A 57,513-nucleotide genomic window follows, 5' to 3' on the forward strand; every position below is an offset into this window, starting at 1 on the left:
GCCAGAGTACATAGAACTGGGCTGTTGAAGCTTTCCTCCAAGAACACTCAGCCCTATGATATTTTTGAGCAGCAGTTGGAAAACTTGCAGTAGTTGGCTGCAAGCAGAAGAACACTCTTTTCTTCTGTTTATTACACTGGTCATTAAAAGGCTGTAGATGAACTATAATATAATCTTACTCAGGCCCCAGTGGTCTCAGTATCACCGTTTGAATTGATAAGCCTTGGTGTTACAATTAAAAAAAAACTGGATGTGGGTACATCCATCTATCCCAGAGTTAGGAAAGCTCTAGTAAACATTACCACTACTGAGTGTATACAGTTCCACAATCCACTTTCACCATCCATCGCACCTCTGTAGTATCATTAACCCTCTCTTCCTCCTCATCCTCAGTCCTCGCACAGGTGGCACATGGTCCATGACATAGAGCTAGTCTGTGTATGTGGTGAAAGGTGCAGTAAAAGTGATTTTATTCATTTAACATGTTGCCCTTGATTCCTCATCTCTTTCTCCAAGCACCTTGAGTTATGGAGTTATGGCTTTAATGCCCTGCTGACCCTTATATCCTCTCTTTTGTGCGTGTGTAGGTGTTTAAATGCATGTATTTTCTGCTGCTTTAAAAGATTACCAGTGGGCCCTCACTCGTAAGAGATTAGGTTATAAATGTCATTCTTACCATCTGAATGCTGTATACTCCTACCTCACATAAGCTCACACACTTGTCTAAGGACTTAGCATAGACATTTACAGATCCTTTAACCCTGTGCTGTCAGCAATGCACAGCCTAGTTTGGTTTTTCCCTTTGGTAACAAACAATGAAGGCTTTGATAATAAGGCTTCACTAATATCCAATGAGTTGAATTTGATGTCTTAAAGCCTTATGTGGGGGCAAACACTGTTGTATGCTATGACCTTACTGTCACAGTTATCACAATCATCTGTAGGTCATTCTATCACCTAGAATATCAAATGTATCATTCTGAAATTGTACCAGAAGTATTGAAAAAATAGGTAAAAGTCACATGAAAAGATGTTTTGAAGTCAAATATACTGTGTTCATAAATTCTGTGAACTCAACCATTAATGGAAAGAATTCTAAGTTTAAAAAACATGAGCCAAAATTGTAACTGAGGAAATCTTTAACCACTATGTAAAGGGGACAGATTGAGCCATCAGAAATAGGACTTAGAAGAAAGCAGTGAAGGAATGATTGATATCCATTACATTCTCCAGAAAAATGCTGAAACCTCTCTCTCTCCCTATCTCTCTCCCTATCTCTCTCTCTCTCTCTCTCTCTCTCTCTGAATCTCAGTCTCTTGCTGTATTTATCTCTCTGTCTCTCTCTCTTTGGTATTTTTTCACCTATTCCCACCTCTAATGTAGGAGGATGCCTCCATAAACAGCTTTGATATACAGACAACACTGTGCATGTATGTGCACTTAGTAGGAACCAAATGTCCTAATGATGATAGGAAAACATGAACGTTTGAACACTGTATGGACATTTGGCTGGTGAATCTTCCAGGTAGTCATGCCAGCAAATGAGCAGCAGAAAAAGCCCACAGTTCCAACATATACAGAATACAGTTTAGCTGTGGTTGTGAGGTGATTTTTTTTTGATGGAACATTTGTAATGGATCTGGACTAACCTGCATGGCAGACTTACTGGTACTCTCTAGAAGGTCCAACAAAATCTCTCTTGGTCTCTCTCTTTGATACTCTCTACTCTCTCTCTCTCTCTCTCTCTCTCTCTCTCTCTCTCTCTCTCTCGCTCTCTCTCTGTCTTTCACACACACACACACACACACACACACATCACCACCACCATCAACATCATCATCATCACCATCACCACTACTGAAAGTTAAAATTAAAAATGTCATTAATCTACAGTAATGATACACATACAGTCTTTTTCCCAAAGTGAGCATCAGAGATCATCATAATTCTCTCTGATGATTATTACCTGTGATACTTTCTGAGTCCACCTGTACTAACAAATACATTTAAGGTCATTTGTTTGGAGTTTGTATATAATATTTGTATATTTATCAGAATCCAAAAGATTTCCTATTTTTATCAGAAGTCTGTGTTTTTAAAATCAGACCCAGGGGTCTCTGTAACACTACAATGAACCTAAAGTGGATTTTGAGTTAGCAAAAAAAGTCAGTGAGGTATTCAATAGACAGCCACATTGATTTAATGCCTCATGCTTTGAGATAAATAGAAAACAGTGTTCATTTGCATTTTTATTGATGTCCAAGTCTTGGTGTTCTGCTCTGGGTGCGGTTAGCTTTTGCTGGGCGTCAGAACTACAGCGTCGTTCAGGGACAATCCACAGAACAGGAAGTGAGATCATAACGAGTCCACTCTTGGGAGGGGGTGCAGCGTGCCATTGACATCTTGATCTCGCCTTCAAAACATTCCATTGTTGGGCCTGCAAGGGTCGTGGGGCTTTGGAATAGTTTCACCATTATAACATTCAGAGCTGCATTTTCCCAAGGCTGCTGTGACTACACACTAAAACACAAGAGCTTGCGAAACACATAAACTCTACAGCAGCTAAGTGTTTCTGGATCTTGTATGAGGTTATCATATTGGCACTCATTGCATAAAAATGGAGCTGTTGCAACTTAGCTTTCTGCAAACGTGGCAAACAATGTTTAACATTTAGTTTTATGTGCATTTCACAAGTTTTGCTTATCATGTACCACTTACACTGTGTATAAACTGGAAATTAAAGGTGATTTTTTAGAACTAAGGAGTTTGCTATATATTTATCCAATCGCATCAGGTCTTTTTTTCATAGAGGGTTCATACAAGAAGTAAATATATGCAGTGCATATCATATTTCTTACAGGCCTTCATAAACACACCTCTGAATATGTCCTTCTCTCGGCCTGTGTAATTGTGTAATGGGGTTTCTTCAGGCCTCATTTTGGATAGACTCCCCAGGGTCACTTTAGCCACTCGGCTCTTTTTGCTGCCTCTCATCCATCATAGCTGGTTTCCACTTTTCTGTTCTTCTTCTTTCACTCATCAACTCTAATGTTTTGCTCACTCACTCTCCCACCTGTCTCCTTCTTTCATTTTCCCTCTCTCTTTCGTTCCTTCTTGTTTCCTCTTTCATTCCTTCTGTTTCATTATCTTCCATTATGACTACTTTGTTTTACTCCCAGTATTTATTTGCTCCATTGCTCAATTGTTTTCATTTTCATTTCCTTTTATTGCTACTACATTTCTATGCTTTTGCTTGAACGTGTCTGTTTATTTGCCACCTGTGATTTTTATTCACTTCCCTCTCTTCTTCTTCTTCCTGTTTCCTGCCACTTTTTCAGTGTCTGTTACTTTCTTTTTTTCTGAATTTCACCTGGTTGCTTCTCTCTCCTTCTCTTGTATTCTTTTTTTAATTGAAGCTCGGTGTTTTTCACCCTGTTCTCCTTCATCTTCTTTCCTTTCTTTCTCAATCTGTTACTTACCACCCATTTCTCTCTCTCTCTCTCTCTCTCTCTCTCTCTCTCTCTCTCTCTCTGAGTCTCTGTATCTGTACCCTTCCCCCATGCAGCTGGTGCCCTGAGCTGTTGGTCCAGATGGTGAGGAGGGGAGTCAGGGGCTTGTTCTCCGCGTAGCCCCACAGCAGGCCCTCTGTCCTGGGTAGCTCTGCGTTGGCTTCCCTGCCTCGACTGGAGAGCACTACCCCCCTCCTTCAGCCCTCTCCCTGCACCACTACTGCCAGCATTAATCTCCTAAACGATCCCGCTAGGAGGAGGATCAATACTCATTTACAGAGACGCGGGCTGATCCCTTAATGTAGAGCACAGAGTATGGCGTTCTGCCTCCACCCCACCCCTGAGCCCCGTCCGCCTCCTCCCATACATTAGCGACAACGTAAATAGGAAGAGAGAGAAAAGGGGACATGCAGATATGTTGAAATGACAAAAATATAAAGGAAGGACAGGGCAAAGGAGAAAATGACAGACAAGGGCAGAACTCCAGCTTCCTGCTGTTTCACTTAACTCCATAAAAAATAATACTTTGGTTGATGAAGTCACCAAGCAACATCAACCTGCTGTGTTGTGTCTGACCAGCGGCGTGGGCTCAGGGGCTCTTGGAGGGTAGGTCTCATTATATTTTGGTCCAGTTGGGTGGTCCCATCACCGGCAACTGAAAATAGAGTCTTCTGACAACTTGACCACTGCATTAATAACATGGAGGATGTCTATATGCAGTTGCATTATTTTTACTCTTTGTTTTCCATCAGCACAAGAAAATATGACTTCATGCTATAACACCTCAGTCCAAGGAAAATGGAAAAAGGCAGAACTTTCCATTAAATAATGGCTGCATCTTTTTCCAGTTGGTCTGCTTCACCCTAACTTGAAGGCAAGTGAGAGAAAGAGTGCATGGCCTTTTCTGAAACTCCTTCATGGAAGTCTGACAATGGCAGCTCTTCATTGGAGCACCTTTCTCGTGGCTTCTTATGCAGCTGTGCAGTGTCTTGCTCTCCTACGCTGTGCGATTGGCAGCTGTTGGTGTTTGGGCTCCGGTCCTGGTGAGCTCGGCCCGGCTCCGTCTGCCAGCCTGCTCAGCAGGACAGCCACTGCAGTCGAGCCCATTAGGGGTTCATCCAGTCAGGGGTGCTTCACTCCCTGACTGTCCCACACCCCTCTCTCACCAGGTATTTGCAGTTGCAGTAGGCCTGGTGTGACTGGTGATGGGCCACACTGGAGGGGGCCTTGACAGTAGTCAGAGGGAGACCAATATATTACCAATATATCAACCAGTACCCCTCTGGGGCAGAATGTCCCAGAATGTGTCTTGAGTGGGAACACATAAAAGAAATTAAAGTGGAAACTTCTTTCTGTGTAATTTCCACACATAAAGTAAACAGACATGAAGTACTTCCATGGTTGATATTGAAGCCTTTAAATCAAGGCTCTTTCAGTGTTGACTGCCCATGTAATTTAATGCTGAAACAAACAGTGGCAGGGAATCAGGGAAGATTAATGTATCAAAGTTCAAACAATTATCAAACTGAAATAAGGCTGTTGGTGAGCGCTGATTCACCTGGTGAGATGTTTTTGGATGTTAATGCTCTTATTATGTGATGTTCTTTCAGGCCTCGGCCCAGACGCCGAGCACTTTGTTCTGTTGAATAATTGACCGTGTGGAGCCGCAGGCAGGGCGGAGCAGTGAGATGATGAAGACACAGGCACCTTCTTCTATCTGGTCTGGCCCCCATCAAGCACACACACATATGGGGAAGGAACTACAGGGACTGGAGAAGATTTGTTTTCCCAAAACCTGTTTTATCCTCTAAGCAAACAAGCCATTTACTACCCAAACCTAATAACATTATTACTTTAGTTTTGATAGATTTTTGAATAACCAACTTACCTCATTTGAATAACTAACCTTGTTATTTATATCTCTTTTTTAGCAGATACACTATTCTAGAAAACTCTAGAATCATGTCTCACTATTATAGAAACTATGATGTAAATAAAGAATGTATTTTAAAATTATTTAAATTTTTCTTGAAAGGGTGTAATTTGCTTTAGGAACATGAAAATAAATCTTGAGTAACAGATGTGTCTTTATTGATATTTTGTTTGAATTTAGCTTATTCTCTTTGCTTATTTGAAGTGGTAGTGTGTGTTTTTGTGTTTACGTGTTTGTGTACATGTTCAAGGACATGTCTGAATGTGTGCGTATGTTTCCTTTTTTCCCTTGAATCATTGAACAGTGTCCACTAAAGGAGTGTACCACACCCAGCTGAAGTCTGTCAGAAACCTGATAGTCACCAGCAGGTACCAGAATAGCGCAGCACTGCTCTGCCTGGCATTAACACTACTGCACTACTCACGTTTGTGACCTGTAAGAGAAAATGATGACAGGCATGACCATAGCTTATTGCGTCTCAGAGCTCCTGTGCACCAACTCATCTGAATTGGCTCTTGCAGACTTTGTCTTTATGCTTTCATATTTCTGCAGAACCTTTATCCATGTGACCACATTCTTCATAAAACATGTGAAAGATCTGGTACATTCTATTTCATCTGCAGCTAAGTGTTTCCTGCATCTCTCTTTCTCTCTCTCTGTGTCTTCTGTCCATTTTTCAATCTCTCTTTTCATTTCTGCATCTCTCCCTGGCTTGGTGCAACAGTATAAACAGTCCCTGACAAACAGCGAGTCCTTTCTTTGGATGGAAGATTGAATCATCGCAGAAAGGGTCCCATGATCCTCCCTGTGCCTTGGGATACATATCACATTCCTCCTTCCTACATACACACACTCACACACAATCTGACCAACAAAATGCTGACATTGTCTGTAAAATACACCTAAACATTCACAAATATAGCTTATTAACACCACAATCACACAAACACACACGCAAACACATTTGCATGCACACACACACACACACACACACACACTAATTGTGCCATTCAGCCCTCAATAGGCTACCTTACAGCCTATTTGTGTTGTGTTGATTTTTTATTTATAGATAGCCTTCTCTTAGATAAAGACCTTTAAAAAAGTCTCATTTAAATGTTATGGTCTAAGTACCTTGCCACTTGAATCTATAAATTACAAAACTTAAAAAAAATTCACACTCTGTATCAAACTTTACTGTAGGTTGTGTTTGATTCAACTATTCAAAGAGGAGAAATGAATGACCAAATTATATAATCTGCTTAAACACAAGAAACTATGACACAGAATCCACAGACAGCATCAACAAGCTTAGATGAAAGTAAATATTTAATAAAGTAAATAAATGAATGGCAGTACTTTGAAGTTCTGTTCGGATTCCTTTGCATTTGAATACAGGCTAAATTTTAAAAAAAAAGCTAATGTATAATTTAAAATGTATGGAAAACTCAAAGTGTCCAATAAAAACCGTCTGCACTATCCTATCAGTTTTTACTCATAGTTTATAGTTTTGTAAACAATATCTAAGCTTTCTTTTATCATGAGAAATAAAATAATAAAATCATTTCAAAGCTATAATTAATTTCTATCTATGGCTATCTGTCTGTCTGTCTGTTACCCAACAATATAGTGCACAGGTGCACACAATTTCATCGTTTCACCGCTCAAACTTACTACTAGTTGATAATCTGCGGTGACTTCACGATATTTCAGTAAAACCTATACACCCAGCTAATAAATTGTTCCTTCTGCGTAATGCACAGGTTACGATACCATGTGCAATGTTTTGGGCAGGGCTAGCCGTGTGCGGGCGGGCGAAGCAAGAGCGCCACAGGCAGCGCCTGGTGTAAGGGGCGGGAGTCGGGCAGAGAGGTTTATGAGAGAGGTGTAAGCAGCCAGAAGGTAATGTCGTAAAGCGGAGTGTCGTAAACCAGGTGCAGGGAGGGGAGGTGGAGTGGAAGGGAGGGGAGGGGAGGGGAGGTGTGGGGGCGAGAGGAGGTGACTCTCCGGCAGCATTTAGACACAGCGAAAGGATCATGGCGGATGGCCCCAGGTGTAAGCGCAGAAAGCAGGCGAACCCAAAGAGGACAAACGGTGAGTAAAACATTTCGGTTTCACTGACTTGCTGCTATATTGAGAGGTCTGTATTCGATTTGTTGAACTCTGGACTCGCCGCCACCGGTGGCGAGCTCCATTTTTAGTCAGTCAAAGTAGTGGAAAGTAGCAGAAAGAGCGCCGCGTTATAGCCCCTATGGTGTACCGTTATACCTGGCGCCGACTCGCCCTCCGCCTAGCGGTACACTACACCGGGGACCGTTATACGCACCCAGTCCCATGTATTGAAGTGTCGCTTTTGTTCCGTCGCTCTCTTTTCTATTTTCTTTATCTTGTACTTTAATAACCTTTCATGTGAATTTACGCATGGGTACCGAATTTTTGAATTCTGCTTGTTAACAGTATTTATTTTCCTTAAGGGGATCCAAGCGAAATGTAACTTATTTTCTCTCTCAATATATACCTGTTTGTGATCTACACTCAGTCAGTTTCGAATGAATCTGTTTAGTGCCTCAAAGGGGATAAAAACATTTTGAAAAACACATTGATGTGTTTAGAAAGGATGGTTTCGTAAAGTTCGTCACATTCTCGTTTCACATAAACTTATCTGGTTGTTCCGCTATAGCTTGCCTGCGTGGTAGCAGGTAGCCAGCGAGCTAACTAACTGAATATTGTGGCAGCATTGAGGAGTAACGTTACGTCCTGAACCGAGAAGCAAAATATCTGTCAACGTTTGTCTTGTTTTATTCATACAAATGCAGTCTCACGGAAGGCACCGTGGTCGTTAAACGTATGTAACGATACTTCCCATTGAGTAAAACGTCCTACTTTTCGTCCAGCTCAGCAACTGTATAACAGCAAAACACGTTGCTTTTGCATTTTGAAAAGGAAAGTCCGCAATTTGTTTTTGGTGTCTGACGTTGGCGATTGTCCAAAACTTTTTGGAAAGTTTTTGAAGCTAAGCGTGACTGCATTTACGTAATAAATTGGCCACCACTCATCTTTACGCGACGGCTAACGGAATAAGATACAGCAGCGAAGGCAACCTGTTTGGAGGCTTTAGGCTGCCACATTTCTCGTTGGGTGGTAACGTTGTGGAGAAAAGGAAAGGAATCCGCAGGGCTGTCCTGTGCTCCAACAACTGCAGCAGTCTATATAAGGAATGCGTATACATACTGAACAGAGTACTGAATTCTGAGAGATCACGCTTGAGCTTGTTGGAGGAGAGGGTTTTACAGCTGGACTGGAGCACTGGCGTTCGCCAACTTGCGTTTGTCACTCCTGCACTTTTCCACGCTCTTGTAGTCTTATATTCACGCATCTTTATCTGGGGTGTTTCACTGACTTGCTATCACTAACCAGTAGCCGTGTCTTATTTTTTCTTGAAAGTTGAAATGATGGGGGTTTTTTTGGACTTGACTCTTGTCTTTTTCGTGGAACATAGAACCTAGTCTTTTGGTAGACTTATATTGAAGTTATTCTGAGATGTGGTTAAACGGAGATCAGTCGCTCTACTTTAACAAGTGTATATTTTTTCCTACAGTCCACAGTGATGCGGTTTTTTGTGATTCACAGCTTTTTATATATATATATATATATATATATATATATATATATATATATATATATATATATATATATATATATATATATATATATCTCGCTCCTTTCGCTCCTTTCGATTCCCTTTATTACAGATTTGTTCTTGCAGGTACTGTTTCCTTTTCTTGCCATTTTGGCTGTGTAAGCTACTTTATAGCCTGAAATAACGGCTTGCTTTGTCGAACAGCGACAGAGAAAAACATTTGTCTCCCCTTTGACGACATGCGCGCGCCATGTATTCTGACAGCCCTAGCGGTGCTCTTACGTGCGCAGCCAATATTCACCTGATCGGAAGAAGAAAAACGTCGCTCAGGTTTTTCAAGGGAAAAAAAATAATAATTTGCTAACGCCGTGCAGTTGATTTTTGCTGCAACTGAGCTCACGGACACAGAGAAGAATTCGCTTTTTCAGAAATCTTTTATTATTTTGAAAGCAGTTGGAAAGCATCCCTCGTGCGTTGCACCAAATGTCAACTTGTGCAGGTAGAAAAAAAGACGGTTTTACTGTCTTTCGCATGCTGTCAGTTCTTCTCGATCGTTTGATTTATCTACTTAAACTACATGTGCATCGTGCCTGTTAATTTTCCAATGACATAACCGTGTAGAGCGCGAAGAACCTGTTAAAGACTGAAAGGTGCTGGTTCGTTGGTCATCCACCCGTTTACCTTTTACCTGCCGTTAACTACGAACGTTGACATGCTCGAAACGTCTGTCATGAATTTGAGTTATGGCGTGTACCTTAGCATTGTTGCAGTTTTCCTTCCTCGACGCTTTTAGTGCGGGTGCTCTAAAGGTGTGGTTTAAAACGGCAGTAAAGAGTGAGAGGGCTCGCCGCACTGCAGGTTACGCCGCTAGAAAGACGCACCTGGGCTGTGCAAAGCACCTGACATGATCGCAGTATTTAAGTAAGCAAAACATGCATCTAACACCTTTATGGGTGCAGTTCATTAAATCTTTCAAACAAGTTGTTACATTTTGTAGGTTGACGTTCTTATTTTGCCAAATGTCTTTTAATGATTGAGCAAACAAAACGTGACTCAGTTTTGAAGTACTTTTCTAACTTATTAGTTGAGAACAAACTGAGAGCCTTGGTGTTTTTTAGTAATGACATGGCTCTAATGGTTAATGCTCTGATTTGAAACATGTTTGGAATACAGATTCTCAGGGACCTCAGAGCACATCCGGAGTTTCTAAGTTCCTAACTGTGCGTCTTTCTGCGTCATTAACAGAAACCCCTCCCTCGCCTTCACAAGAAGTACAGATGATTGATCAAACCGTTGATAATTACAATATGGACACTTCGTGTTTGGTATGAAGGAACACTTCTTTTGAAAGTATTTATTTATGACGACCTTTTTTTCTAACAACTATTCATTCCTCATCAGTCAAGATACAATTTTACGTTTATGATACATTCTTTAAGTTTGTTTACAATGATCACTGTATTATCCACTTCATATATTGTAAGGTATACAAAAAAAAAACTTTTTTATTAGATACAGTTTAGTGCAATCAGAATAGTGCAATCAGACATTGTGTTAGTGCCCAAAACATTAATAGTAATCATAAACACATTCATGAAGGCTATCGGCATCTTTACTGAGAAGTAGTTTTAGGCTGACATATTGCTCAGCCAACTCCGAGTTCTAGAAAGTACACAGAGGCATAGTCTAATATTCATATATTTATGACAAAAAACAGTGAGAAGAAGAACTCACTCCCCTCACCTTTCACAAGGGATCATAAGACCCACAAAGCTTATTTGATGTGGATATGGTTGTTATGGATAGAAAAGTGCTTCCCAAGATCTCACAAGTGGTCACAGCATGGCTTACTGAGCCTCATGAGGGGTTCCTAGCTGTGTGCTGACAACTGACCATCTGACTCCCATTTGAAAACAAATATCCCTTTAACCAAGCCCAGGACCCAATTACCCTAAGTTAGATTGCACAGTTAGCAGCATATAAACGTGACTTTAATGCGTTACTTGTATTATTGAACAAAGGTGCACTCTGAACTTAATCCACAGTAGCTTTTTCTCTGTAGTTCTATTAAATTATAATTCCACAAGCCCTTGTTGCCATGCAGGGGTGAGGGAAAGGAAAGAGGGGGAGGGGCCTCTCTGTCCTCTGGTGCTGAATCTTTGGCCAGGGCGAGAGCACAGAGCAGGAGGTAACACTTAGCCACCAGGTGAAAAATCTCTGGTGTGGATGTTGCTTTGTATGAGGGTAAGACGTTCCCTTGTTTAGAGAGCACGGCTGTTAGGCCATAGGTGAAGAATTCTTCAGAAGGGAGAGACTTCATTAGACAGACTGGGAGTGCCACCCCAGGCTTTACTTCACACTCCTCCTGTCCACCTGAACCAGCCTAGCTGTATCTCAGCACAAGCTGTATCACAGCACAACCAGCTGTGGCAAAATCACTGCAGGAGATGGAAGATGGAAATGGTCTCACTGTGCCCATACTGCATTTATGAGACTGATGAAACATTTCTGGTCTGAAGTTCTGAGGGCTAGAAGGTGTGCCTGCCACTCTTGCTGCACCATTGCGACCCAAAGGTGGGTAGAAGCACGAGCTGTGACATGGTGGTGCTAACGGTCCACAAGACGACAGGTGTTTGTCGTTCACGGGGCTGACGTGCTCCCCTTCTTTTCCTCCTCCTTCCCCCACTCTCCTCCTGCCCTGTGCTCACAGGAATACCGCAGGGCAATCTGAAACCTCCCGGTTTGGGAGAGCAGGAATGTGGCTGACCGGTATTAGCATGGCTAAGAAAATAAACAGGGCAGTGCTCCATGGGTGTGCTGCGCTTTGTAGTGGCTTTGCAAAATGGAGGTTGTGTTACAAAGGAGCCTTAGCGAGGCTGTATGGGTTTTTTTCTGGTATAATTTGAGACACTGTAAAGACCCGAATTTACACCTCTGACTTTGACTGAATCACACGGTATGACTCGAGCATTTTCACAGATGGGCATGCAACCTGTTTTACACACACCTACATGCACAAACCCACGTTAACTAAAATAGTTATTTTTGTTTACTCTCAGTTCTTCGGGAGAGGCCACCATGGCCCTCCGGGTCCAGTTATGTGGTAGGTGTGGCAAACTTTATTTGGCTGACAAAAATGTAATTACTGTGTTGGGACCATTTCCCACCTAAGTCATGAAGCATGGAACCACTGAGGGCTCAAAACAATAAAGAAAGAATTGTTAATGTGTGATTTGCATTGAAGTCAGAAATACAAGCGTCAGGCTGTAACACTGTGCTTCAGTGTAGTGTGTGTGTTTATATTGTGAAGTTTGGTGGGTGTGTGTTTGGGGGGGGGGGGTACGTTTCTGTGAGATGACATGCTGTTTGAACATTTTAAAAGCCATCTGTTAACATTTAAAAGGTCTCCCCCCAGCGTGCGCTGTTTAGCCAAGGAGGAAATTTTCATTTATCTGCTGTCTTTCAGAGATTTCCTCCACAAGTCCATTTGAAAGTGCCGAGTCAGGAGGACCTCTAGCTGCCCCTCCCCCGTCTGAGCGCAGTCTTCCCTCCCTCTCTCCTCTCCTCTCTGCTGTCAGGCTTTTCCTCTCCTCTTGTTCTTTCCTTCTCCCCTCGTCTTCTCCTCCTCTCTGGACCTCCTCTCCTCTCTGACACAGTAGCAAGGAGATGTTGAGTGACCTTTGCCATGGGCGTTCATGCATTGCCTCAAAGTATGACTTCACTTTCTCCCCCTGTGCCATTGTGATGCCGTCCAGCGTAACAAATTGGCTGGAGTGTTAAGGCTCACACACACACACACACACACACACACACACACACGGTGAATGGATCTCGGCTTGGGGCAAGGCCTGTTTTTTTTCTTTTCTTACTGCCTTCTTCATTCAGACCACCCCCTCCAGGGCAACCTAGGACCCTCCCATATGGAGGTCAGGTGGGGGAGGAATTGTAGGAGGTGTGGGGGGCAGTTTTTTGGAGGCCTGCTGAGGTGTCATTGAGGGGCTGTTGTGAACTGGCAGGCTAGCTCCTCTCTTTTCTTATGCTTTGCATAACAACATGGATGCCCTCTTGAGAAAGGCTTGAGTGTGAGAATGTGCACGTTCATGTTTGTCTAAAAGTACGTGTGAGAATACAGAGCAGGTCAGTGAGAGCATGCCGGATGACAGGAGTTTTACATTTGGAACTTTGTGTATCACCACTTCTTTTAACTGGCTCTGGTGGTTTAGGGAAGGAAATGGACACTTTTGTTTTGTTAATTAGAGTTACTGAAAAGGGCTGAAAGGGAAACGGGTGATGACAAAACACTCCGTTCTGCACTGCTTAAGGCAATAGCAATACACATTAGGCTAGAATAGAGCAAGACCCTTGCAAGAATGTAAACCTATGTTGTCGTGTCACAATAACCAAGTATATGCCCCTCGAAACAAGAACCCTACTGTCTTATATCAGAAATCGCCTCAGTTCCTCCATTTGAGAAACTGGGCCTGCAGAAGTGTTTTTTGAGATAAAGGGCACTCCAGCTTCAACTGTGATTTTGCGAATGGGGATTAATGATTAGACCCGACTCTTCTCCAATGGAAGAGGAGCAAGAAACCCAGCAAGAAAAGAGCCCTATTTCTCTTTCTCTGTCCCTCATTCCCCTTCTCTCTCACTCTCCTGTACAAAAGAACCTAAGGCTCACGAACCCCTTTTTTTAGCAGGGCATGCTTGTGCTTTATTAGCTGGTGTGTGTGTGTGTGTGTGTGTGTGTGTGTGTGTGTGTGTGTGTGTGAGAGAATGCTTAAGTGAGCTATTGTGTATTAAGGCTTTAGAGAGGAGGAGAGAAAGGGGCTTCGCTACCTATGCAGTGGGCCACTGTCGGCCACAGAGTGGGCTCAGCGGAGGAAGAAAAGGCCTTTTGAAAGAGTGCGGAGAGGGGAGGAACACTCTTTCTCTCTGTGCCTGTGGGAAACTACTGCCCAAGCCGGGACTCCCATTTGCATATGACCCACTCTACACATCAAGGCAGGCGGATATATGGAGGTATGCTGTTGTCTGTGCGTGTACATGCACATATGAGTTGTTTATGTGGGGTGCTTTGTTTTCTTCCTTTCTTCCAGATTTGCTGTCTTTTCCACATCATCATTGGTTAATAAATTGGACCCATGCCTTTTCCAGACCTGAAAAGTGTTTTGGCTTGTCTGTGTGCATGTGTGTAATAACTGATAGAGAGATAACTAGTAGAGAGTGTTAGAGAGGTGAAATTGAATAGCAAACATTGGTGCAAGATAGATGAGTGTGAACCACATTGTTCTGAAAACAGAAGTATTCTAAATGCCTGGATAGGTAAGGGTCACATATAACCATGTACACTCACACACACTCACTCACACTCACTCACTCACATCCATAGTGATACACTGGAAAACACTGGCAAGTGATTGGTCACCCAAACACACTCTCACAGTATGGTGAACAAAAACAGGTTGGTGCCTGTGACACACACCTCCCCAGAATAGTAGCAGCTAGTTAGAATCTTTCACAAGTGTTACTGCCTGCACATGCCAAAAGGCATTCCATGTGTGTGCATGTGTGTGTGTTTGTGTGTATGTGTGTTCAGAAGTGGTGACTAGTATTGCATTGTATTTTTGTCATTACTATTTTGTCTGAGAGAAAAAGAAGGAGGTAGTGCAGGAGAGATAATGACCATCTGATCTGATACCTGATAAAGCTTTTAGGCTCTTTAGAAAGAAACAAACTCCACTCAGCTGTCAGTATGAGTCATATAGACAGGTGAGTGAGGTGCATTACCTCATCTAATACAATCAACCATCCGTGTGTGTGTACATGCAGTCAAGGTCAGAGGGCCAGTGCCACACCACACAGGAAATTAAGACTTCACTCCTCTACCCCATCTCTCTCTCTCATTCTCTCACTCTCTCTAGTCTTCACTCCCTCCCTCTTTCTCCTAGAGGATGATATTAAGTTTGTGTGTGTACACCTGTTTAAATGAGTTCTTTAGCTGACAGCTTAAGTGGTATATTCTTGAGGGGAAATGTGTGTGTGTGTACACCTGTTGTTGTTTTTTTTTTTTATATATATACACCCGAGAGAAAGGGTAATTGCCCGTTGTGAGGGGTAATTTAGTGCATGTCTGTTTTGCTGATACACTCACTGTTTTTAATAATGTTTCTAGGGATGGGGCTTCAGGGCTAAACTAGTCCCCAAAGGGTTTGCTGTCTTGCATTTTTTTCTTCCTTTTTTTTAATCTCTCTTTCTCTCTCCTCTCTCATTTCCTTCACAATAAATAGGATCATGTGCTCTGATATGAGTGAGTTGGTAAACAGATGACCTCTTTGCAGCAACATTGAGCAAACTGTGCAAGGGTGAGTCCTTGGCACAGTGTTTCCCATTGAACTTCCACCTCGCCCACAACCACACCCTCGCCCACACCTCCTCTGACGTCCAATTGTCTCTTATTTCCACTTCAGTCAAAACGTAGAGCCAGTTATAGAACAAAAACCCTCAGCTACGAGAGGGAAGTTGCATGTGTGAAGACAAAAAAAAAAATCCACTGACAAGACTTTTGCAGAACTGCAATAATGCTCATCTAGCATTGCAATTGAATTCACATTTTATAGCATCAAAACAATGGCATTACAAACACCTTTTTAAGAAGACAAGAGCAGTACTAATGCACAGAGGATGGTGACAAATGTGGTGTGCAGTGTGCTTGGTTCCAGGGTCTGCTGCGCTGTGAATCCTCCTCTTATACAGGAGAGGAGGTGAACTGATAGGGTGATATATCAGAGTGAAGTATGAAATGGCATCAGAGCTGGAGTTGGAGGAGGAGCTTTCTCTTTACTCTGGACTTCTGAGGGGCCATGTTATCTTTTGTCTAAAAACAAAAAGGGCATTCTCCTTTAATAATCTCTCACTATCAGAGACCCCCTGGAGGGGTGTGTGTGTGTGTGTGTCCTTGCCTAGCTGAATATCTAGAGCACTGAGTATGTGAGTGAGATCTTAGGCCAGACTGTGATACAAAGGATACAGACACTATGGAAGAATCACTTAGTCACTGTGTGTGTGTGTGTGTGTGGTGTGTGTGTGTGTGTGTGTGTGTGTGTGTGTGTGTGTGTGTGTGTGTGTGTGTGTGTGTGTGTAAGTAAGTCAAATAAGGGCTATCTGCTACACTGAGTGTCAGAAGCAGTAAACATCTCATTGAGGGCAAAAAGGTGTAACCTGAGAGAAAAAAGATGCTGATATGGCATACGCAGGCCATAACAGAATGAAAGGAAGTTAGAGAGATACAAAAATAATTCTCTCCTGCTTTTTTTGTTCATTCTGTTTTATTTTAGCATGCTACAATTGGATTAAGTTCCAAATGGTTGCTTCATTTGTTGTTCTGTCTTCATTGAAATTTCAGCCTAATTATAAACATGTTTATCATCCTGTAGTTAGATTTTTGTTAATGCACTCAGACAAAAAAGTTCATATGAAAGTGAATTATTCATGACTGAATGCATCTGTGCTTATAGTACATTGGGTTTGTCTGTCATGTGATGATGGATGTGTTTTGTAGGTGTTTAGTAAATTGTTTGTTCTTGCTATAGTGCTCCATATGTTAGATCTGCTCCCCACAGACTCCCTCTGATGTTGTGTGCTAAGTAGCTCACAGAGAATTTCTCGCCCTCACCAACAGTAATTAACATTGGGTCAATGTGACTTTGTCTGTGGAAATATGAAGGTTTAGATAATTTCATCTCACAGACGCAGCTATTCCGGACATTATTTACAGCCTGGGGTGCCATATTAGGGGGAGTGGGGACCAAACATTTGATTTTTTTTCATTTGTGCTCAGTGCAATATCTTTTCATGGAGCCTAAAAACCCTGGCAGTGTTTTTTTTTTATCTGTCAACATCTTTACTTCTTCAGCCCTTTCTTTCACTTTTTTAATATTGCTTTGCCTTTTTCACTTCCACATTCTTTTGCACTCTTTTGCTCTCTCTTTTACTCCCCCATGTACCTGGTACCTGTTGGTGCTGGAGACTCCCACCTGTTATTTTGACCAATGATTGCACAAGAATTGCTAACCATGTGTGTGCAGTACACACAGTTTGGCCTTGCCAGGTTTACATGGTCAGACTCAAATAACTGGTCTTGGGTCTTGTATAGCAACCAAGTGTAATAAATGAAAACCTCATTCTGACTAGGTCAGGATAGGAGTTCTTATGTCTTAATCACTGTGTATTCACGCCTCTATACTCAGTTTTAATGATAAGTATACATTTGATGATGGACTTCGCAGCTTAACTGCATATGAAAAATTACAGGCTTGTACTATTAAGGTTTACCATTTTTATTAGTATAGTGTAAGTATAGTAATTTGTTAACATGCTAGATCTGGTCAGTTCTTTTAGATGGGCCTCATGTAGAGAGGGCATTGACCATGGTTAAGTGAGCAGTAGAAGACTCTAGGTACAGAGCTAGATGAAGAGACATGTTCTTGATGTGTTCTTACTTGGCAAGCCCCCCTGATTCTCCTTAGAAAATCCCAGTTCACCCTCCCCCACAGTTCCAACAGGGTCAAAATCCTTCTTTTTAGGACATTTTTGTTATTATCACAATGTGCTGCACAAGGCTTGCCAGCCAAGGGCCAGTTGATCAACTGAAGAAACCTACTAGACTGATACTCTGTTTTATCCAATCAGGTGAAGGCTGTTGATAGCCTTGGGGAGGACCCCCTGCTTCAGAGTAAGACATTAAGCCCCTGGAACCTACCTGTGAGGAGTCTGTACCTTACAGACTCCTCACTTCTCTAACTACATGCTTTTCAAATTAGCATTGATTTAAGAGGTTATCAGCAATATTAAAAATATGCCTTTAGTACATGCTACTTTGTGCTAACACAAATAGGCATTCTGAAAACAGCAAAAACAACAAATAAGCCTATACTGTGGAACCAAATATATGTATGTATGTATCCTCACTCAGTTTGCCTGCTGATTGAATCACATGGATAGGCTAAAGTCCCAGGCAGTGATATGGACTCAGGTGTTTGCAGTCAAAATAAACCCTGGCCTTGTCGTGTTCACCTGCGTGCTGCTGTTTACCTGGTTACGACATCAAGAGGAGAAGATGACTGAGATCAAGACCAAACACAACCATACAAAGGTCAGAAATCAAAGTTACCTGGTTTAATTGTTCTGTGTGTGGTTGCATCAGACCACCTCGTCAGACACCCACGTACCATGTATATTTCATGTGGAGCAATTTGAATGGCCGCTGTGTGTGATAAGTGCTATATAAATAAACTTGCATTGCCTTGCCTCATAACAAACCGTTAATAGAGTTAACGCTTACCTTCAATGAACCTGAATGAGAAATGCAAAGTGACAGAATAAAGCCAGAGGTAAAGAGAGAAAAGGGGTTTTGGAAAAAAGAAAAAAATTAACCTTAGGATTATAAGGTTGAGACAATAAGGTTAAAACAATATCTGAAGCTTACTAAGTGCATTTCAGGAGTAGCAAATATAACCATAGTGTGCATTTTAGAAATGCACATGAAACAAATGCACATTTTGTGCCTTGGAATCTACACATATGAGCCTGATAAATATAAGGATGTTAGTTACTATCATGTAGTTTGCATCTAAAGCCAGTCATGACAGGTTTCAGTAGGCTTAGCCATATCGTGACTACTCAGGGATGCCTGAACATTTTCACAGTAGTTTTACAGTGTTTTCCCAACACTGCTGTAGTCTCCTTCAGTCTTCCTCTCACAATGCCTCCTCAGTACTCTCCTGCTGCTCTGAGCCTCCCTAAGCAAATCCATGGCACTTTCACAATATTCCTTTAATATTCTCAGCCTCCGTGAACATTTAGACAACATTATCTAAATGCTTTCCTAACGTTCCCCCCACACTCCCAAAGCCTGGCAGCTGTCTCTTGTCTCCTAGTCCAACTAGAGCAGGTGCTACAGACTCACAGGAATTCCGCTACACAACTCATAAATAACACCTGACAAAAGAGAGAGAGAGAAGGGGGGGGGGGGGAGAGAGAGAGAGAGAGAGAGAGAGAGCGAGCGAGCGAACAGTAGAGGCACATTTGATAATTTAGAAGTTTAGAAGTCTCAGCACACACAATGCAGTGAATTTCATTTAAAAGATAGGGTGGCGTGAGAGATGGTATGAACTAAACCAGTATCAGATGTAGGAAGGTGTGTCAGAGACAACAGGGAATAGTGAGATACACAAGAGAGGTCAAGAAAGGGAGACAGACAGAAATAAAGCAGAGATTACAGATTTCCAGTGGCTCTGGCAGTGCAGGGTTGCTATTAGGATGTCTCTCATGTTAGATATGAGCATGTGCAGAATTGCCATAAAATACATCACAGCCATTTGGGACATATGTAGCATAAGTGAAGCCAGGGGTTTAGTCTTTCCTGATTACTCGAACTCACAGAAAGTGGTTTTAAATATTGATGCCTTAACAAACCTCCAAAGCAATCACTTACTTGGGGTTTATGTATTTTAACATGACTCACTATCCGTTAGCCATGCAAGATTAAAAGCACAATTTATCATCAGGCTTTTTTTTTTTTTTTTTAAACGATATGGCCATTTTATGTTTCACACTCCTAAACTGCACTTTTATGTTAGATGTTAAGAGATATAGCAGAGGTCACAAAAAGAGACTTCTGAAGCAAAATGGATGCTTTTGGCTAATGGATACAAAAGGGAGAGTGAGAGAGCTTGGACATCATAAGAGTGCTTTTGAATTAAAATAAAAAGAGGTGGAGGCATCGTCTCCCCCCACCCCCCACGCGCTCTGATTTCATAATTACAGGAAATACTACTGGGCAAATGTGTTAATTGCAATGTTAAAAGCAGCTAGCATCGTCAGGAATGACACGGAGTGAGTGTCTGAGAAAGTGGGCGGACGATAGTTAAGGTGGTGCACATTAACCATGTTATATCAGGTATTTAACACAGAGTGCAGTTTTAATTCAATTACTGTTTTTGAGAGTATGCATTGATAAGGTTTTGTCAGGGTGTATTTACAGAGACTGAACTTAGAAGAAATAACAAGGGGAAAACCATAATTTCATTTAACTGTCTGGCAATTACTAGGTCCATCATTTCATTCTGTGTAACCATCTCTATAATTTTTAGATTTACTAATATATTATAAAGTTTGACAGGAATGTGTTCAGTACTGGGGTCTTTGTGAGACTTAGAACAAGCGATCTAAGAGACATTTCAGATTCTCTTTGTAAAATCTCTGCATGGAATATGATGTATAGATGACAGAGTATTAAAGCGTAGCCTCAGTGCTGTGGGAATAAGAACCTGTCCCACAGTCACCTGGCCCACAACACCACTAACCTGAATAAGAAAACACAATTCTGCATGTCCCATGATACATGTGGTTAATTTCCCTCTCTTTTGGCCTAGATGAAAACCAGGCCTTGTCCATGTGTGTTGGAATAGTCTATGTATTTTTGGCCTCTGAAATGTATCTCTCATCTAATGCAAACAAAACCAGGAAGTGGCCAAGAGAGATTACCTACCCAGGATGCACAGCCCCAAGGTTCTGCCCCCAGAAAAACAAAGAAGTGTATATCCTGGTCAATGTGGGCCACCTCTGTTAAAGGTTTCAACCTGTAGATTCCTTAGACCATTTTGTGTAATAAAATAAGCAATATGAAAAACGTTAACGTGAATACTACAACAAATGATGGACTGTTCAAAAATGTTTTAATTGAAATGATTTTGAACTAATTGAAAGGTAAACAGTCACTCACACTTCTACTAACATAATCCCTTCCTCCCTCTGTCTCATTCCTTCATTCTCACCCACGCACACACAGAGAAAGGCACACAGCTTAGCGCCCCACTTTGCATCTCTGCGCGTTTCCGTTTCACAGCGTCACGCTCACAAACGTTGGAGTGTTGTGCTGTGGCTCTCGTACCAACACTGCCTGCATGCCAAACAGGCCCTGGCCCCTTTGTGCTGCGTTCACTGACTGGACCCATTCACGGGCGGCCCTAAATGGGCCTCCTTCATGGGTGCCGGACGCCCGGCTCTGCCCTTTCTGCCGCTGACTGTGCCCGTGCCAGGCCCTCGCCGTGCTCTGCCTGGCATCCGCTAGCCCAGGTTGGGCATGGCTATGCAGCTCACATGGAGCTGGTGCCAGCACTGACTCACTCCTTCTGAATCTTGATGCCATTAAAGGAACACCTCACACAAAACGCTGAAGTTGCCGATGAGGTGAGGACAGTTAGTGTGAGAGAAATGAAAGCATGATAGAAATATTACTTTATTCTGTTATTTTATTCAATGCTTTTTTATTTAACAAACAACAAACATGACCACATAAGGAGGCCATCTTAAAGTACAAAGCAGTTTACCGGGTGTGCATTATTTTAATGAGGAAAACCGAACAGTCTAGTTGATTCAGTCGCAGATTCAGAAGTGGAAAAGATTATTAGGTCTGATTAATCTGGGAGTATGAGGAATGAATCTTTGCATTATGAAAAGCAGAACAGCAAAAATGGAGAACCTGCTTTCAGACTGGACCTCTGACTCTGGACTCATCTTTTTTTTTGTTGCTCATCTTGTTAGGGAAGCTAGCTGACTTCCTGTAGTTAATGTGCCTGTTCTGTTAACAAGGGACAGAGAGAGACAGAGAGAGAGAGGGAAAGAGTAGAGAGAGGGAGGAGGAGAGGTTGAAAGGAAGAGCATAGATGAAAATGGGATAAATAGAAGGAATGGGAGGAAAGAGGGAGGAAGAAGTGGAGAGGTGGAACGAAACTGATCAGGGCAAGAGGAGGGGAGGAAGCCTTGTGAGACTGACGTGGCTGGCCTGGCTGTGTGTATTTGTTTGTGTGTGTGTGTGTGTGTGTCAGTTGCTGGGCATGCATTCCTGACCTCCACCTGGATTCTGACCTGAATGTGAACTGAACTTGTTCGTCTTTATGTGGATGTGTCAGAACCTTTACAAAATTACGTAGTCTCTCACTCACACAAATAGGGTTTTTTTTTTTTGGGGGGGGGGGGGGTTTAGCTCTTTTGAGGTTACAAGCTCTCAAGCAGGATGATAAGATAACAAAACTACATGATGACGTACAGAGAGAATTGGGAACAACAGGAAGAAGGGAGGATGAAGTGGTGTAGGTCTGGCTCCAAACCATGTGAGAAGGCTTTTTTCTTCAGTGTTTCTTGTCTGTGATCCCCTCCATGCCTTCCCCAGCACGACTGAGGCTTTACACTCACAACGCTCTTTTTTTTTTTTTTAAACACACCACAACATTTCTGCTCTGTTCAGCACACTGTGGCCTGCGATTACGAAACCAAACTGGAAAGCAAACTCTCTCGGCTCACGGACGGAAAATTGAACAGCCGGCAATTAGATTTCACTGGCCTCAAAACCCGATATGCCTAGAATAATGAGAATGATTAGAGATGCCGTTAGCCAAATTGAAATCTCTGAGGAGAAAGATGGGCCCGCGTCCTAAGAAAGCAGGAGGGCCAGGCTGAACTTGGCCTTTCATTTAGCCTGCGTGCTATGCTTGAGCTATCATTTAGAGCACCCCCCCCACCACTCTCCTAATCAAATCACTACTTAATAAATCTATTAAATCAAGGAGAATGTCTTTAGCCCTAGAGATGCTGGACATGTCTAGACTTGGCCAATGGTGCAATGATGAACCCGAGGAATTCTTGTTGTCCTTGTAACCATAAAAGAGTTTCTGTTTTTTTTGTTATGTGCAGTTCATGGTAGATCGTTTTAGAAGATAATCTAAAGCTACAATCATAAATAGATTTTTAAAAAAATAGATTAACAGGTTAGCATTAATTACATAAATTATTGAATTAATTATATTTCTATCTTTTATGCCATGCCCCTGGTCATCACAATGCAGTCGCAGGCTTGAGCACATTAGCACGGAGCATTGCTACATACACAGATTAACCCGCAGCAGTACACTAGCTCAAGATGATCTCATGGACGGACTGCTCATTAATTCATCAGTGTGGGGGGATTAATGTCTGCTAGCAGGCTCGATTACAGACACGAGATTAGAGGAGAGTATGATGGCTGTACTGTATCGCTGTCCATGCCTCACACACATGCACTCACATGCATATACCTGCAGCATACGTGAGGTGATTGGTTAGTGGTTAATTTGCTATGTTGGGGTTGAGGTCTGGGCAACACTTCCCTCAGTACACACAAGCATGGCAGGCCAAAATCAGCATATGTGCACGATGGAGCTCAGTCTCCTCCCAATCCGTCCAGTCCGGGCCAGAGGAGAGAGTAAACAGCAAAATGCATGCATATCATCGCCACTGCAAATTGCATGCTGGTTGTAATAGCCACTGGTGTGTAATGACAAAACGTTGGAAGCCATGTCTAATCTGTCACATGGCTTGAACAGGAAGCATGATTGTGGCTCTGCTCGTGCTGACTTAGTCAGAGCCCCTGCAGTGACCTAATCAGGCCTTGCTTCACTGAACTCTGCTTTAGAATCCTCACCTGTGTGCTTTTAGCAGAGGTTTATGCAGTGAAACCTTACTGCATTTGCTAGCTAAGATCTTTCATCCCTAAAGGAAATCCAACAAACATACTAGCCTGCTATATCTAAAATGCTTTCACAATTTATCTACTGGTAGATGAAGGTGTGCATGGGGCAGGAAGAGCTGGAGCTCCCTTAAGGATAGCACCCAAGGATGGCAGCATGGTGGCCTGCCCCTGGCCTGTGCCCACCTGCTCCGCCTGGATGCTGTGGGTCTGAGGCAGCAGGGCGATTAGCGCCAGCCTCTGCTTCTGCTTTATGACGGAAATAGCTGCACAACCTCCTGACCCAAAACAGAGACAGCTTAATGTTCTAGCTTTGTGGGTATGTGCGCGTTCGTGCGTGCGCGTGTGTGTGTTTAGATGTTGGATCTCTTTCAGCAGTAGATAGAAGTAAAGTAGGGATAAAATTTAGAGGATTATAAAAAAATCCTCTGTGTCTTTATAACTCTCTCTCCCTCTCTCTGGATCACTAAACACTCAGAATGTACTTTGTTAGGAACACCTACCTTTCACTTACACCCACTTAGGGGCACCTATTATTATTACAGACTGGAGCCATGGACAGTTTGTCAGCCACCCTTTACCCTTTACTGCACACATCACTAGTTATTTTCTGGTGCAAAGATCACTGGTTAAACGTTCACTGGTAAAATGATATTCTTAACACACCAGTACCTTTGACATGACAGTAGGTGTTTTGTGGGTGAGTTGTGTGTACATCACTGCTGGGTAGAAACTTGTTCACCAACCAAAATAATTCTGTCATCATCAGCCCTGTGGTCAGAAACCATGAATAACACACATTGTGCATAGTAACAGATATTGCTAGTGGCAATGCTCTCTAATATGCTGCAAAGTGAACATGTTAGGAGTTTTTTTTTTCTTAAATACATTATAATTTCCAACAACGTGACTTGTGTTCATTTACTCTGGCTGATCAATTCATTTATTCATTTATGTATTTATTAGCAGTTACAGCTTGTGCCTAAGTAGCGATGTGGGTTAAAGAGAGTATGGATCCCCTGGCGTAAAGAGAGTCTAGATCTCCTGGATTAAAGAAAGTCTGGATCCCCTGGTTTAAAGAGAGTCTGGATCCCCTGGCATAAAGACAGTCTAGATCTCCTGGATTAAAGAAAGTCTGGATCCCCTGGTATAAAGAGAGTCTAGATCTCCTGGATTAAAGAAAGTGTGGATCCCCTGGCGTAAAGAGAGTCTGGATCCCCTGGCATAAAAGTGCGGACCCCTGAAGTAAAGAGTGTCTGGATCCCTGGGGTTTAAAAAGAGCTTGTTATTGTGTGTCCTGTTTTTTTTGCCAACACAACATAGCTGTTTTCACTTTGACCAGTGCGTACCTTATTTCATTCACCTTTAAACTTACAGCTTACAAACCAATGCACACACTTGCATGCGTGCACCTGTGTGTGCACACACACAAACCACAAACACACCCTAAGACAGTCATTGTGTCTGAGAACATGGGAAAGGAGATCGGGGTTGTCGTGGAAACAGGGATTTATTGATCAAATTGTTATCACTCCTCTCATGTACCTCAGAGGTGATATTTCCTTTCCCTCTCTCTCTGTGTCTCTCTCTCTCTCTCTCTCTCCTCTGTGTTTGACATATTTGCTGTAGTGGCTTTTACATACCAAAGCTGCATGTTTATATCTCATGGCGCATGACTGAAGAACACTGGAATAGGATTGGTCCTTAAACACACCCGCTGTTGTTTAGCTGGGCTGCAGTAGGAATCTGCCACAGTTTCACAAGACCTTCTGGTTCCTTGTGCGTGGACTGTGGCTGGGGTCCCACTGCAGAGCAGTGTAGGCCTAGAACTGGCTCACACCAGCACCCATTTGGGTCTGCGCATCCACAGTGGCTCCTGCCAGCAGTCATGTGTGAACCCTGTGCAGGGCAGCCGGGTGGAGCTTTACTTATTTATTTATTTGTGGCTGTTTTGTGTCCCCCTTCTCTCTCTCTCCGGTCTGGTTATTTATACGTCGAATTTTGTTCTGTCTCTGCTACTACTGCAGAGCCCTGAGTAAAGTTTGTCAGAGTGAATTTATTTTCTTTCTTTCTTTTTTCTTTGGATGTTTGTTTTGGCTTTTGGTGTTTCATTTTAGTTTATTTATGCTTCACAAAGCCATATAGAATCATATACTGAAGAATGGTTTAGTGAGAAAATAAATGATACTGTTCTAGTTGCACGGCAGTATCATTCAGTTTGGTTTTCATCTTGTTCTCTAAAGAAACTTACTTCTCAGATTCTATGTACTCAGTTAATTACAGGAATGACATATTTTTCTATCTTAAGAGAGTATATAATAGTAAATGCTTTGGGGAATAAGGTGTAATATCTCTACGTGCAATGTCTCCGTGTCTCTGGTTTCCAGCCGGGGGGTGGGGGTGTGGCTCATATTCCTCAGGGTCAGCCTCAGTAGTGGTAGTTGTCATTGTAGAAAGATGTGTTTGTTGTAGGTGTGTGTGTGTATGAGAGAGATTGCTTGGTGAGTGGACTGTGAAAAGGGAAAGGACAGTTTCTGGTGCAGGTGGGAGTCCTGATTTTTGGGATTGCTCAGAGAATATTGACTTAACCACACACACTTTCGCCACTTTGTGTGTGTGTGTCATTGTGTATTACTTCTCAGGGTCTGGTAGTGACTGACAGATATGGCAGTGACATTTACATAACCTCACCGTACAATGTCAGTGAAGTGACAGAACACTTCTGTGTGCGCGCGTGTGTGTGTGTCCAACTTCTTCACTGTAGCTTTAGAGGTGTAGGACTTCATGGAATGTAAATAGGAGAGCAACATAAACTGCCCTTATTGGGAGAGCAGTGTGCATTGTAAGTAAGCTCCTGTATTTTTTTCACTGAATAATAATGGCATCATGGGTTACTAGGTTGTACTGTGATCATTTCATAGTTCAGACCCTAAGACCCACAAATTATTGAGGGATGACATGGCCAGAATGTCATTGCCTATCCTGGGAATGCTCATACTGGATTTTAAAAACTCCACAAATTCTCTAAACCTCACTCTTTGTGAAGTAAGTCCAGTACAAGCAATACAAATTAGGTTTATAGGTATTTAATAACAACAAGTTATTAGTTAAGATTTGTTAGTACACCAGGAAGAGTGAAAGCGCTGATATTGCGGGAACCCATCTCAAGCACTGACCAGCTGTGCACAGTCACGTAATGGAAAAGCAAAAGGGAAACATTTTGGGTCGGCCCAAGTTCAACAGGAAGTTGTGGATGCCTATGCCAAGGTCATGACCCCGGAAGCAGATTACCTCTGATAAAGTCTGGCAAGAATTCAACTATTGTGACCATGTCACGAGAGGGGAGAATAGAGAGAGTTCTGCACTGTGTCTGTGTATCACTGGCTCTGGTTTCGTGTTGCTTTAGTGCATGATATTGTAATAACTGTGTACTATTGACTGGTCTTCACACCCCCCGCCCCGCCCTGCCCATATCGCTCTCTCCAACGTGGTTTCTTTTTTTCTCTCCTCTCCTCCTCCTCCTCCTCCTCCTCCATCAAGGTCTGAGACAGATTCCCCTGGAGGTTTCTTCAGGTGTGTGTGTTTTTCCTGTCTAAGGTGTCATTATCTTGGAAGACACTAATGTCTAAATTTTGAGGGTGTGAAACATTTTTAAAAATTGAAAGAAACTCCAAGTTTTCTCTGTTTAATTTGTCCGAGGCAACATTCTTGTTGTGGTGATTCTGCCACTCATAAACGATCTGCAGAGGGGGTTTTGGTGACCACACCCACTGTCAACAAGCGACCTTGTGTTTTCACTTCTCTTTCTCTTTTGGCCTGTGAGAGCAGCAGTGATGTATTCTGGTCCTGGAAGCAACACTAACTTCTCTACCTCTAGTGGTTGAAGGTGGGGCCTTCAACCACTCATTACCTCTCGCTTTTCTCTCTCGCTCTCTCTCTTTCTCACTTGCTCTCGCTCTCTCTCACTCTCTCTATCTCTCTCTCTCTCTCTCTCTCTCTCTCTCTCTCTCACACACACACACACACACACACACACACACACACACACACAGATACATGCTCACATGCGCATGCAACAAGGTGGTGGATTTATTTCAGTCCTGGATTTCGTTAAGCACGATTAATCAGTTTGTCTAACAGGAAGATGAGCAATATCAGAGTGCCAGAAGAGGTCTGGCTCACACCTGTTTTACATGTGCACATGCGCGCGCACACACACACACACACACACACACACACACACACACACACACACAGAGAGAGAGTCTGTGTTCACTGTTATTCGTTCAGTTTCCAAGTGTTGTGTACTCTATAAACAGCTGCTCACTTCAAAAGAGAAATGATGGAGAAAGAGAAACAGATGCAACTTTAATTAACAAGACAAAAAAGAAACAAAAAAGAAAAGCAGAAGCAGACAGAGACACAAGTGCAAAGGAAGTGCGAGAAGAGCAGGTCTGCTGCAGCATGGGGGTGTCCTACGAGGAAGAACAGAACCCTGTAGAATTCCCAGCCCACTTAAACCCCACACACCTGTCAGGCCCATACTGCTTTGAGTTTCGATTTACAAGGCTGAAAGAAAGAGAAAGAGAAGGCGAGGGAGGTGGAGAGAGAGGGGGGTGGTTGGTTGGTGCTAGCTGATGGGCTGATTATGTACAGTTTGTTTCAGAAAAATGGTTTCTTGGGCTAATGATGGAGAGGGCTCAGGCAGGCCGACGGCTTTCCCTCTGCAGTAGTAGACCACTGCGGGCTTCCATACAAGAGGCGTCACTGCTTATAGACCCACTGTTTATCGCACACACCTGCACAAACACACACTCACCGTCACACACCTGCACACATTCACCCACATGCACGCACGCACGCACGCACGCACGCACACACACACACCACACACGCACACCCCCATTCACCCACACACACATCAGACACACATCAGTAGTACTTCCTGCTAGTCTGTTTCAGTCATCATCATTAGATCTTCATCAGCGTGACTCTGCCGTAGACGTGTGTATCTGCCGATAAACCCTAATCTCTAGGTTGTGTGACCTCATGGTTGTTTGCTTCAGATTAACAGAATGTCGTACTCATTTACCATCAATACTGCACTCACACTGTGCATGTGAGTGCGAGAGTGTACGAGGGTGTGAGAGTCCACGTGCATGTGCGTATGTGTGTGTTCCCTCAAGGCACGTTATTTGGCCTGGCAGGTAAATGTCACGTATGGCAGTGTTGCCTAGATACAAAATCAAATGTCATTATCCCAATGCGCATAGGGGTGCTTGAGATGCCTTACAAATTTCTTTTCGTTATAGGCCCAGCTGCCAGGACTGTGGCACCCAGACATTCTTCATTATTATTATTGCTTTTAATTGTTTTGTAGAATGTTGCAGCTCCCAGGTTATGTAACTTGCTGCTTTTTCATATGTCAGCACAATATACTTTAGAAAACCATAATACTGCCAAGGTCATTTTTGTTGACTGCTTTTCAGACATGGTCTATAGGGTCAGTCTAATCCAACACATTTTAAAATGTGCTTTTACTGGTTAGTAGATAAAAGACAAAATGATGTCTGATTTTGACCTTAGACCTGTGATTTAGGCATGTGTCTGATTTAGATCTCTGTAGTTTGTTAGTGTGACGAGTAACATGATTTTCTTAAGATGGTCATTTGAGACGCAGTATGTATTTGAGATGTCTTAAGTACGATGTGAAACTTGAACTCTATCAGGTCTGGGAGAGTTAGAGTCTTCAGTTCAGAATCATAGACGTAGCAGGTCTGTATCTTGTGTCATGGTGTAGTAAGGTTTGCCTTACCTCTCAATCAGAAACACTTGGCACATTGCCATGCACAAAAAGCCACATTAAAATGGCCAGAATAATCATTGCTTTTCTACTTTTCTCCTCTTGTCCTGCCTTGATTTCTTTGCTAAAGTTAAGAAGGAGCCGGAACAAAATGGTCATTAATCAGTCATATACCAGTCTCACAAAGACATACACATACCTTTCATGAGAGTATTGCGTCATGCCCATTGTGTTTATTAAAAGCCAGTGTGTGTTGGTTTCCTGTAGTGTCTAAGGACCTGAAAAGTAAAGCGCAGGACATCACTGACGCACACCCACACCCACACCCACACATATATTCTGTCTCTCTCAACCAAGTAGTCACGTATTTCCACTGAAAACAGTAAATAGATGTATATGCATTAATTCCCGCCCATATATATATATATATATATATATATATATATATATATATATATATATATATATATATATATATATATATATATATATATATATATATATATATATATATAAATAAAAGACTGTTTCCGTAAAGGTATATTCAGTGTTATTTTTGGACTGCACTGTGACTTCACCTTGTTAGGTCAGCCATTTCCTGTGTTGCGTGATGAGTATTGTTTAGTGTTCTTTGTGCGTGCATGTACTTAAGTCAAGGACTTTAAACCCAACACAGTGATCAAAAGCAAGATAACGTAATTAGTTACAGTACTGTCCTCTATCTCTTTCTTTCTCCATGATTGACCCCACTACACGGCCCTATTTCTCCATCTTAGCTAGCTTTAAAGACCCTTTGTTACCCTGCTCCAACAAACACACACTCCCTCTACTCTGTCTGTGTGTGTGTGTGTGTGTGTGTGTGTGTGTGTGTGTGAGAAGACATGCTATCCACTACTGGTGTTTTTGCTAGTGTGCTTGGAGGCACCGGAGAGTGACTCAGCTCTGACAGGGGTTGTGGGTTGCAGGCTGCCACACCATCCACAGCTCAGAAAGAGAACGTATTGAAGGTGCTTGTGCATATGTACGACTGCCATGCACGTTTCGTTTGCTGACTTTAGACAGTGGTTAAGGACATGGCCTTTCAGTGTTTTTTTGTAGACTGTTTGTCTCCTACTGTGTACTATATTGAATAGGCTATAATGAAACAAGCTCTCAGAGTGTCACTCTGTATTGCTGGTTTTGTCCGTTTTATGGATGAAGAGGAAGAATTCATGATGAAAGTCAATAAAAGAGAAAGTGTAACCTGCATTGTGGCTGTTTGGCGATGTGTGATGAGAGAGAGTTTATAAGCAGGCTTGGTTGAGTCATCTTTGTGCATGTGTGTGTTTGCGCGGATGCTACATGCTACATGTGGTTCTATATGCACAAGCACATTTATGCGCACATATAACCATGTGTGTGTGTGTGTGTGTGATATGTGTGTGTGTGTCTGCTTATGGCATCTCCTCACCTCTGTGTCAGGCTGTCTGCATCTTCTGCTTTATGAGACCTGACCTTTAAAAAAGAGAGCAAGAGCACTCAAAACACACACACACACACACAGACCGATTCTTTCTGCTTTCTCCCCATCTCAATCTTCTCTCTCTCTCTCTCTCTCTCTCTCTCTCTCTCTCTCTCTCTCTCATTCTCCCTCCCTCTCTCATTCTCTCCCTTTCTCTCTCAGTCTCTCTCTCCCCTCTCTTTCTCTGTGAGGGAGAGTGTGTGTGACAGTATCTTGCCTCAGGCTCGATGTCTCACTAAAGATGTGCATTGACTTTGACAGCGATGCTTTGTCTTTTTAAGTCATTAGCAGTTTTTTGTGCATGCTTCTCTCCTTGCTGGCCCTCTGTCTTGCTGTCTATGCTCTCTTTTCTCTTGACTTAGCTAGGCCTCGTGGCGACCCATTTCTTCAAACATCTGTATGTGTACAACCAGGTCTGTATTTATGGTATGCACAGTAGTACTGATGTAGCTGCCATAACCTGCACATATTTACCTTGACACTGGGGAGCTGTAATAAAAGTCCTCAGCTCTATCATAAACCACAACATCTTGAACTGAACAGGTACCATGTACCAGAGTGGGAGTGTTGGTTGTGATGCTGTTATTTACTAATATGAGCCGAATAGTGATACTGAGTTCTTCTACCTGTAGATTCCTAAGACCTGCATAGCAGGGTGTTCTGGACTAGCTATTTCCTCTAGTTAAAAATACATCTATGAGTAAGACATTTGTTGCTGTGTTAGTGTGTGCATGTCTGCACGAGTCTCATAGTCATAGCAGTCAGACACAAAGGAAAACACACACACACACACACACACACACACGTGAGGGAGTGATGGAGAGTATAATGCTCACTGTGAAGTATTAAGATAAAATAAAGATGCGACATTATGAAGGAATCATGTATAACATTGTGTGACAAGATAATATATGTTGAATAATCTACGTGAAGAATACCAATAGTTTGATGTGCGTTTTCAGCACACAATGAGTGCTGTGAGTGCAGTGACAACTTGCTAGACTCCACACTGCTTACACTTCTATTTTCCTTTCTTTCTCTGACTCAGCTCACCTGACGTGGTACTGGGGAAATGCCCCGCAAACACACACTCACTCACACACACACACACACACACACACAATGTGAGTAAGCCCGCTTTCTGAGTCAACCTGTAACGGACGGCACTCGTGTGCGTGCGTGTATAAATTTGTCTTATTTGTGTCAAACTGCTTATACATGGTTCGGTATTTTGGATGGGCTGATCAGACAGTCCTAATCACAGCAGCCCACATGGCCCATTTACACACTCATTTAGTAACCATGTCAGCGCTTTGTAATGGTATGGAGTTACGATTTAGACCCATGTGCGTATGGGCCGATGTGTGCACAGAATGAAGCGTACATGTGTAGCGCCAGTATGGCTTCCACAGGCTTGCCCCCCCCGCAAAAAAAAAAGGCACAGGAAAGGAAATCTATAAATAAACAGATTGTTTTGTGCAAAAAAAGCATGTCTTCTCAGTGAGAAAGAGTGGAAAGGAAGAAAGAAAAAGTATCAGATAAATAATCGAGTCTAGCAGGTCACGGTCAAGCACACACAAAATAACCTGAGAGAGAGAGAGAGAGAGAGAAAGAAGGAACGAAAGGAGAAGAAGGAATATGTGGCTGTGTTGTAGTGTGAGGTGGAGAGAATTCCCCATTTCCTGTTGACACAGGTGTGTTGGGGTGCCTGTGTATTCTCACTCATTTGGTTGCTGTTTGCAACGTTGCGGGTGTAAACTTTGGCAGTCACTGTAGTGATGGGGCTTTCCATCTTAACAAAGGCTTCTGCCCTCAGCTACACAAGAACTTTATGTGCTTGACTGGAACATGAGAAAACTCTGAACAGGACTATCGTACTGTAGTTCACTTTATATACTTTACAAAGTATGATCAAAAAAATATTAAATGTGTAAGAGAGAGAGAGAGAGATTGTGAAAGAGAGGAAAAACAGTGCTGAGACAGAGAGAGAAACAGGTAGTGAAACTCAGTGAGGGGTAGTCAAGCATTTCTACAGGTACTGTACAAACCAAGGAGCATGACAGATGTTTCCTCATTTGTATCATAAGAATAGCGCAAGCGCGCGCACACATACACACACACACACACACACACACACACACACACACACACACACACTTGCATGTGCAGTATGCAGAAAGTAGGCCAACAGGTCCGAGAAAGCAAGGGGTGCTGTAATATACTGTCCATATCATTTAGCCATGGACAATTGAAATCACACACACACACACACACACACACACACACACACACACACAGTTAATTTATACCTTACCTTTCTTGCTTTCTGTCTGTGTCATTCTGTATGTGTGTGTGTGTGTGTCAGTGAGCAGAGCATTATGCCCGTGAATGGGACTCATCTCACCTCAAACGTAAACAGAGCAAAGTCAGGCTTGCCGTACTGGCAGTCCACACAAGGCTCCTGGCTCTGTTATCATAGTGCAGGTATGATCGCTCTCTCAGGCCTTATTTAGAAGAGCCCTGTCAAGCTGAGCAAGATTAGCTCAAAATACACCCACACGCGCGCACACACACACACACACACACACACACACACACACACACACACACACACACACACACACACACACACACACACTCACTCACTCATTCACTCACACATTTCGTTTTTTGCCTCTGTATGTTAGTATTTGTATCTACAGTAGGTGGAAAATGCTTTTGACAATTCCAGTACACGTGTGTGTATGTGTGAAAGAGAGAGAGAGTGTGTGAGAGTATGTGCACACATGCACAGCATGCATGCTGCCTCTCACCTGTAAGGATAGTGTGGAGAAGGGGTGACCTGCCGAGACTAATTAGCTTCTCAGCTTTGGCTGGAAAATTGTGCACATGTGAAGTGACACTATTAGCAGGGACAAGAGCCCCTCTAAGTGAGAGTGAAAGAGCACAAGAGAGACTGATAGAAAGAAAGAGGGGAGAGACAGAGAGAGAGAGAGAGAGAGAGAGAGAGGGGTCAGTTGATCTATTTGAGGTATTGAGATGATTGCTAATGAAATTGTTTGTGAAAGTCCCTCTCTTCTAATGTGTTAAATTTAACATCCAGCTTTCACCTTGAGCTTCCAAACACAACACCAGATCACATCACATTTTTGCAAGGCCTAACAAACGTTAACTATTTGTTTGCAAATGACAGCAGCATTGTTAAGTGTGATGTTTAGTACTACATTTATCTTTTATTGCATCATGTCTCCTGGGGGTAAAGCACCTCCTACAGGCTAAAGTGGTTATTGCAGTCCACTATCAGTACAGCTGTATAGATATAAAGTATGAGATGTCAGAGAAGAGACTTTTCTCTGACACACAGAGGCATTCATATGAAATAAGTGACATAGAGGTGCCTGTGGTGACTGGCTTTTGTTTGATGTGATCGCTCTGTCTTCTTGTGGTTAGCTTGTGTCTGTGAGAGAGAGAAAAAAAATTCTGGGTGGGGATGTGGTTTAGGCTGTGTGTGTGTGTGTGTGTGTGTGTGTGTGTGTGTGTGTGTGTGTGAGTGTGTGTGTGTGTGTGTGTGTGTGTGTGTGTGTGTGTGTGTGTGTGTGTGTGAGTGTGTGTGTGTGTGTGTGTGTGTGTGTGAGTGTGTGTGTGTGTGTGTGAGTGTGTGTGTGTGTGTGAGTGTGTGTGTGTGTGTGAGTGTGTGTGTGTGAGTGTGTGTGTGTGAGTGTGTGAGTGTGTGAGTGTGTGTGTGTGTGTGTGTGTGTGTGAGTGTGTGTGTGTGTGTGAGTGTGTGTGTGTGAGTGTGTGTGTGTGAGTGTGTGAGTGTGTGTGTGTGTGTGTGTGTGTGTGTGTGTGTGAGTGTGTGTGTGTGTGTGTGTGAGAGAGAGAGAGAGAGAGAGTGGATGAAAGGAATGATGAGGTAAGTGCCTCTATGGTGAAATGCCTCTATGGCGAAGACAAAACAACATCCAGAGTTTTTAGTGTATTTCTGTTTGGTTTTTTGTTTGTTGCACTGTCACTAGAACTCAACAGGACACCGAGCTTCAGTCTGACAGCACACAATGTAAAGTGTGCTGATTACTGAGTTGTCCATCTTTGCTGCTGTTAGCAAACTGCACGCCTTTAGCAGCGAATACCCCATGCTGAAAAACATTGCCATTGTCAAGCCACTGTGCTCTTTTTCGCCCCAATCGTGGCAAATTACAGGGTTGTCTGTACAGCATGAAGTAGCTCAGAAGCAGCTCTGTCAAGCTTGACTGCTGTAGCAGAGGTAGGAAAAGCTGACACACTGCTCTGTCACCATGACAGAGCCACTCTGAAAAGTGTTATGATTGGACATTCCTGACATAGTTGCGTTCCGCAGGGCAGGAGCAGCCCGGTTTCTCCGGTGCTGACCAGAAAAAACACCCTAGTGTAGCCCCCAGTGCAGGCCTGTCTTTCTTACACACACAGTGTAGTCCCATTCAAAATGAACTTAGAGAAGAAAAAAAAAAAAGCTCTTGAGCCCAAAAGACAACAAAGTTTCAAAACGAAAACACCATTACGAGCCATTACTTGGCGAGCGGGTGTTTTTTGAAGAGGGCCTAATGAAACTGCAGGTAAGGAATCATGACTGAAAGCACAGCTACGGACTCTGGGAGGAACAGCCGCATTATGGTCACATGGAAATCCCTCTGCAAATTAACAAATGCACTGTCTCTGTTTGCTTCTGCGTATATAGCGTAAGGTAGAGTCTCCTTGCCTGGACAGAAGCAGTGTGAGTCCAGTGTGGACTCTTAATCCCTTATCATTATTTTAACAAACACCTGTGTCTGTATTTACATTGGTGTAGACTATTTATGTAAAATTTACGTTTTATGGATGCATGGTCATCAGAAAAGGTTCAGACGTGCTGGTCTCCAGCCTGCCATACAATAATGATGTTGGACTTGCTATGGAGATGCACCTCATCCAGCTTTAATGCTTCTCCAGAGTAAGAGGACAGGATAAAGGAGACCAAAGAAATGAGACTGTGAACAATTAGCACTGAACTGGCCTGGACAGGGATGATGAGCTGCTGAAAGATGTGATGTGTGATGGTCTATGAAGCAAACAATCTCCAAAGCGGTTTCTTTTTGAGTTAAAATCTTCTTTAGTTTTGAGTGTCAAATTTCTTATTTTTATCTATAGTGATTTTGCGATATTTGTTTCAGAAATATTGACATTGACTTAGTACAAAAAAAAAAAAGCTTGCAGGAACATAATAGCCCAACTTAATGCCAAATCAATATGTCATGTCTGTTTCTTTGGTTCTAGTGTCTTTCATTTTAAGGGTAAAGAAATTGGATTAATCAAACCAACATTGTAATATCGGTCCTTGTGGTATTATAATTAGCATTCAAGTAGCGAAGGTCTAGACAGTCTGTGTTTTTTCCATCTAGAAGAGGCAGCGTGTGCGACTGAGAGCTCTGGGATTATGCAGATACCAGGTTGGGTGGCGCGTATCGGACCACAGATCTGAGGCTGGAGCAGACACCTGAAAGGCAGAGCCCCGTGTTGGCTTTCTTTAGGACATCCAGACAGCAGTGTAGAGGCCTTCTGGGAACACAGACCGCATCTGAGCTGCACACAGGAGACAGCAGGGGTGTGGTCATTTTATATTTGGTTGGGAGCAGTTCATATAAAAGTAGCACTGGCCAATATGGTAAAAATAAAAATATCACAATACTTGAAGACTTTTTTATGATATGCGATACACCTGATATTTTGTTTTTCTGAGATTTGTTAACAAGCTGGAGCAGAAACAATGCACCAGCAAAACTGTACTGGCATGCTTAATATAGATGAACACAGTTATTGTTTACTCAGAATTTACAAAAATACATTCTGAAAGAAAGAACAGGGAAAAAAGTCCAACAGTTAGTAATATAGTTAATACTTAATAATTATTAAGTATAATAAGGTACAATTATTATTTGACAGTTCAGTGTTCAGTAAAGTATTTCGCCATATTGCCCACTGCAGAAGCATCAGTCTTTTGTTTTTGCTTTGGAAATGGAGAGTTTGGTAATAATGGTATACACTAGAGTGGTGATGAATGTTTGTTTTGCATGTCCTTAACCCTTTCATCACCTCAGACACAAGACAGTGTTCACGCCAGTGGTCTTGGTTTTGGTGCTGATACTGGCTCTCAGTTGGATGAGCAGGTGTGTACAATGCTCCACAGCTCTGCGCTTGTTTTTCACCCCTGACATGTTTTGCAGAAGCAGTTACAGTACTGTGTTTTGTTGTGTTTCGTTAGTATCCCACTGTGTCTTCCCATATCATACTCATCATTTGTGCAAAGTTTAACGACCCCAGTTTTCCTGGTAGCTGCCTGTTTTGTTTTGTTTTTCTTCAGTAAACTAATGTCGGCCATTTCTCTACTTCCCAAGTGTGTGTGTAGTCACTTCTCCTCCATGCATCTGCTGGAGGCAGTAATGAAATCTCTCAGGTGTGACAGTGGACTAGAGCCTGGGACCGTTAGTCACGGACCCCTCCCACACAGCCAACTCCACACGGCCCCATGGCTGCTCCCATCCTGCCAGCTAGTGTCCCCGCCCTGCTTCCCTTGGCTGCACTACCTGATGGGATATGTGGTTACTCCTAATGTTTGAGACTGTGTGTCATGCTGATGGGGTATGCCATTGGGTGGGTTTCGCTGCTCTAATGCAGGTTCAAGCCGGTCAGCCCATATGAATGTGGCAAACCCATTTCTGAAAGTGCATGTAAATGTTAATGTATATAAATTCCAGTCTCTTCTGATGAACATGCACTTGATTCGGCATAAGGAGAAATATACTATATAGTAGGGTATGTAAAAGTATTCATTCATTTGCACACATGCACACACCCCCTCTCTGTCAATGATCACACAGCAGAGAGAGAGCGAGAGAGAGAGAGTGCGAGAGAAGCCAAGTGGAGAGGTTGGCAAGATCTGCTTAAAGCACTAAAAGAATGAGAGCACAGGGTCGAGAGGGAGAATAAGATTGAAAGAGAAAGTGCGTTATACAGAGTGCAAGGAAGAAAAGCACAAAATCAGCTTAATGTAAATGTACTAGATACAGCCAGCAGTGGAGAGATATGGTGTGTGGGCGGGTGTGGGCGTGTATGTGTGTGTGTGTGTGTGTGTGTGTGTGTGTGTGTGTGAGAGAGAGATTCAGCTCTATAGCCAAGCTCTGTGCTGACTTTGCACCTCTGTAAGGAAAATTGATTTTGCCAGGCCAGAGAAGGGTACTTAGACGAGTGGAAAAGAGGGTTGGGATAAATGGGGCTGGGTGCAGAGGGTGGAGGTCGAGGGAGCTGGAGGCGCTTCGGCACACCCTGTTGCTTACGTGGGGAATGCATACACCTGCCCGAGTGAGCCTCTTCATTCACATTTTAGAAAACCCCCTCTCTAAGCTGTTCAGGTAGAAAAGCTTCGACTTTTAGGAGTGCCGTTATGTCTTATCCTGTTCTTGTAGCACAGGCAGAAGTGTGCAGGCCTAAAGGGGGGTCATCTTTTGGGAGGAGCTGTTTTCATTTTAGGTACATTATCAGGGCTCTCCCACTCACTTATCTTAGAGCAGTGCTATCACAGGCATACATTTGCAGTCAGTTAGAGACAGCCTGTGCTCCCTTCCCCACAGCCAGTGCAGTTCAGCATTCAGGTTCACACTCATTTTCCCTGCTAGAGTGTTCTGTTGGTTCTGGAAAGAGGAACCAGGAAACCTTCCAGCTCCTTCTAAACACATGAACGTTTGCCATGACCACCTCCGTGTTTCTTTATGTCTGACAGCTCTTATGCTACATTTGTGAATGTATTTCCATATTTGCACATCCGCTCTCCTCCATGCTGACAAGTAGTCATGGAGGTTGAATCTTATTTTCCAGACTTCACATCATAAGGCAGGCAAAGGACATTCCGTCGCCACCTCCCCTCTCTCGGTGTCTCTCTGTATGTCTCTCTGTATGTCTCTCTGTCCCTCTCTCTCTGCTGATGGGTAGGAATCTGACTCTTTAGGCTTGATTTATGCTGCTAGCATTAGCGGCTCTGTTCAGCCAGCACTTACCTTAACGAATGGGAACTCATTAGGCAAGGCTACCCTCTTCTAATAGAATGGCATGTCACACTGAGCCAAGCCCACTCGCTTCCACGCACACAAACACATGCACATTCACACACACTGCTAATTAAGGTCGTCTGGCTGGCTACAGAAAATCGATCCTACTTACCCTTATCTCACGTCCCTGCAGGTGTACAGTGCCGAGATGGAGGTCACTTAGTTCTCCTTTCATATTAAAAACAGAAAAGAGACATTTAGTGGAGACAGCAGAGATCGGATGTGCAATGATTATAATGTTTAACACTGGTTTGAGTAATGGCTGTTAGAAACTACTACTTATAGCCTGTTTATGAAGTGGGTATTTATGAATCAGGACTGACTCAGGGGCAGAGTAGTGAGAATGTGGAAGCCACGAATGTGGAAGACAAGTGCGCAAGCCTTTTTAGTGCCGCACACAGGGAGTCCTGTACACAGCAGCAGGCTCTGCACTTGAGATGCCTGTGCTGGATGTGGGCTCAGTCTCACATGTATAAATATGCAGTATAATCATGATGGATGCTACTCCTTGATCAGCCCCTGCAAGATTCGACAACCTGGTTCTTTGTTAAGGAAAATAACTCATTAGAGAAATCAGGTGATGCTGGACAACACTGAAACAAACAAAGACACTGCAGGCCAAGGGGAGTAAGCTGAGCCACTGGGCTGGTGTACTTCAGTGCTCCAGTTAGCTGATAATGGGTGAAAAGTCTGCATTCTCTTTATGGAGAGAAAGTGAATAATGTATGGAGATGCTCTTCAGTATAAGTAAGAACATTTTCCCGTCCAAATAATGAAGAATTTATTTGACAGCTGTGCTTTACTGAATATGTGGATGGTCTTTTGCTACCAATAAGGAAAAGCCAAAGCCTTTTATATTTTCTAGTGTTATCAAAATTGTCTGAATTGTACAATTAGTGGAAGTATTTGCAGTAGTTTTAGTGTACTTTTGTTTACATTTATGGCATTTAGCAGACACTCTCATCCAGAGCAAATTCCAAAAGTGCTGAGTCATTTACTCATAGAATACATCCTAGCCTGTTTTGTCCCATTTTCATGATGATATTTTGAGTCACTTTCAGTATGTCGCACTTCGTTTTTGGAACCATGATGTTTTCACTTTGAGCCAGTCACCATGTCCTGCTGAATTATAATGCGTGCTGCATAGCATTACGATATCATTCCATCAGGACAATCAAACGTCTCTGTGTGGATTAAACTAAGAGACTTGCGGTAAGAGACTTTGCTGCTGGTGTCCCACTGTGCTGATGGGCAGGTTGCCACAGCAGACCTGCCCCAGTGTCTGGCTGACTGATTGAATGGTGGGTTGCCTGTCCAGCTCGTCCTCTGTCTCTGCTCCGTTTGTTCATTGATAAACTCAGTCAGGCAATGCTCCTCTGCCCCCTGCCAGTGAGAGAAATGACTCCTTTTCTCTCCTGCTCTTTCTCTTTATTCTTTTAATAAACTGCTTCCCCACCCAACCCCACCCAAGGGGCCCTCTTTCTGGCTGACCACAAGGGGGCGCAGACTGGATGAGTTCACCGTTGCAACGTTGTCATTTCCCTCCCCTTCACTCCTTTATCTAACCATAGCATCTGTTCCCATTCTTTTACTCCACCTTACCTCATGTGTGTCCCTATGGCCTTCGCTGCAGCGCTCATATAGACACCTCTCTCTAAACAACCTCTCTCTCTGTGCAGTGAGCAACTACAGCCATGGACTGGAAGGCCAGTCGGACTCTGATGATGAAGATAAGCTTCACATCGTAGAGGAAGAGGGAACCCTCATAGATGGAGCTGACGGTGACAGCATTGCCCACGACGATGACCACAATGGCCCTGAGGACAGATGGGATGAAGGTAGTAACTGGTTACATTTTTAGAGAAGAGGACCAGTAGTTATGTCAAACAGAACATCATGAGTGCTGCCTTCTGAAGATTAAGTACTGTTGGAGTTTGCATATAAAATAATGCTGCAAAACCTGAGCCAAGTCGAGGCTGGCAGTTAGGAGAGATTGCAGGGTAAAACACTGCAGGGTGGTGCTCGGGCATTAGCTGTGGGTTTCAGTCCAAGTGTTTTAGCTGACGCACCTGAAGCCTGGCTTAGATTAGCAGGGAGCAGATAGATGGGCCAGGGTGGAATGCTTGTGATTAGGACGGCTGTGGAGGAGATAGAAGCCCTGATATCCAGATAGTGAGTTCCTGCTGGGAAGTGGAAGAGTGTTTTCAGCTGATGTGTGTGCGCGCTCTGCATGAGTGGGTATTGGATATTAAAGCCTGGTAGCAGCACACAGACACCATGGTAGATAATATACTGACATTAAAACCACTGCTACAACAGCAACTGCCTAGTCTCATATACTCCTTCCCTCATACACCCACACCCACATAAACACACGCGTAAAGAGGTGTTGGCAGAGTGAGGGCTCTTTGAGTACAATGCTGTAGTATTTCAGAAGTATTCACTGAATACAAGTTTATTGAAGCAGTGTATTCTGTCGTGGGAGGATCAGAAAAGAGGAATGCCTTTAGTTTCGTTTGAGCTCTTCATGTAATAAACACTTGAGAGATGACTGGCTTATCTGCTTTTCTCTTTACGACAACAAGCAAATAATCATCATCACATCACATCATGTCATATATCATTGTAATCATAGTCATAGAAATGTCAGTCTTTTTGAATTTCTGTTATGTTTACTTTAAGATCAGTGTTCTTCCTTCTTCCTCTTCCTTACTCCGGTGACTACGGAAGAGATATAGGAGATATTAGGTGTGTCACTGAGAGAAATTGGCCTGTCCACATATAATGTGTGCTGTACTTTGCTTCCAGATTTCACATTCTAGATATATACAGCCATCTGCCTACACTTCCCATAATTCACAGCCCTTCAGGCTATAAAGTAGTCACTAGCAGTATGAGGTCTACAATATCAGCTCAGCCCTGTTTTACCCCATTCATCTCTGATTTCAGGCTCGCCCTTCATCCTCTGACTGTTCCTGAAGCCTTTTAGCCTCTTTCTGTCTTTCTACTTCACACCACCACCTACCACAGATACAGACAGACTGACTCTCTGTGGTCTACATGTTTGTTTTAAAGCCTTGTTTTTTCTTCCTCCATTACACCTCTACTTTGTCTTCTCAGTTAGACAGAGACTCGCTCTCCCTCTCAATCTTCATGATTAGAAGCCATCGCTAGCCCCGTGCACAGTGTTGCCTCTCATTTTCTGTGGAATGAAAATGCACCGTTCCCTTTCACAGCGGAGCAGTGGGGCCATTACACCGGCAGAGTTGGAACTGCGCAGGACCTGGGCTAGTTCATCTGTTACCCAGTCTAGAACCCAGCCTCCTGGCCCTGCACGGGCACTAGCAGTGCACCCGCTAGGCTTCTTTGGAAAAGGGCTAAAGTCACTGGCGACTCAAGGACCCAAAGAAGGTGGCTTTGTTCCAGGCTTGCAAAACACTTGAAATGGAAAAATGAAGAGGGAGGAGAATCCATCCCTTAGGGTTCTTTCCTACTTGGCTTTTAAATGTTGTTCCCTACCGTGTTTGCAAAGATTTTACAAATGTTTCACAATTTATAAATGGGATATATTCTGCAGCCCACTTGGCAAGATGCTCCCTAGCTAGGTTGGACAACTTCCACATATCTCAAACCATCACATCTCAAAACCCCTGATACCCCAAACACACACACAGCATGGACCGCAGCTTGTACTTTGTTTGATATTTGTGTGCTCTTTATAGCTGATCAGGGCCCCAAGAAAGAATAAAATACAGTAGGCTTTTAGAACAATAGAAAATAAATCATGTGAAAGCACCCTACATGCCTCAGCCTGGTCCAGGCCTCTTTTTGGTTTTTCTTTTCCAGCACACTGGGTTTGGGTGTGTGTGTCATTTTCTTCTTTATGTATGATCATGCAAACCTTTTCATTTGGGCCAGTGAGAGGTAGAGCGCCTCCTCACCATCTGAACTGGACAAAGTGGCACCCTTTTAAAACCTGTCTAATTCAAACCAGGTGCTTTCAGTGTAACGAGTTCAGTTTACTGAGTGAAGTAACTAGCTGCCTGTACCAAAAAGGTGGGCTGTTTATCAACCTGGAGATAAATTTGTAAACACCAGGGCCTTTAAAAAAATAAATACATATTTCAAAAATACATTTTCAGTAAATGTGCACTTGCTCCATAAAAATACTTATCATCACAAAGTGCAAGTAAAAAGGAAAGTAATATTGCTAACCAGCTTGAAGAGTTACCCACCCATTTCATTTCCTCTATGAGATGTTTCAGTGAAGAAACATTGTAATGCGATCAGCCTGTTTCTTGACACAATATACAGTAAGTAGTGTAAGCAGTTGAGTCACAGGGAACTTCCACTAGAACCAAAAAGTGAAGGCAGCTAATTATTTGAAACTGAGTGCATAAAGTATATTGAATAGTCATTTTAGGATGTATGATGCAAACATACCCTAAATCCAGAAGATGACAATATATTACTGGGCAGGCCTCTATGAAATTACTTAGAGTATTTGATATATAGCACTTACAAGTGCTGTCAAACAGCCCTTTTTCTATTCTAAATGTACATGAAAGGAATCAAACAGGCCCCTGTGATTAATTTCACAAGACTCTCTCATATACACACACACACCCTTTACAATAGTTTCTGTGAATAAAACAAAACAAAAACCAGATGATTTTATCAGAAAGCCCCATTGCAACATTTCAGTGACTTCTCTTCTACACTACCAGTTGGAAGAGATACCCAGTGCTAAACATCGTTGAAACCTCTGTGTACTTTCCACACACACTAGGGTTCTAAACATGGGCAAGGACCACACTGATGTGATGACTCACCCAAACATCCTCACATCCTATCGAGCGAACCACCACTCATGCACTTTATCTGATCTTCCACCGCGCGGTGTGTTTAGGTACTGGAGGAAGTGTATTTGTATGCTGCTTCAAACCGCATTACACTAACCGCATGCTGTAGCACTCCTTGGTATTGCTTTTTGTGCAGTGCAAGGTACAGGCTGGCTAGAGTTATGTGTTTCTTCCTATCAGATTTTGCATAGTGTAGCATGCAGGGCTTCTAGGCATTGTCCCTGAGCTCTGCAGGGAAGAGAAGGCTATAGATGATGGAAGTAGGAACTGGACAATGGGACTGAGGATTAGAGAGAGGAGTGCCAACAGCTGCTATACTCCATGTTCTCCATCGTAAGCTTTTTAAAGGAAGGAATATAATCTTCCTACTCCTTCTTAAGGGGTTCATTCCTCTCTCTCTGGCCCTGCTACTGACGTGCGATCTCCGCAGCGACTACCAAGCAATGATGTCATTGTAAAAGTGTGCTGTCATAAGCCTTTATTACAGGAGAAAAGGGCTCTGGGGAAGGGAAGCTTTTTGCTTGAACCTTGATTCTCTGTTCCTACTCAAGCGATAATCCCACACATCAGTTTAAATTGGGATTTAGGCTTTTCATATACTTTTGGCTGTGAGTTTATCCCATGATAGCAACGAAGTGACTGGTTACTTGATTAAGGATCGTCATGTCTGTCAGGTGCATATGGAAAAGGATTTAGTAGAAATGGCTCGATTGCTGTTGCCCTCATCTTTTTCATGCTGTTTATCTGTATCTTATTGAATTAAAAATGTGTATTTTGTGTTGTCTACAAATCCACATTTGCAAGCTGTAATTCTTTCCAGGGCTGGCCACATTTTTTTTCTCTCTCTGATACATTTTCACACTCGCTGTTTTCATTAGGTTTACTGCCCACCCCTCAGCATACCTACATCCCTTTAAATGGTCCTGGCATACACAGATGTCCTCAGGTGTTCCAAACGTTGTGAATTATGAGCCAATGCCATTAGTTGTAATGTCTGACAGCGTGGACTGGTTTGGAGTGTGCACGCGTCAAAGAGTAGCATACTTGGGCAGAGCTGCATGTGTGTAGCCTCCGGCATCCCTTTTCCCAAAGCCTTCATTCCTTCATTTGCCCTCGTTAGCTGAGCCGATCGTTAGAAAGCGATAAAGGAGCAGAATACAGTGCCCCAGTTAAGCGCTTCGTTTTACAGAAGGTTTAGCACAGTTTGTGCATTAAGGAATATTGAGAAATCAAGACTGAATTACTTATTCTGGATTGATTTGTTTGCCTTGGAAGTAGGCTAAATATGCGTTTGAGATTTAGTTGCTTTTTTGTACACTGCCTGTGAGAAGAGGGATATTTTATAATTATCATTTTACCATTATGTGCACCTAAAGCTTCTGTAAAGTGAGCCTTCCGCTGTCTCCCTCTGTAAAACCTTGGTCCAGTTTAATGTATTGCTTTGCTTTTTGATGGAGACATTGTCTCTCACTATATTTTTACCTTGTCCTTAGACAGTGCGTCTATGATATCAGCCTTGCACAGTATTCCAGAATGTGCCTAGGTGGTGGTGTTCAGTGCAGAGCCCTGAAGCTAAGGTATACATCACTTCAAGGCCCACAGTGTTTACGAAGATCAGTCCCTGTTAGGGCAAGAGAGCCTACAAGTGGATAGTAGTGGTGTCCAGGGTTGGATTGACAGTCTGTACACACTGGGCCAGTTAGGCTTGCATTAAATATCAGTACCAGTGGTGAATCATCACTGGAAGTTATTCTTAGTCTAGTTTTAGGATTAATCTGTGTCTAGGAAACTGGTCTCCTGTATCTTAAAAGCTCTCACTACACCATTGACCAGTTTCCCAGACTCATAGTAAGTTTAAAGATAAATTATTTTTAGTTTTCCAATGATTCACCATTAGCCCTTCAGATGCATCCAAGAGTAGACTTAATCTGTGTATGGGAAACTAAGAGTGTTAATGATGTGCACCTGAGTAATTAGAAAACCTGTAATGTCTGATTTCCTGCATTGTGTGTGAGGAACAGAAAATACTAAGGATCAGATGGATAACATGTAGGCAGAAGGCCCCTCTTATACTCAGAGGGGTTATTCTGCACCTAAGCAAGAGCCTTATTTCAGCTATAGCACTTACATAGCAAAACTGAAAACCAAAACGTTGCTTGAGTGGCTGATATATGACACCACTGAACCTTGTGTAAAATCTGCCGACATGTCAGTAGGGGAACAGATAGTGAGAAACAGGATGCACTCACTGAGACCTCATAAGAGCCTGGACAGCCCTGGTATGCTGTAAGAGCTGATTATGTGCAGGTATTTATTCTAGCGCAACAAACCACCACGTGAATTCACTAATGAAACCCCACCCCAAACGAGGAAGGAAAACTAATTAATGAAATCAGGTGGTGTGGTGGTCAAGACCAGCACTTGTGAAGCCCTCACATCTGTGGCAGAGCTCACAACATGGAGAACTGAGGTTATGCAGAGCTCAGTTCCCGACCTAATGTAACACACTGTCCTCTCACAGCCTCACGGAGATATTTATTAGCTGGAGCAGCTATAGATTAGGATTGGCATTAATATACCAAGATTTACAGTGGAGAGTTTTTGAGATGGTGTCAAAGAGTCTTTGTAGAACATCCAAATCATATTGGATGTTGGTCTCCCCGATCAGCATCAACCTGGGTGACCTGATGCTGATGTGGTCCAGAGGGTTCATAAGTTCTATAAGACCCTAATGTACCCAAATTGTATGCTCACCTATATAGACTTACACTTATCACACTGTTTTCAATTTTTCCTAACAGTGAAGAACCTCTCTAGACAAAATCACTTTCAAGGGCACAATATATTTAATGTGCCTGTGTGTGTTGCAGTGAAAGAGGAGTGTGTGTCAGAAGAGGATGAGAGGAGTAGGCATGATCTAGTAAAGGAGATACTTCAGCAGGGAGACACTGCAGTCATCTTCCCAGAGGCTCCAGAGGATGAACCACGACAGGGCACACCAGAGACCAGTGGCCATGAAGAGAATGGTACACACTCTCTCTCTCTCTCTCATATATACACACACACACACACACACACACACACACGGTCTATTTCAAATTCATGGTCACGATGAAGCAAAAGCTTCACACGCCGGTACACACCACACTCGTGGGTGAACACGCATTTCGCCTTTGATGACATTTCCACCTCTGCTCACCTGTTTGAACAGAAACTGAACAGACCGCACCTGAGCAAATGCCTCATACCTCAGAGACTCTCTCATATCCCTGTGCGTGGGTGTGTGTCACCTGGCCAGAGTAAGAGTTTAATACATTACCTGTTAACAGGTAATATGTTACCTGTTTGAAAGTCGGACACAGGAATATGTGCAGGGAAACATTAGCCGTGTGTATACCCAGTTTTTTCTCTAGTTTAAGGGCCAAATAAATGTGATTAGGACGGCAGTTCACTTTCATTTAAGGAGCAGCAATGCATAACCATACTAAAATGAAAGTTAGTCTCATATAATACTATTACAGTCCACATTTGTGTTGGTCAGACATGAATAACAAGAGATGTAATAACAAGAGATGTAATATATACGCAGTGTATTATAATGTATTGACTTGGTGAATATCTCATGTAATCCTCATTAATGTATAATAAGATGGGGCTCACCACTGCAAATCTCTATGACAGTCCCCAAGAATCTAATACTGTAGCTTCATGCGTGTCTTATTAATGAATCCTGTCTTCTCTGGGCTGTCATTCATTTTCACCCTTGCAAGAGCTCATTTTTGCCAGGCTAAAGAGTGCTTTTCTTTCCTACTCACCGGTCAACCTCATAATTACATTCACATTACATTCATTGTGGTGTTTTTGATTAGCAAGTTGCAACCCCCCCCCACCCCCCCCACGAAATTTCCCTTCTCCTGACCCTTCTCTTTATGCTGTAGGTGAAGTGAAGAAGCTCTATGTTATTATGCGTGACTGAAGTTCACATATTTTTGACTTGCACTCCAGAAACCAGAACAATAACAGACCAACACACAAACGCACTTAATACACTCACCCATGCTCACATACATCGACATATATGTTCATTCGGTTTCTTATTTTTTTCTAGGTGCTTAACCACATTTATATACGTGTTACCACATTATGCACATTTGAATTACGATGCTGAATATTTTATGTTGTCATCATAATTAGTGTCTTCACGAGCTTATCATTGCTTTCACTGGCCCTCTGTGATTGGTTGTGTCTTTTACTCTGCTCTTCTCTGTATCTCAAAAACACATCTGATGTGAAAGTGCATTTTGTTATTGTGTGTGCATTTGTGACAGAGACAGATTTGTAAACACACACAAAAAGTCATTATGCTCATATCTTTGTCCTTGCATTTACCTCTCTTGCTCTTTTCATTATTCTCCCTCTCTCTCTCCCCTCCCCCCTCTCTCTCCCTCTCCCTCTCTCCACCCCTCCCCCTCTCTCTCTGTCCGCCTGACACCCCCCCCATTCACCCCCCGCTCTGTCACAGGCACGCCGGACGCGTTCTCTCAACTGCTCACCTGTCCGTATTGCTCCCGTGGCTACAAGCGCTACACATCTCTAAAGGAGCACATCAAGTACAGGCACGAGAAGAGTGAGGACAACTTCAGCTGCTCCATGTGCAGCTACACCTTCGCCTACCGCACACAGCTTGACCGCCACATGACCGCACACAAAGCAGGCAGAGAGCAGGTACCTTGCACGACTAGCTGGGGCCACACACCGGTGCTCATCCTCTCAGATTTAACACCATATGTGCTTTGTGCCACCTCCTGTGGGTTCTGCAAGAATGTGATATCCTAGCATTCTAATGACTTTATTTCCTAACATTTACCATTTGTCATTTTTACTCATTTTATTATGGATGTGATATACATATAATGATAATCATGATGATAAAATAACAGCATAGTTGATATTTTCCACCTCTTTTGATTGTTTGCCCCTGTTTGTTTTAGCGGCATGTAAGCCAAACGGGGGGAGGAGGAAACCGCAAGTTTAAGTGCACTGAATGTGGCAAAGCCTTCAAATACAAACACCACCTGAAAGAGCACCTGCGCATCCATAGTGGTGAGTGTGTGTGTGTAACTGTGTTAGTAATAAGGTAAGTTAGCGTTAGTGTGCTCCATGAAAGACCTACTTACGAAGTCTCTGAATAGTCCTCTAAATTAGGAAACATAATTGTGTTTGTATTTGCTTTGGACGGTGCAGCTAAAGGAAAGTGATTATACAGCATTTATTTCTGAAAATAGCAATCAGGTGCACATGGCGCATTTGGAATATCTCTGATTTACTTTTATTCAAAATTCCTAGATATCAAAGTTTATTTTAATGAGCCATCATGCTTTTCAGATGTTGGGGGTGAAATGTGTGTGCTTTTCTTTACATAAGTTTAGAAACAGTACATACTTGTAACCATTTGCTAAAATGACAATTATTTTACCTTCCATTAGAATTCAATTCATGTAATTACATATCATTTTATTTGATTTTAAATAAAGGATCAGAAGATTTTTTTTAAAAAATAAATAAATAACATTTTAACCTTCTTGTGTGAACAGTCCCAGTGTGTAATGGTTTTTATAAGGAGTGTTTCTCTGTGCTGTACATGCAGGAGAGAAACCATATGAATGTTCCAACTGCAAGAAGCGTTTTTCCCACTCTGGCTCCTACAGTTCCCACATCAGTAGTAAGAAATGCATCAGTCTCATCGCTGTGAATGGCCGGTCACGACCCTCCCCGGCCACAGGGGGCGCCAAGACCCCTCAGTGCCCTTCGCCATCCCTGCCCTCCTCGCCCGCCAGGGCCCGGACCCAGCACCGGGAAAAACTGGACCACAGCAAACCCCTGCAGGATCAGCTCCCACTCACACAGATCAAGTCTGAGCCACTGGACTACGAGTACAAGCCTGTGGTGGTGGCGGCCCAAACTGCTGGAGGAGTTAACGGCGTTTTCCAGGGAAGAGCGACGGCTCCTCTTCAGGGGGCAGTGCAAGCTGTGGTCCTTCCCACTGTGGGCTTGGTCTCCCCGATCAGCATCAACCTGGGTGACCTGCAGAACATGCTGAAGGTGGCAGTGGATGGGAACATGATCAGACACGTGCTGGAGAACACCCAGACCAAGGGCCAGCCCACAGGCACAGCTGTCACAGGAACCAACAGAGTGGCCATCGCACAGGCCCCTCAGCAGGTCATCCAAGCCATCAGTCTTCCCATTGTAGACCAGGATGGGACCACAAAGATCATCATCAACTACAGTCTGGACGCAGCCCAAGCACAGGCCACCCTACACAGCATGAAGAAGGAGCCCGCGGAGCAGAACATGGATGCCTGCAAGGCTGAGAAACTGCCCGAGGACCTTACGGTCAAAAGTAAGGTAAGCCGGGACAAAACCACCATCACTGTGGATGAGGAAATGCAGCGGGAGAAGGACAATGCAACACCCAGACACTGTGGCAAGGAGGGGCAGCGGGTCAATGGCACTCACCCAGAAGAGGAGTCAGAAGTAGACGTTAAACTGTGTCCTGGTCAACCTCCTCTGAAGAACCTGCTGTCCCTGCTTAAGGCTTACTTCGCCCTAAACGCAGAGCCCACCAAGGAGGAGCTGGCCAAGATCTCAGAGTCGGTCAGCCTGCCAACCGATGTGGTCCGGAAATGGTTTGAGAAGATGCAATCTGGGCAAATTTCTGTGGACACCTCACCACAGAAGGAGCAGACCACTGGGACAGAAGGTGATGGGACCCAGGAGGAAACTCTCAAATCGACCCCAGAGCAGGACGAGGACAGGAGCCCAGAGGAGGAGAAGGAGGAGGAGCTCTGTAGTCCAGTAGAGGCCACTACAGCTTGTGTCAACGGGACAGAGAGCGGGCCAGCATCCCCCTCACCACTAAACCTGTCCGTTGACGGGCCCGTGCCAGCCCACACCACAGAGGAGGGCGATGGACCTCTGGACCTGTCCCTACCGAAATCAGCGGGCACTGCCAATGCAGCCAGTGCCCATGCTAACACTGTTTACTTGGCTCAGGACGAGCCACTGAACTTGACTTGCACAAAGAAGGAAGTGCTCAACAATGCAAGCCCCAATGCTGCCATCTATGCCAGCCAAACAAGTGCCAATCCCATAAACATCATGACCACTCAACTGCCCACGCTGGTGGCGATCACAGAGCAGGGCCAAGGGCAGTGTCTGCGTGCCCTCACCACCACTAAACAGACCATCCTGATCCCACAGCTGGCCTACACCTACACCACTACAGCCTCCAGTCCAGCAGGGGGTGACTCAAACCAGAAGACCATACTTCAAGTCAATGGCATCAAGGTAAAGGCCATTTAATGTTTTTTATATTTATTTATTTATTATATACACACACACACACACACACACGCGCACACATACACAGCAAGTGAAATAAGTCTTGAACATGTCACCAATTTTCTAAGTAAATATATTTCTAAAGGTGCTATTGACATGAAATTCTCACCAGATGTCGGTAACAACCCACCCAATCCACACATGCAATTCACACATGCAAAGAAATCAAACCATAGATGTCCATAAATTAAATTATGTGTAATAATGAGAAATGACACAGGGAAAAAGTATTGAACACATGAAGAAAGAGAGGTCCAAAAAGCCATGGAAAGTCATGACACCATCTGAAATATATCAGTAATTAGAAAGCAATCCTGCCACTTAGTGCAAATTAATATCAGCTGGTTCAACTGATGGCCTATAAAAATGTGTCTCATTAGCAAGGTGCCACACAAGAAACATCTCATGATGGGTAAAACATGTGAGCTCTCTCAAGACCTTCACAACCTTATTGTTGCAAAGCATACTGATGGCATTGGTTACAGAAGAATTTCTAAACTACTGAAGGTTCCAGTGAGCACTTTTGGGACCATAATCCAGAAGTGGAAAGAACATCATTTCACTATAAACTGGCCACCACCAGGTGCTCCCTACAAGATTTCAGACAGGAGTGAAAAGAATTATCAGAAGAGTTGTCCAAGAGACAAGGACCACCTGTGGAGAGCTACAAAAGACCTGGAAATCAGCAGGTACAATTGTTTCAAAGAAAACAAAACACTCAACCTCCATGGCCTGTATGCACACTCACCACGCAAGACTCTATTGCTGAAGAAAAAGCATGTTGAAGCGTGTTTAAAGTTTGCTGAACAACATTTAGACAAGCCTGTGAAATATTGGGAGAATATAGTTTGGTCAGATGAGACCAAAATTGAATTCTTTGGATGCCATAATACACACCATGTTTGGAGATCAAAAGGCACTGCATATCACCCCAAAAACACCATACCAACAGTGAAGTTTGGAGGTGGGAACATCATGGTGTGGGGCTGTTTTTCAGCATACGGCACTGGCACGCTTCATATAATTGAAGGAAGGATGAATGGACAAATGTATCGAGACATTTCTTAATAAAAATATACTGCCATCTACCAGGATGATGAAGACGAAATGAGGGTGGACATTTCAACAAGAAAATGATCCCAAACACATAGCCAAGGAAACTCTCAACTGGTTTCAGAGAACGAAAATAAAGTTGCTAGAATGACCCAGCCAATCACCTGTCCTGAATCCAATTGAAAATCTATGCAAGGAACTAAAGCTCAGAGTTCATAGAAGAAGCCCACAGAAGCTTCAGGATTTGAAGAGTGTTTGTGTGGACGAATGGGCCAAAATCACACCTGAGCAATTCATGCAACTAGTTTCTCCATACAGGAGGTGTCTTGAAGCTGCCATCACCAACAAAGGCTTTTGCATTAAGTATTAAATAAGTTTCAGTAAGCGTGTTTAATACTTTTTCCCTGTATAATTTCTCATTATTACACAATTTATGGACATCTATGGTTTGATTTCTTTGCATGTGTGGATTGGGTGGGTTGTTACCGACATCTGGTGAGAATTTCATGTCAATAGCACCTTTAGAAATATATTTACTTAGAAAATTGGTGACATGTTCAACACTTGTTTCGCCCACTCTCTGTGTGTGTGTGTGTGTGTGTGTGTGTGTGTGTGTGTGTGTGTGTGTAAAAATGAATTGAAAATTGCCTTCCTCTGTGTGTGTATGTATGTAGGAGGAAAAGCAGGATACCAGTTCAGAGCTGACCTCAGTGTTGGAGGAGCAGACAGACTCAGATTCTGGGCCAGTCAGGAAGAAGATGAAAAAGACAGAAAATGGCTTATATGCTTGTGACCTGTGTGACAAAATCTTCCAAAAGAGTAGCTCTCTGCTTCGACATAAATATGAACACACGGGTATGTTACATACATACATACATATATATATATATATATATATATACACACACACACACACACACACACACACACACACACACACACACACACACACTCCCTTGTCAATTCATTCCCTCACCAGTTAGCTATTGAGTCTCCACAGACTAATGAAGCAAAATGAATTTGAAGGGGAAATTATGACTGAACACTTCAAGCTTCAACATTATTACCTATTGCACACTTAACATGGTGGAATTCACAGCTCCAAACACAGCAACATGGGCTTGAGGGTGTGGTTTTTTTTCCCTGTCGCTTGCAGGCCAAAAGCATTAGTTTTTAACATGGAACCCAGGATGTTACATCACAACTCTGTTAGTAATTTGTCTCTCTCTCTCCAAGTTACTGGGAGCATATGATCTTAGCCAAGCCAAAAGCCACTCACCTCTCTCTCTCTCTCTCTCTCTCTCTCTGTGTTCAGATACTCAGCCAAAAGCTAGCAGCCTACATCCAAATGACATCACTGGGCCTTGAACCGTGAGCTTGTGCTCACTTTTCCTCCCCTCCAAAGCCACAGTTTAGAAAAGCTTTCTCTCCAGCCCACAGTGGAGCTGGGCTGTCTCACTCTCTGTTGCTTGTTCTGATTCATTGTTTGGTTTTATTATCCATGGATACATGGTGACATGTAATGCTTAATCCTTTGAAGCTTGGCATGTGCAGGCTGGGAAAGGGAAGCTTATGAGGTACTGTGCAGATTAATACAGAGGTATTTGTCACAGAGGCGCTCCATAAGCTGAGCTGTGTATGGTGGCTTTTAAACTGCTTGTGTAACGAGCTCTGAAAATCTAATTTTTCTCTCTCTCTCTCTCTCTCTCTCTCTCTCTCTCTCACACACACACACACACACACACACACACACACACACACACACACACACACACACACACACACACACACACACACACACACACACACACACTGCTCCGTATCTTTCGGGGATATAAGGGGATAATCCTGTGATAATTACTCAACACAAAAAATGATAAAGGGGGAAAGAAAATGTACTGTACTAGTAGACAGAGAGAGCGAGAGAGAGAGCACACAATGGTTGACATTTCATATCAAACTGAAATAAAAGCATGCTATAATTTTCTCCTGACCCACAGGTAAGAGGCCTCATGAATGTGGAATCTGCAGCAAAGCTTTCAAACACAAGCACCACCTGATTGAGCACTTGCGCCTGCACTCTGGAGAGAAGCCATACCAGTGTGACAAGTGCGGCAAGCGCTTCTCCCACTCAGGCTCCTACTCCCAGCACATGAACCACCGCTACTCCTACTGCAAGAGGGAGGTCCATGGCCAGGGCCCAGCCCAGGGGACCGAGGAGGACGACAACCCCAGTGAGGGGCAGCCTCAGAGGGGCAGCACAGCCCCCTCGCCCCCCTCCCAGCTGGACTCGGACGAGCGGGGAAGCAGCGCCAGGGAGGACGAAGAGAGCGAGGAGGAAGACGAGGCAGGATCGGGGAGTGTGTTGGACGAGGACGAGATCCAGGTGGTGAGGATTGGAGATGAAGGAGGGGATGAAGACGAGGAGATGGTGGAGCAGGAGCAGATGGAGGAGGAGGAGGAGGAGGAGGCAGCAGCTAGAGAGATGGCACAATGGGAAGAGGAGGAGAGAGGGGAGGAAGCGCAGGTGGAAACACTAGAGGAAGGACAGCAGGGAGAGGGAGATGCAGTTGTAGTGATGCAGGAGGGCGAGGAAGAGCGGGAGACTGAAAGAGCTGAGGAGGAGGAGGAGGAGGAGGAAGAGGAGGCGATGGACACAGAGGAGAAAGCGGTGCAGCCAGGAAACACCAGAGACGAGAAAGGAGGACGGGAGGATGCAGAGAACACGAAAGGTGCCGACGCAAATGAAGGAGATGCAGCCAGTGAAAACGGAGTTGCAGAATGAAGAGAAAGGGGTGCCTGGGCTTTTGGTGCCCTCATCCTCTGCTACAAATAAAAAGGTTTCACAAAAGTTACTAATATAAAGGAACCAAGCCTGCAGATGGTGCTTTGGTTTCCAGAGGTCGAGGAGGAGCGCAAGAGCACGCGAGAAAGAGAGCGTGAGAATGCACGTGAGGACGAGCATGAGAGCACGCGTGAGGGTGAGCGTGAGGGCATCAGCACTGCGTTTGAGCCCACTACTGTGTATAAAACCCCCTGGTGTGCCTGATAATGAAAAAATAGTTGCTTTTCCATGTCAAGGACAATTTTCAGTGTTTATGAATATGGTTTGTATAAATACAAAGTTTAACAACACCAACAAAACAAAAAAAAATTGATGCATATACAGACTGAAAGATAGACATGTTTTAGCTAATAATCTTTTATTACTAAAACACCTTGGGTCAATTTCTTTTTATCAGTGTTACTAATTTTTTGTCACTCTTGTTTAATCCTTAAAAAGCTGTACAGTTGGGAGAGAAATTTCTATACATTTTTATTGCCAATGAACAAAACTCAGTATTTTATTGCATTTGAAGGAAGAATCCTGTGCACTACCATACTCCCAGTTTACTGATGGAACACCTCTGTGGGCCTTGCGTTGTTTAATGTCTACCTTTCAGTATTAGCACTCTATAGCTAACCCCTATGCCATGCTAGCCCCTGCTAGCTCCATATTTATCTGGTCTGTGAGCCTTAAATGTAAAAACAAAAAAAAAAAAATAAGGAGGAAGAAGCAAGGTTTACACGGGTCTGGTGGGGTGATGGGCTGGTAATGACCATCTCAAATCCAAATTAAACATTTTGAGAGCCAAGATTTCTGAGCAATCTCTGTCATTATGTGGGGTTTGTATTTGGATTGTTGAAGATTTCACAGGCAAGAGTCCACAGTCCCTGACATCCCACAACCCCTCCCCCCCCTTATGCAAAATCCTGCATGTTGTAAGTGCCATTCGACAGAGCTGTTGCGGTTCTATGACACTGTTGCTAGGCAGCATGTTCACATGGGGGGCTCACGCTGTCTTTAATGTGGTAGCAAATCTTTGACCCCCAAACCTGAACCACTAGTCCTGACCAAAAGGACAAGACTGCCTCTTTTATGAACAAATTAATACATTCTAAGAAAAATGTATCAGGAAAAGCAATCAGAGAACAAAAAAGAAAGTAGTCTTTCAAGCCTTGGAGGGCTCATCTTTTCTCCCGTTTGGTGCACTTCTGTATTGGATTAGTTGCACATCTGCTTTTTCTTCAGGTAACAAACAAATATGAAATCCCAATTCCCATTTGCCTGTAGACTTAGTTTCTATTTTCATAACAGTCAGTATTAATTTGTCATTTCTGTTTGTTGGTTTGTTTGTGTTTTTCAGTGAACATTGTGTAAGGTTTGTTTGCAGTATTATTCCTCACCCCCTTCACCAGTATAACTTTACTTGTTTAGTTTTAGATACCTTTTATATTTATGTGTCTTATTTTTATATTTTTCTTTGTCGTTATTTATTACACAATGTAGTGTACAATATTGTAGTTTGTATTAATACAATAATATATTTTAGTATGAAGAATAATTTCAAAGAAAAATGAATACAAAGCTTGGGAAGAAACTAGCATTTCAAAGTGTTTTAAAACAGAAAGAGTATTATTTTCAAATTTTCAATTATTTGAATAAAGAAAAAAACACCCAGTACTATCAGAACTCTCTCACGATGCCCATTCTCATGTCATTGTCTCTTTCCCCACTAGACTTTGAAGCTACTGAACATTGATAAACTAATCGTATGCTATACACGCATGAGTCTTTGCTGTTATATTGAAAGATTGTCTTTAACCATGAAACTGTGCTGCCCTTTTTACAAAGCCAAAATCTTGATGACTTTGTTTTATTTGTGCCAATGTTGTTTCTTTGTTTGTCTGCGTCAAGGCCACAACTTGTTTTATATGTTTTAATTTGTTGGTTAAATTTTTTATAGATAGTTATTTTTGTTTGTTTGTTTATTGGTTTGTTTTTTATGACTCCCCATCTCACAATAAAATACATCAAGAATTCAACATCAGCTACTGTGAACTAGAATTGTTTTCACAGATTGAAAACATTTAAAAGCAAAGCACTAGCTTGTCAAGAGAAATGTTAAAATCATTCCTTCTGAATCAGGCTCACTGCCAGGGATACATGAGCCTAGACGGCCATTTACTGCAAGACTATGAACTGTAAGAAGGCGGCGGCTCAGACGAAGCCACCACAACAGCGGCCCGGAGATAAAGAGACGGGCGACATCAGAAAGAAACAAAAAGAGATGAAACCCAGCATGTGGCCTAA

General features: G+C 43.1%; 1 protein-coding gene across 2 annotated transcripts; it reads left to right on the forward strand.

Annotated features, from left to right (window-relative positions):
* Positions 1–7,376: 7,376 nt before the first annotated feature.
* zeb1b (zinc finger E-box binding homeobox 1b) lies at positions 7,377–57,250 on the forward strand. Of its 2 annotated transcripts, XM_035533346.1 has the most exons (9): positions 7,466–7,533; positions 13,881–14,098; positions 40,740–40,898; positions 46,793–46,948; positions 48,445–48,647; positions 48,914–49,025; positions 49,570–51,272; positions 53,054–53,234; positions 54,380–57,250. In XM_035533346.1, exons 2-9 carry the CDS (start codon positions 14,059–14,061, stop codon positions 55,162–55,164), a joined length of 3,339 nt encoding a protein of 1,112 aa, XP_035389239.1. In that variant the 5' UTR covers positions 7,466–7,533; positions 13,881–14,058; the 3' UTR covers positions 55,165–57,250. The 2 variants fall into 2 exon arrangements, with proteins under 2 accessions (XP_035389238.1, XP_035389239.1); XM_035533345.1 differs by lacking the exon at positions 13,881–14,098 and having other exon boundaries at positions 7,377–7,533.
* The last annotated feature ends 263 nt before the right edge of the window (positions 57,251–57,513 follow it).

This window comes from Electrophorus electricus, chromosome 14 (genome assembly GCF_013358815.1).
Source record: "Electrophorus electricus isolate fEleEle1 chromosome 14, fEleEle1.pri, whole genome shotgun sequence".
Lineage (NCBI taxonomy): Eukaryota > Metazoa > Chordata > Actinopteri > Gymnotiformes > Gymnotidae > Electrophorus > Electrophorus electricus.

What these genes read in the sequence shown, in the direction of transcription:
- zeb1b (XM_035533345.1), top strand. Translation starts at nt 7,476, where the DNA reads ATGGCGGATGGCCCCAGGTGTAAGCGCAGAAAGCAGGCGAACCCAAAG. An exon ending in CAGTGGCCATGAAGAGAATG is followed by an intron (nt 46,949 to 48,444) that starts GTACACACTCTC and finishes GCTCTGTCACAG; the next exon opens with GCACGCCGGACGCGTTCTCT. An exon ending in ACATAAATATGAACACACGG is followed by an intron (nt 53,235 to 54,379) that starts GTATGTTACATA and finishes CCTGACCCACAG; the next exon opens with GTAAGAGGCCTCATGAATGT.